Genomic DNA, 55,996 nt, shown 5'->3' on the forward strand with positions numbered 1-55,996 from the left:
CCACCACCAAAAAACTGTATTCCTTTGCTGTGCATGTTTTGGAATATTTTGTATTATTATTTTCACTCATTTAGGTCATTATTATGGGGTCACTACAATGTTGTTGATCCATCCTCCGTTTTCTCCCATCACAGCCATTGAACTCTGTAGCTGATTTAAAATCCCCAATGGCCTCATGGTGACATCCCTGAGCAGTTTCCTTCCTTCCTGTCCTGCAGCTCAGTTCAGAAGGACAACTGTATCTTTGATGTGTCTGGGTGGTTTAATACATCATCCACAGCATAATTATTAACTTGACCATGCTTAAAGAGATATTCAATGTCTGATTTGTTATTGTTACCCATCTACCAATCACTGCCCTTCTTTATAAGGCTTTTGAAAAGCTCTGTGGTCTTTGTAGTTGAATCTGTGCTTGAAATTCAGTACTTGACTGAGGGACCTTACAGATGTTGAATGTATGGGGGACAGCGGAAGGGGTAGTCATAAAACAATTTTGTCAATCTCTATTATTTCACACAGAGTAAGTCCATGTAACTTATTATTTGATTTGTTAAGCCAGATTTTACTCCTGAACTAATTTAGGCTAGCCTAATCAAAGGGGGTGAATACTTATGTAGAATTATTTTGTTTTCACTTTGAAATTATGGAGTATTTTGTATAGATCAATGACAAAAATGTAAATTAAATCTATTTCAATCTCACTTTGTAACGCAACAAAATGTGAAAAAATCCAAAGGGAGTGAATACTTATGATATCCACTGTATTTGAGGTTATTCCATAACCTTGAAAAGATCTGTGAATGGATAATTTGATAATTATTATTTGATTGCTCTTTTATTAGACTGACAGCTTGTTTTTTTCTCTCACACGTCTAGACACACAAAGAGTACAATGCCATGCTGCCTGATGATGCTGAGGATCAGGACTGATTTGAGGAGATCCCCCTCTCTGAGTGGAACGGGACTGCCAAAGTCGTGTCATCATGGGTCTGGCATAATTACGGATATGTGACCTTAGAAGAACACAACACATATTTCCTTAATTTCACTCACTCACAATACTTTCTTTATATATCTTACATGTAAACAGACACTGATGATGTAGCTAGAGAAAAGTGCAGCAAGGTAACCTTCCAAAACTCCATCCCCCGTATTTGCTCTTGCTTTAAAGATGAGAGGGAATCGGACAATTGACACATGCCGTACAAAAAGCCCGCACCCCACTCTGCAGCCCCCCCTCCGCTTACATATTTGCTGCTGTTGGGTCTCTGGAGGGACAAGTCTACAGGAAGACCGGCAGGCTGTGCTCCCTCAGTGCGAAGAACCTGCTGGACTGTACCAGGACACTGGGTAACATGGGCTGCAAAGAGGGCCGTATTGCTCTCTGTTATGAGATGATCAGAAAGTATGAGATTATGTCAGAAACAGGATATCCTTACTCCCCCAAGGTAAAGTGTCAGAAAAGCTACACAATGGTGTTATGGTGTAGTAGTACATTATTATTTTTGCATGACTAATATTCATAGGAACTTCCTTTATTTCTTTATTTTCTTTTTTTTAGGAATACGTGTCAAGGGATACCAGAGATTTCCTGTTGACAACGAAAGAGCACATGCGTGACAGTCTGTACAATGTGGGCCCAGTCACTGTGGGGCGGCAGGGCGGCAGGTAGCTTAGTGGTTAAGAGCGTTGTGCCAGTAACCGAAAGGTCGCTGGTTCTAATCCCCGAGCCGACTAGGTGAAAAATCTGTCGATGTGCCCTTGAGCAAGGCACTTAACCCTAATTGCTCCTGTAAGTCGCTCTGGATAAGAGCGTCTGCTAAATGACTAATTATTATTATTATTAATTACTGTGTACGTGAATTTAAGCTCTCGGACCTTCCAGTTTTACCACGCCGGTGAGCATTTTCTCCATTCCTCTCTCCTCACCTACTTCTCAAAACGCATTGGAGAAGAAGGTCTGAGGGGAGGGACCTTACGTTTAATATTGGTTTTACATTTCGTTGCATTGCAGAATTATAACACACTTAAGTGTATTAAAACAACCACAATCATTCATTTTAGGAGTCCTCTATATGCTCCAAAACTTATAATCATAATGTTTTGGCTGTTGGGTATGGCAGACGCAACATTGGCTACTGGATTGTGAAGAACAGGTCAGTCACCAAAATTGAATAAAACATTACATGCAAGTGATATACACATTTTGGCAGATTGTAAGAGTATGAAGTTTGTTGTCATGACATCAGTATCAAAGACAGGCATGGCATGATAATGGAAACTTTATCTAAAATATCTGTATATTTATTAAGACAACAAATTCCATGAAGTAAATTCAGTGACAAACAAATATTATTCAGTTGATTAAAGGGTAATATAACTTCATTGTGTTGTAATTGAAAGTCTGTGTTGTCTTTACATTTTACAGCTGGGGTACCACTTGGGGAGATAAAGGATATCTCCTCATCGCTAGAGGATACAACCAGTGTGGATTCGCAGGCCGTTCCATCTACCCTTTCGTGTGAGACTTTCCTCTGCAGAGTTGGTGTCAATCCCATTGCTATTCTAGGCAGTTAAATAAGGCAAGGTTTTTCACCATAAGAATACAATTACATGGTTGAAGTATCTGGAACTGGGTGGTAAACCATCGGTAAATAAACTCAGCAAAAAAAGAAACGTCCTCTCACTGTCAACTGCGTTTATTTTCAGCAAACTTAACATGTGTAAATATTTGTATGAAAATAACAAGATTCAACAACTGAGACATAAACTGAACAACTTCCACAAACATGTGACTGACAGAAATGGAATAATGTGTCCCTGAACAAAGGGGGGGTCAAAATCAAAAGTAACAGTCAGTATCTGGTATGGCCACCAGCTGCATTAAGTACTGCAGTGCATCTCCTCCTCATGGATTGCACCAGATTTGCCAGTTCTTGCTGTGAGAGATTACATTTACATTACATTTACGTCATTTAGCAGACGCTCTTATCCAGAGCGACTTACAGTTAGTGAATGCATACATTTTCATACTGGCCCCCCATGGGAAACGAACCCACAACCCTGGCATTGCAAGCGCCATGCTCTACCAACTGAGCTACAGGGGACTACCCCACTCTTCCACCAAGGCACCTGCAAGTTTCTGGACATTTCTGGGGGAATGGCTCTAGCCATCACCCCCCTGATCCAACAAGTCCCAGACGTGCTCAATGGGATTGAGATCCGGGCTCTTCGCTGGCCATGGCAGAACATTGACATTCCTGTCTTGCAGGAAATCACGCACAGAACAAGCAGTATGGCTGGTGGCATTGTCATGCTGGAGGGTCATGTCAGGATGAGCCTGCAGGAAGGGTACCACATGAGGGAGGAGGATGTCTTCCCTGTAACACACAGCGTTGAGATTGCCTGCAATGACAACAAGCTCAGTTGTGACACACCACCCCAGACCATGACCGACCCTCCACCTCCAAATCGATCCCGCTCCAGAGTACAGGCCTCGGTGTAACACACATTCCTTCGACGATAAACGTGAATCCGACCATCACCCCTGGTGAGACAAAACCGTGACTCGTCAGTGAAGAGCACTTTTTGCCAGTCCTGTCTGGTCCATCGACGGTGGGTTTATGCCCATAGGCGACGTTGTTGACGGTGATGTCTGGTGAGGACCTGCCTTACAACAGGCCTACAAGCCCTCAGTCCAGCCTCTCTCAGCCTATTGCGGACAGTCTGAGCACTGATGGAGGGATTGTCCGTTCCTGGTGTAACTCTGGCAGTTGTTGTTGCCATCATGTACCTGTCCCGCAGGTGTGATGTTCGGATGTACCGATCCTGTGCAGGTGTTGTTACACGTGGTCTGCCACTGCGAGGACGATCAGCTGTCCGTCCTGTCTCCCTGTAGCGCTGTCTTAGGCGTCTCACAATACGGACATTGCAATTTATTGCCCTGGCCACATCTGCAGTCCACATGCGTCGTTGCAGCATGCCTAAGGCACGTTCACGCAGATGAGCAGGGACCCTGGGCATCTTTCTTTTGGTCTTTTTCAGAGTCAGTAGAAAGGCCTCTTTAGTGTCCTAAGTTTTCATAACTGTGACCTTAATTGCCTACCGTCTGTAAGCTGTTAGTGTCTTAACGACCGTTCCACAGGTGCATGTTCATTAATTGTTTATGGTTCATTGAACAAGCATGGGAAACAGTGTTTAAACCCTTTACAATGAAGATCTGTGAAGTTATTTGGATTTTTACTAATTATCTTTGAAAGACATGGTCCTGAAAAAGGGACATTTCTTTTTTTGCTGAGTTTACTATTCAACTGGTTACATATTGACATATTTCAAAGACAACCTACCATGTTTATTTGTACAAAGTGGTGTTGCTGACAATGGAATGTTGTCAACAATACCACTTAGAAGACAAAACATTTGATTGATACTTTGATTACTATAATATACTTCATAAGTTAGAAAATATTTGCCCCTTTCAGTAAGGTTGTGACCAGTGGACCACCCTATTTAAAAAAAAATCTTGTAACAATGTGGTTTGACAATTTCTCTCTGTTTAGCTTGTTAGCATGATGTTCTTGTTAGAAAGTGACAACACTGTCATACATTGGACACAATGTGTGATGTGTTAATTTGTCATTAGTGACATTGAATCCCTTGCATACTGGATTCTTCTTATATATCAAATCAAATCAAATTGTATTTGCCACATGCGCCGAATACAACAGGTGTAGACCTTACAGTGAAATGCTTATTTACAAGCCCTTAACCAACAATGCAGTTTTAAGAAAAATAAGTAAGTGTTGAGTAAAAAATAGATAAGTAAAAAATAAAGAGCAGCAGTAAAATAAAATAACAGTAGGGAGGCTATATACAGGGGGTACCGGTACAGAGTCAATGTGCGGGGGCACAGGTTAGTCGAGGTAATTGAGGTAATATGTACATGTGGGTAGAGATAAAGTGACTATGCATAGATAATAAACAGAGAGTAGCAGCAGCGTAAAAGAGGGGACAATGCAAATAGTCTGGGTAGCCATGATTAGCTGTTCAGGAGTCTTATGGCTTGGGGGTGGAAGCTGTTAAGAAGCCTTTTGGACCTAGACTTGGTGCTCCGGTACCGCTTGCCGTTCGGTAGCAGAGAGAACAGTCTATGACTAGGGTGGCTGGAGTCTTTGACAATTTTTAGGGCCTTCCTCTGACACCGCCTGGTATATAGGTCCTGGATGGCAGGAAGCTTGGCCCCAGTGATGTACTGGGCTGTACACACTACCCTCTGTAGTGCCTTGCGGTCGGAATCCGAGCAGTTGCCATACCAGGCAGTGATGCAACTAGTCAGGATGCTCTCGATGGTGCAGCTGTAGAACTTTTTGAGGATCTGAGGACCCATGCCAAATCTTTTCAGTCTCCTGAGGGGGAATAGGCTTTGTCGTGCCCTCTTCACGACTGTCTTGGTGTGTTTGGACAATGATAGTTTGTTGGTGATGTGGACACCAAAGAACTTGAAGCTCTCAACCTGTTCCACTACAGCCCCATCGATGAGAATGGGGGCGTGCTCAGTCCTCTTTTTATTTCCTGTAGTCCACAACCATCTCCTTTGTCTTGATCACGTTGAGGGAGAGGTTGTTCAATAAAGCATTATCCAAAGACATTTGTGACTCATGTCCTATCTACCTCCCTTATGGTTTCAAAAGGGACACTGATGCCTCTATATGAACACAAGAAATTATGTGACCATAGACAAATCTAGGCTTAGTGAAATACATGTTTTTCTCAAGCCATATGATGGTTCATGACATATGTTGTCCTTTAGATGGCAGTATGCACAAGGTAACTAAGGCAGAGTGGCCATACAGACCATATTTGTTGGCCATATGTATCAAGCTTCTCAGAGTAGGAGTGCTGAGCTAGGATCAGGTCCCCACTGTCCATATAATCTTATTCATAGTGACCTAAAAGGCTAAACTGATCCAAATCAGCACTTCTAATCTGAGACGCTTCATACTCGCTCGCCGTAGCCGATGTGAGTAAACCTTTAAACAAGTTAACATTCATAAGGTCGCGGGGCCAGACGGATTACCAGGACGCGTACTCAGAGCATGCGCTGACCAGTTGGTATCTTCACTGACATGTTCAACCTCTCCCTGATCCAGGCTGTAATACCTACATGTTTCAAGCAGACCACCATAGTCCTTGTGCCCAAGAACCAGTGGCGACCCGTCATTAAGGGCAGATGGGGCAGAGCCTGTTTTGCATGTTATTTTGACATTAATACGTGTCACATATCAGTTTGCAAATAATGTAAAAAAAATAATAATAATAATAATTTGAGTTAATAAAGCCGCATACAAACATGGTCTCTCTTTTGCTTTCTTGAGTAAGGCAGCTCCAAAATGCAGGTGTTTCAGCTTAGCTCAGTGCTTTCTGTGGTGGTGGGGCAGCCAGCGGAAAATACAAAGCCTAGGGGTTAGTAATGTTCTCTAGTTGCGCCGTGATTGGCTCAGTGTTCTGTCAGTCATGGGGAAACTACGTCACTGCAAAATCCGGGGGAGAGCTCGAAAATCCAAGAAGGTTCAAGGTCATATCCACAGATAGAATGTTGTCAAATCACGATATATCTACCGTATTTTTGATTGGACTGATTATGTCAACATCATACTTTCAAAATCTTAGCTAGCAAGCTAGACAAGCAATCATCATCATGAATCAAGTCGACAATCTATTGGCAAATCCTTTTCAATCAAATTATAGATAAAATGTATCGGTGCTCATCGGCCATTGGACATAAACATTACACAACAAGTTGGAAATTGCAAATTCAACAGTGAGTGGTTTGGAAGGAATCAGTGGCTAACTGCAAGCATTGCAAAGCAATCACTAGCCTAGAGAGGGTGTGTGGTCTAAGTCTGAGTTTAAGGGTCTCTTTTCCAAGCTTAAAAGGATAAACATTCAGATGCAACACCATGGGCCAGAAAAGGTTCAAAACAACTGGAAACTCGGAACTGGGAAATCTCAGACTTCAGTGAGTTCAAGAAAACTGGGAACTCTGAAAAAAACGAGCTCACACTGGGAAAATACATTTTGAACGGTCATCCAACTCGGAATTCCAAGTCGGGAACTCAAGCCTCTTTCTAGAGCTCCGACCTGAAGATCACTGATGTTTTTTTCAGAGTTCCCAGTTGTCTTGAAGGAACCATAAATCCAGAGAATGCCAGACTTTGATGACAAATTTTGCCCACAAGAAGGAGTGCCGCGCCACCTAATCTGTTCAAGTGAGCACAGCACAACAAGGTGAGTCCAAAAATGTATTGTATGCTGCTGCATAAAATGATGTAATATGCCAGGGAGATACTGTATGTATACTGTAGCTAAGAAAGTAATACTAAGTGTATGTTGTGTAGTAAGCTGTTAGTAGCCCATGAGCCTCACCCTAATAATTTGGTCCCTTTCCCCCTCATAACTTAGCCTACTGTTCTGACTTGGTGGTGCACATGTAGCCTATAGCCTGTTTTTGAGAAATGTTATCATAAAATATTGTAAGAGCTTTCGTTGTCTGATTATATGCCCCCTTTATTTATCCTACGGTTCTGACTTGGTGTACAGAGAGAATACTGTAAGTAGGGCCCATGTTCTGAATTCTGTCGCTGTACATTTCCAAAGTGCTGAACAAATAGTTTTATTGACTACGTCCGTCTTAGCTCGCTCATTAATGTCTTAATCGAAATTACGGATTGCCTCTTATCCGCTCATCGTTCCCTTATGCCATAGTTTGTACATCTCAATTGTCAGTAGAAACCACATTTGTTTAAGCAAGTCAGCCACATCAGCTATGTTTTTTTCAAAGGCAGTAAATGAGGCTGAATGAACTGTTTCGCTGCCAGACAAGGCTATGCTGATAGCCAGGTGTAGCAGTAGTAAGGATTCACTCCATGGTGCTGAAAAGAAAGCTCTGCTGTTGGGACAGCTTTATGTAGGCCCTAACAGTGTGTGGGCGCCGTTTGTCACCATTATAGTTCAATTAAGGTATTGTTTAGTGTTGTGTTGTGTAGTTGCTTTGCTGGCATGCATCCCACATTTTAGTTTTTTATTTGCCCCACCAAGATTTACATGCTAAAATCGCCACTGCCAAGAACGCCAAGGTAACCTGTCTAAATGATTACCGCCCTGTAGCACTCACATCTGTAGCCATGAAATTCTTTGAAAGGCTGGTCATGGCTCACATCAACACCATCATCCCAGACACCCTGGACCCACTCCAATTCACATACCAACCCAACAGATCCACAGATCTCTATTGCACTCCACACTGCCCTCTCCCATCTGGACAAGAGGAAAACCTATGTGAGAATGCTGTTCATTGCCTACAGCTCAGCGTTCAACACCATAGTGCCCTCCAAGCTCATCACTAAGCTCAGGTCCCTGGGACTGAACACCTCCCTCTACAACCAGATCCTGGACTTCCTGACGGGCCGCCTCCAGGTGGTGGGTGTAGGCAACTACACATCCGCCAAGCTGACCCTCAACATGGGGGCCTCTCAGGAGTGGGTGCTTAGTCCCCTCCTGTACTCCCTGTTCACCCACGACTGCATGGCCGTGCACGACTCCAACAACCTTAACTTTGCTGACGACACTACAGTGGTAGGCCTGATCACCGACGACGATGAGACAGCCTATAGGGAGGAGGTCAGTGACCTGGCAGTGTGGTGCCAGGACAACAACCTCTTCCTCACCGTCAGCAAGACAAAGGAGCTGATTGTGGACTACAAGAAATGGAGGGCCGAGCACGCCCCCATCCACATCGACAGGGCTGTAGTGGAGCGGGTCAAGAGCTTCAAGTTCCTCGGTGTGCACATCACTAGGAATTAACATGGTCCAAGTCTAGGGCTGTGGCGGTCACGAAATTTCATCAGCCGCTGATTGTCAAGCAAATAACTGTCGGTCTCACGGTAATTGACCGCTAATTAACATAAACACATTTCGCATCTCCTGGCTTCCACACATAGCCTACAAACCACTGATGCAAACCTTTGGAACATCTACATTTAAAAAAGTCTAATAAATCCATGTAATACAGCCTGCACCTTTATTTTAGGTCTAAAGAAGCATGACATGAAGAAAATGTTGTCTAATTCAGAAGAACAGAATAGCATACTCTGAGTTGTCCTTATGTTAGGTACTGATCTGGCTATGCCAAATGGCTGTTGGCTACACTTGTTCATTTAGCTGACAAGATATGCTTAGAATTCCGTGGCATTATTTATATTATTTTATAGTATGAAGAATACAATTGAACAAAGCTGAATAAAATGTACAATTTTCTCCAAACGATTTGAGGGAGCGCGCACATGCAGCTATTCTGTGTTGAGCTGTTAGCAAAAAAACCTGTCCTCCTATATGCTTCATTTATAGTTATTAATGTAACTTTATTTGTTCTACTAACGTTGGGCTATATGTTTTGATTTTTAATACATTGTAAGGCTGCATGATGCAACTCTAATGATGCGCAGGCAGGACACTCTTCATTAGTCTCTAATTCACAATTTGACAAGCACTTGATAATGCTTTGAATTTCACGGCGGCATCCCCTTTGTGGCCGTAATGCACCCTAAAAATGTTTGCTGCCAATGGTGCCCTTGGCCCGGAGTGCTGCGTTGTGTCCTTCTCCCTGAGTGCTGCACGCTCCTAAGCACATGGCTCTCCATCACATGATCGGGTCTTTCTCACAGGCTACAAGTGAAGATAAGGACATGCGCAACTGCGTGCGTCCTTATCCAATTCCAAGGTGCATATTGAAGATATTGGAAGAACTGTCCACATTTACTTTTCGTCAGCCAACAAGATGAGTAGGCCTAACAAACAGCAAAAGCACTAGCCTATGTCAATCTACTATCCCCCATTGTACAAAAGTCGACCTATTCTATTCTGTGCAAGAAATACATATTCCAAACATAGTCTGGGACAGTTGTGGGATGCAATAGATCCAAAAATTAATACAACCACTAGCATCAAAAAAACTTTTTTACGCAAAATGGCTGATGCAATAGATCAGAACATTTAGCTTAAAATGTTAATAAACTATTAGGCTTCTTCACATTATAAGCGCAGCAATGCACACATGGCAGTGACCGCAAATGTGATTATGCATGTAATTCTTTTATTATAAAGGTGCATTTATATGGTGAAAAGTATCTTCCCCAAACGTGAAACTCACGCGCTGCTTATGTATGCCACTTAGACTATAAACCCCTTGTAAAGCGGATTAATGTGCTTAATTTTAAGAAGTTATTTGGCCACTTTAGTTGTGATACAAACCTTATCAAAACATATAGGCCTATGGGCTAGGCTACATGAGGTGTGCCAAAAAAAAGGCAGTTTCTTATGCTGGGCGTCATTCAGAAGTGATAATATATAATTCACAAGTGATAGGCTAATATTGTCACCCAGCAGACTATTCTTGGTTTAATCTTGTCTTTACATATACTAAATAATATAGTGTGACATTTGTTTTGATTTAGAATGGACCATTATCATGCCCCTGTCTCAAAACAGGGGCAGCGGGAAAAAATACATGTCATCTATGCACTTAAATAGCGAATGGAGGACACTTTTCCCATGGTTCATTTTCATGCCAGCCAGGTAGGCTATATTCCTGTTGTAAAGATAAACAATGTGCTTAATATTAGGAAAGTTGAGAAATAAATATAGTAGGCCTAGCCTATAGAAAGCTGATGGGATCCTCCTCTTTTTAGTAGAGGCCAACACTGTTTTCTCACTCAATTGCTTAACCTATAGAAATGTTGTGCAACTTGAGCTCATGGGCTCTTATGAAGTGTTTGATTTCTAAGACATTTGCATTGATGTCAGAGTGATTAGAGGGACAATAGAGTGCTGAGTACCAGGCAGTTAGCAAGTTTGGTAGGCTGCTAATGACAATCAGCCTTCATGACTCGTGACAACCGGTGTGGCTGTAATACGGTCACCGCAACAGTCCTAGGTCCAACACAGTTCTGAAGAAGGCACGACAACACCTCTTCCCCCTCAGGAGGCTGAAAAGATTTGGCATGGGCCCTCAGATCCTCAAAACGTTATACAGCTGCACCACTGAGAGCATCTTGACTGGTTGCATCAACTCTTGGTATGGTAACTGCTTGGCATCCGACCGCAAGGCATTACAGAGGGTACGGCGTACGGCCCAGTATATCACTGGGGCCGAGCTCCCTGCCATCCAGGACCTCTATACCAGGCAGTGTCAGAGGAAGGCCCTAAAAATTGTCAAAGACTCCAGCCACCCAAGTCATAGACTGTTCGCACTGCTACCGCACGGCAAGCAGGACCGATGCACCAAGCCTGGAACCAACAAGACCCTGAACAGCTTCTACCCCCAAGCTATAAGACTGCTAAATAGTTAACCAAATAGCTACCTGGAATATCCACGTTGACCCCCTTTTACACTAACTGAATCACATACGCTGCTGCTACTGTTTATTATCTATCCTGTTGCCTAGTCACTTTACCCCTACCTATACGTACATACAGTATCTACCTCAATTACCTCATACTCCTGCACATTGAGTCAGTACTTGTACCCCGTGTACAGTATATAGCCTAATTATCGTTACTTATTGTGTATTTATTCCATTGTTGGGAAGGGCCTGTAAGTAAGCATTTCACTGTTGTTTACGAAGCATGTGACAAATACAATTTGATTAGATTATTATGGCCTGGATCATTTCCTGCAACCGTGGCATACAGTAGACTATGGCAATTGGCAATTTATGTTACAACATTAGTATGAACCGAAAATGATTGACAAATCATCCTAGATTAAATCTGACTATAGTTACTAACAAAAAGGACTCACAGGAAATGTGCTATTGGCTTCCAAGGGAAGGCACTAGGCACTGTAGGGTACTTGTCGTTTTACCCAGTCAGTTTTATAATATTTCTTACTTCAGGGGCTGAGTGACTATAATGTTTCCCAAACCATATCTCAAAATGGGCATACTCACCATAAACTAGAACAAAATGCTGTGAGTTGTAACTGCTACTCATGCATCACGCATGAAATCAATCTTGATTAACCGATCAAATAAATCATACAACAAAGGGCAAAACATGTCATTTATTGGGTCATTCCACCAAGTCAGTGCCATTTCAGAAGTGTAAGTTCTTCAAAAGGTAACTTTAGAGTTCACCTAATTTGAAAATTCTGTCATAAAGAGCTTCATAAAAAAATAAGTTTTCCCATCTCAAGAGATTAAATAAAAAAATGACTATAGTAAGTGCCTATTAAGTGCCAAATAAAGTAACAGGGTCGACTGTAACAGGGTTGACGATTTAATCTTAAATCAGCCATACATCCCCTTGTGACAGTGAAAATAGAAGCTACAGTGAGTGACAATTGAATGCAAGCATCACAAAAGCATTGTCACGATTCAGACAGACGACCAGAGGACCACAATTGCGTCACACCAGAAAGTTTATTAAACTTAAGGAAAAAGGGAAGTAGGGAGTGAATGAAGGCTCCAGGGGTAACAGGGATCCCGTCCAATGCGCTGGGTCTGTGCCCCCCCCAGTGGCAGCGATGCGTCCTATGAAGCCGGTGGTGGGTGGTCCAGAAGTCCGGGATTGAAGAGTAGTCAGGAGTCGTAATGGCAGAAGCAGGTCTGGATCTCCTGAGGCAGAAGAGTATCCAAAAACAGGCAGGTCCGGGGTCACAAAACCAGGGTGAGCCAGAAGCGCGAGGCAAACAGGTTCCGGGTGTGAGCTTTGCAGACGATCTGACACCGGAGAGCTGAAAGACAGGGCCTTAAATACTGGGAGAGGTTAGTGGGTAATGCAGCGCAGCTGGCAGAGTAATTAGAGCCGAGCAGAGCAGGGACAGGTGGAGCTAGTTAGGCTGAGTAGAGAGAGGGAGGTGAGCAGAGTGGAAGATAGTGGAAACAAATTAAGGTGGTAACCCGGTGGAGTGAGAGGGCTCATGACAGAACCCCCCCCAAGGGACGGCCCCAGAAGTCCCAAGAGCAACACCACGCCGGGCGGGAGGAGGGGAGCCGGAGGAGGGCTAGAACTCCTCCGAACGGTCCGAGTGAACGTCCTCATCCTCGGAGGAAGCCGGAGGGCCGTGGTCGGGAGATGGGACAGGTCCCGAGACAGGATCAGGCACAGGACAGGAAGCCGAGCGGGCCGGACGGTTAGGGACCCCTCTGGGGCGGCCCCTACGGATTGCAGGTTGATCAGGATGCCGTTGGTGGAAAGCGGTGATGAGAGTCCTATCCACAATCCGACTAGCTGGCACCCAGGTCCTTTCCTCAGGTCCATAGCCCTCCCAGTCAATGAGGTACTGAGACCCCTACCCCTCCGTCTGGACCGAAGCAGGCGGCGGACGGTGTAAACCAGACCACCATCGACGAGCCGTGGAGGAGGAGGACCAGGCGCAGCAGGGACCAGCGGACTCTCATGGATGGGCTTAATCTTAGACACATGGAAAGTGGGGTGCACCCTCAGGGAATTAGGCAGTTGGAGCCGGACAGCAGTTGGGCTAATCACTCTTATGATAGGGAATGGGCCAATGAACCGAGGTGCCAGCTTCTGCGACTCCACCCTGAGTGGCAGGTTCTTCGATGACAACCACACCCTTTGACCAACATGGTAGGTGGGAGCAGGAATTCTCCGACGGTTGGCCCCGGTAGTGTAGCTGGCAACGGACCTGAGGAGTGTGGCTCGGGCTTGTGACCAGGTGCGGCGACATCGACGGGCAAAAGCAAGTGCAGATGGGCAAGTAACCTCCTCCTCCTGGCTGGCAAATAGAGGAGGCTGGTATCCATAAACACATTGGAAAGGGGACATACCGATGGCAGAGCAGGTCAGAGAATTGTGTGCGTACTCCACCCATGTCAATTGCTGCGACCAGGAGTGGGGGGTTGCGTGAAGTCATGCATCGCAGTGCCTTCTCGAGCTCCTGATTAGCCCGCTCTGACTGCCCATTGGATTGGGGATGGAATCCGGAAGTCAGACTGACTGTGGCTCCCAGCAGGTGACAGAACTCCTTCCAAAAAGCGGAGGAGAATTGTGGACCACGGTCAGAAACAACATCCCTTGGCAGTCCGTGGATCCGGAAGACGTGTTCCAGGACCACCTGGGCGGTCTCCTTGGCGGTTGGGAGCTTGGGGAGGGGAATGAAGTGTGCCATCTTGCTGAAACGGTCAACGATGGTGAGAATGACGGTCATGCCACTTGAAGGGGGGCAGCCCCGTGACAAAGTCAAGGGCGATGTGAGACCAGGGACGTCTGGGCACAGGCAGGGGCTGCAGCAATCCGGCTGGGGGCTGGCAGGACGACTTGTGTTGGTTGCAGATGGGGCAGGCTTGGACGAATTCCCGTACATCCTTCCTCAGAGAGGGCCACCAGAACCTCTGGGCGAGCAGGTTGTAAGTGCGGGTGGAGCCAGGGTGACAAGCTAGGCGGGAGTCATGTCCCCACTGAATGACCTGGGACCTCAGGTCTTCGGGGACAAACGGGCGGTCAGCTGGGCAAGTGCTGGGACCTGGCTGGTTACGGAGAGCCTCCAGCACCTGTTCCTCAACAGCCCAGGTCAGAGCTGCAACGATGCAGGGACTTGGCAGAATCGACACAGGGTCCTTGGAGGGGGTGTCATCCTTCTGGAATTGACGGGAGAGGGCGTCTGGCTTGGTGTTGCGTGATCCAGGCCGGTATGACAGAGTGAAATTAAACCTGGTGAAGAACAGGGCCCAGCGGGACTGCCTGGAGTTCAACCGTTTGGCCGTGCGGATGTACTCCAAGTTCTTATGATCGGTCCAAACGAGAAATGGAATGGTGGACCCCTCCAGCCAGTGACGCCACTCCTCCAAGGCAAGCTTCACAGCCAGCAGCTCACGGTTCCCTATGTCGTAATTGCACTCAGAGGGGGACAACCGACGTGAGAAAAAGGCACAGGGATGGAGCTTCCTATCCTCCGCAGCCCACTGAGAAATCACAGCACCAACTCCCACATCCGAGGCGTCCACCTCCACAATGAATTGCCGGTCCACATCAGGCATCTGGAGGATGGGAGCGGAGGTGAACCTCACCTTGAGGGTACTGAAGGCTTTGTCGGCTGCTGGGGTCCAGGTGAAGGGTTGCTTGGTGCTGGTTAGAGCAGTGAGAGGGGCAGCAACGGTACTGTAGTTCCGGATAAACTTCCTATAGAAGTTAGCAAACCCCAGAAACTGTTGCAGCTTCTTTCTGTTCTCCGGAACTGGCCATGAAGTGACTGCTGATACTTTGGCAGGATCCATTTGGATACTTCCTTCTGCCACTATGTACCCCAGGAAGGCCACTGTCTTGACGTGAAACTCACATTTCTCTGCCTTGGCGTAGAGGGAATTCTCCAGAAGACGATGAAGGACTTGCTGGACATGGCGGGTGTGTTCAGACAGGTTTCTGGAGTAAATTAAGATGTCATCCAGGTAAACGAAGACAAACTTGTTTAACATGTCCCGCAGTACATCATTCACTAGAGCCTGGAACACAGCAGGAGCATTGGTGAGGCCAAAAGGCATAACCAGATACTCGTAGTGGCCTGTTGGTGTATTGAATGCGGTTTTCCATTCATCTCCCTCCCGGATCCGCACTAGGTGGTAAGCGTTTCTGAGATCCAACTTGGTAAAAACAGTGGCTCCCTGGAGCAACTCAAAAGCAGAGGTGAGCAGAGGCAGAGGGTAACGGTTTTTCACTGTGATGTCGTTGAGTCCCCTGTAGTCGATGCAGGGGCGAAGAGATCCGTCCTTCTTCCCCACAAAGAAGAAGCCAGCACCAGCAGGAGATGAAGATGAACGGATTAATCCTGCGGACAGAGAGCCATTGATGTAGTCCTCCATGGACTTTCTTTCAGGAGCAGACAACGAATAAAGACGACCCCTTGGAGGAGCTGTTCCAGGGAGGAGGTCGATGGCACAGTCGTACGGTCGGTGAGGGGGCAGAGATGTGGCTCTTGCTTTGTTAAACACCTCTCTGAGACCATGGTAGCATTCTGGGACATTGGAGAGGTCAGGAGCGGAGTTAGTAGGTACTGGCCGAGGGGGTAGTGCGGCAGCAAGCAGGCAGGTTCGGTGGCAGTCCTCTCCCCACTCCCTGATCACCCCGGTCACCCAGTCGAGCTGAGGGTTGTGCCGGGCGGAGCCATGGGTAACCCAGGATGAGGGGTTGGCCTGGAGAGGGGGAGCAGGTGAAACTGGATAGTTTCTTGATGGTTTCCGGACAGACCCATCGAGACCGGGGCCGTGACATGAGTGACCGATCCGAGTAAGTGTCCGTCCAGTGCCCGGGCAGGAATAGGAGGTGTCAAACGGAGGTTCTCCAGTCCCAGTTGGCGTGCCAGCTTGATGTCCATTATGTTGGCTTCGGCGCCAGAATCCACCAGAGCAGCCAGGGTGTGAGTTGAGTCAGAGAGGCGGAGGTGAACTTGCAGCAGGGGTTTGCGGTCGGAGGACTGGATGGTCATTGAACTCAACCGGACTCCCCCTACGCCCGGTGAGCTTCGGCCCTTTAAAGGGCAGGTTACCACACGATGTCCATCACCTCCACAATAGAGGCAGAGGTTTGAGGTGAAGCGGCGCTGGCGCTCTGCAGGAGTGAGGGAGGCTCGCCCAATCTCCATAGGCTCAGACTGATCAAGCTGACCTGGGTGAGTGGCAGTAGATGACAGGAGCCCAGTCGGATCTCTCCGAATGCCGGTAGTAGGTGGACCTTGGCGCCCCCTCTCACGACGACGGGTCTGTATCCTTCTGTCGATCCTGACAGTCAGTGCGATGGCTTCATCAAGAGTGGAAGGCAGTTCATGGGAGACCAACTCGTCCTTGATATAGTCAGCCAAACTATGGAAGAAACGCGTCCACCAACGATGGTGTGTTCCAAGAACTTCGTCTAGCCAGGGTTCGGAAGTCGATGGAATGGTCTGCGACTGTACGTCTGCCTTGTCGAATACTGAACAGTTCACGAGACGCCTCTGCGGTGGGTGAATCCAGGTCAAACACCTTCAGCATCTCCTCAGCAAACAGGTCGAAGGTTGCACATGCGGGGGTTTGACGTTCGAACTCTGCTGTTCCCCAGAGTCGAGCTCGGCCCGTCAGGTGAGTGATGGCATACCCAACTTTAGCCCCCTCCGTGGCGAAGGTCCTTGGCTGCAAGGAGAACTGAAGTCGGCAGCTAGTCAGGAATGGCCGGACCTGGGTTGAATCGCCGTTGAACCGCTCGGGGTTTCCAATCTTGGGTTCCGGAGCAGCGGCTGCAATGACCGGGGCAGGTAACTCGGGGGCTGGGCTGGTGGGCAGACTGGCTGGGGTAAGGTTGGTGAGGAGTTGAATGATCATGGCGAGTTGTTGTTGCTGCTGCTGGAACTGCTGCTCATGCTCATCGGTTTCCATGTCGGGAAAGTGTGCGCTGAGTCCATAATGGTCAGATCGTACTGTCACGATTCAGACAGACGACCAGAGGACCACAATTGCGTCACACCAGAAAGTTTATTAAACTTAAGGAAAAAGGGAAGTAGGGAGTGAATGAAGGCTCCAGGGGTAACAGGGATCCCGTCCAATGCGCTGGGTCTGTGCCCCCCCCAGTGGCAGCGATGCGTCCTATGAAGCCGGTGGTGGGTGGTCCAGAAGTCCGGGATTGAAGAGTAGTCAGGAGTCGTAATGGCAGAAGCAGGTCTGGATCTCCTGAGGCAGAAGAGTATCCAAAAAACAGGCAGGTCCGGGGTCACAAAACCAGGGTGAGCCAGAAGCGCGAGCAAACAGGTTCCGGGTGTGAGCTTTGCAGACGATCTGACACCGGAGAGCTGAAAGACAGGGCCTTAAATACTGGGAGAGGTTAGTGGGTAATGCAGCGCAGCTGGCAGAGTAATTAGAGCCGAGCAGAGCAGGGACAGGTGGAGCTAGTTAGGCTGAGTAGAGAGAGGGAGGTGAGCAGAGTGGAAGATAGTGGAAACAAATTAAGGTGGTAACCCGGTGGAGTGAGAGGGCTCATGACAAGCATTTGTAATTCTTAAAACATTTCTAGCCTGTCTATCTATGGGTAACAGGGTTGACGTTTTATGCTCAACCCGCTCACTTTTACACCACAAAACAACAGCAAATGGCCAGAAAGAGTAGAACTAGCTCACCTGCTTGTACCCTATGATTTGACTATTAGGTGTTTCATGCTTATTTTGAAAAATTGTCTTTCTTTTTATGAATAGTTTCACCATATTAAAACGAGAGTTCAGTTCACGTAACAGGGTTGACCTTCAAATGAGGTACAGATGTAAATTAATCACTAATCACATGAAATAAATAATAATCTTCAGAAATAACTAGGGCTTTACAATGATGGTGAAAACTTGGAGAAATGTTGGGGTTAAGTGGGTTAAAATCTTCCTAGAAGTTACAGAGGGTGCATGGAGGGACATGTCAAAATGCTGATTTTTTGCACTAGCAAGTCTTTATTCATATAAAAAATCTGATTTATTGAATTGTCCATGTCTATATTAGCTAACTGGCACTTCATTTAACATAACAGGCTTTTCAAATGCAATACTAGTGCACAATTTCTACTTAAAATATCAAAGGGACGCAAAAGGCACTCTTTTCGTGGAACGACCCGATTGCATTTGACTGATGCTTTTGAACAGACTGGGTTCCAATATAAAAGCAAGACAACCTCTCTGAGGCCTTAATAGGTCACTTCATTCACAATCAGATAGGCAGTATGTATTGTGTCCCTTGGGCATAATCATGCAGACCTCCATACAGCCCATATAGATCTCAGGTGGCTGTAAACTAAGCCGATTAAAATAATTACAAATGCAAAAAAAAAAAATATGATAGTGCTGTACTTAATTAAAGATGTTGTTAAAAAAAGGTATTTTATAAAGAAACATTTAATCATAAAGCATTCTCTTTTTATTGAAGGGCTCTAACAAGCTCAAGCACAGCTGAATCAATCACAGCAGTTTAAAAAACAACCCACAGGCATACAAACATAGTATTTAATAAAGGAATTAATAATCACACTTTAAAAATCCATTCATATACTGTATTTTCAACTGATCCATAGACATTTACTCCAGCATTCTTAAAATATTATTAAAATAAAAACCAACATTATTAGTAAATCAGTATTGTCACTTCAAAACTATTTCAACTGTGTGTTAAATGTATATTTCATAATTTGCTGATTGTGAGTTTGTTTTGTATTTTCTATTCAGCATTCCAAACACTGTATCTTTGGCAGTTCACATACTCTGTTTCAAAAGTGCAACTGACACACTCTCAAGCCTCTGCAGAATCCATTGAGCTTGTAAAACAAGTAGTACCTTCAAGAGAATGCAGTACCTTAATAAGTTCATCGCTCAATGGAGGTTGTGCATCATCTCAAATGTGTAAATATTTCTGCATAACTCATTGGCCACACTTTTTCTTATCAAATTGCGTGTAAATTCAAAAAGGACATCAGGGACGTGTCTGAAACATACATGTTATTCCACTCACCAAATCGGCATTTACGTAAATGGGCCACTGAAAAGCTTCATAAACTGTATACCTGCACAAAAAAAAAAGGGCTGGATTCAATCCGTATTGCCGAAGTATTGCGGAAGATCCGTGTAAAAATGTCAAGGTAATTTCTGATTGAACCGACATATGCAGCGTTTACCGTGAATGCAGTCTCCGCGACCGCAGGAACATTGCCTTTAATTGTCAATTGCGCTATAAAGCGGATCTTCAGCGATAGGGATTAAATAGAGAGCCCTTAGAGAGCTTCTTTCTTTGTACATCAATAAACTCAGAGAAACATACAAAGTTATAGGTTTGTCTTTACAATTCAAGCATATCAATTCTTTACAATTTAAGCATATCAATTCAAGCCACATTAAAAGCTAAAGAGCAGAATCTCTAAACAGCTTTATAAATTATTCTGGAATAAAAAAGTGTTGTTTGTACGTGCGTGTGTATGTGTCGTGTGTGTGTGACATGTTTGTGACGTGTGTATCAGTATGTACATGTGTCGCAGTATGTGTGTGTGTATTCATTTTTCCAGGTTGAGCAGAAGGCGTGGCAGGTCCCTGTAGTCGATCTGTTGCAGCACCAACAGGCAGTAGAGGAGCAGCCACAGCAGTAGGAGAATGTAGTACTCTGTCAATGAAGTAGGAGTCCTCATCTCCCTCCAGCTACATACACACACACACACACACACACACACACACACACACACACACACACACACAGAGAGAGAGAGAGAGAACCGGGTTCAGCAGAAGGTCAACAGAACCAAACAGACTTTCAACCCAGCTAGCACATTTGGTTCCTTGGAAGTTGTGGGAATGTACATTTTTGGTTTCCTATTGGTTCTGGGAACGAAGCCATAACGTTTTTTAAATGTTCTGAGAACGGAAGTGAAAACTTTGCCTGTTCTGGGAACTTTAATTTTTAGGTTGCATTGTTGGTTGTATTGTGCCACGGCATCAGTGAGATTCTGAACCTATGAACTTCTGTTCTCTATCAATGGAATTAGTTTACTGCGCCACCAGGATGGAGCTAGCATGCCATGTTTTTCTAAAACTTATACAAAGCTGTTCATTGTAGTCTATTCAAGCAGACCCCATTTCAAAGGAAACAAACACTCATTAAGATTAGGTGTGGCCAATTAGTGGGCACGGCCAACACACCTGAACACACTTAACAAGATAGGCTAAAGAGAGTATTGTTGACGCTGCGAATGGAATGTATATGTTTTTAAATAATATTCTTAGAACGTTCTTTTAACGTTACTAATGTTTTCTTGTGGTTTTTACGGAAAGTTTTCTTAACGTTCTGAGAACATGACTTTAAATAGAACCATGAGGAAAGCTGCAGAAAACGTTATGGTGAAGTACTGAAATTCCCACAGAAGAACGTTGTTTCTTAACATTCTCTGAACGTTCTGAGAACATTACTTTAAATAGAACCATCAGGAAACCTGTGGGAAACGTTACAGCTTAGGTACTGAAATTCCCACCTAAGAAACATATTGTTCTCAGAATGTTATGTGCTAGCTGGCTATCCTGCACCATTCCCAGAACGTTGTGGGAAGGTTAGATGCAAAATAATCATAGGACAACCACGCTCTCACCAAGCTCTAAGAAACATATGGTTCTCAGAACTTTATGTGCTAGCTGGGAAGAGATAATGTCAACATAAAAGGCAGAGCTAGAATTCAGGGTAAAATGGGTCAAAAGTTGAATAAAATATTAGAATATAAAAAACAGTTATATGTTAGGCTTCTCTAGTGACACCAAAACAAAAGCCCAGGATGGATTTAATTTATCCAGACTGAAGAGTTATTTTCATGTTGAACAGCTGTCTGATACTAATAATTGAACTATGTCTGGGATAGGCTGAATGCCAGTCTGTTTGTGCTATAATGCCAACTCCTTGTCACTCATTGTCATGAGCAATGGAGTTTGCAATAGCAAAAACAGATATGGGACAAGGTTAATCTCATACTAATACTGTAACTAGGTACGGGGGTTTTGACATGGGCCCTAGTTGTTTACTATGGGCCCTAGTTATACCCTTCATACAACTAGCACCCGATGTTGTTCTTGGTCAGGTCACGTGGTCAGGATTTACTCCCGGGTCCTCCTAATAACTACTAACACAACATATTTTTTCCCTGAGCTACAGACAGCCGTGCTCCTTTATCTCTATGGCTGTGACCTAAATGGCACCCCATGGGCCCTGGTCAAAAGTAGTGTACTCTAAAGGGAGATAGGGTGCCATTTGGGATGCAGCCTATCTGTATGGCATCTCCCTCCCCAGAGGGCTGTAGATGATGTAATGATGTAAACGTTTCACACGATTACAACACCAGCCAAGCTGTGCCCCATAGGAGTGATGATATCAGTCGAATATCGTGTGTCTCTGATTCCCACGATGCCTCACCTCGACACTCATGCAGGAGGGTTGTCATGGCAACTGCACGATCGCCACACCCAGTGACTTACGCTCAGACAAGTGAGCAAGAGAGCTCAGACAAGTGAGTAAGAGAGCAACGGTTCGTGCAACAAACCTCTGTTTTGGACAGAAGGAGCTATAACTGTAAATACAGTCATGCTACACGCCTACTGACTCATATCCTTACCTGGTGTCAGACTTGGTACTGTGAGTTCGGCTGGATGCCCCATTCTTCTGATTGTCCTTCTACGGGACAGAGGGATTACAATCCCAAAAACATGAGTGATGATGATAAAAGCACAGGTATTGTTTGTAGGCTCATCTTATGGTATAATACTTATATAGGAAATAATAAATATCCTAAATATCTGAAATGTTTTGCAACTAACCTCATTAGAGCCAGCCACCTTCCTCTGGTGGAGTGGTGTAGAACACATAGAACACTGTTCATCTGTGGTTCCATCAATGTCAGCTTCCATCCTGTTCAAAGAGAGAGAAAGAGAGAGAGACAGACAGAGTGAGACAGCGAGAGAGACAGACAGACAGATAGACAGAGAGAGAGAGACAGAGAGAGAGTGCTATATTTGTGTTTCTTCTAGATAAAAAATGAATGAACACTATTATTCAGAACAAAGAAAACATCTTGTTTCTATAGCTATTATTTACATAGTTACTAACATACTGTACATTTCACTCATTAAAGCAGATAAAAAAAAGCCACTATCATTACAATAAAACATTTCAGAATCAGTCATCAGCACAGATTATATCATTGAATTACTGTATGTCATTATGTAATTTGAATTGTTTAGAGCCTCTTAATGTTAGTGGAGAGGAAATTAGCTTCCAATTTCAATGACTAGCCAGATCTAAACACATTTCATTGAGTACATTTAAGGCGTTTTGCTCTATCAAACTGGGAGGCCCAGTTCTGAAGTCATGTCCTTCGTTGCTTAACATTGCTTTCCCCCAAAATAATGTTCTGTGCTGTGTTTCTCAGGCTGCGTCCCAAATGATACCCTTTTCCCTATATAGTGCACTACTTTTGACCAGAGCCCATAGTAGTGCACTATAAAGGGAATAGGGTGCCATTTGGGACACAGCCCAGCTGTACCAGGGGCCTAAGAATAGCATCCTACCTCATGGTCTCATTGTTTTCTCTGGCAGCAGCAGAGGCAGGCTTCTCCTCATCAGTCCTGGTGAGATCACTGCTCTCAGCATCTCCACGGTGGGTCTCCATCTCTGTCTCCACCACACCCCCATCTCCCGTCGTCTGCTCCCCCAGCACGGAGCGCCATTCCTGTGGGTCCGATAGCCTGGAGCCCCCTCTCACTTCAACCTCCTGGGCACACATAGGGGGGGGAGACTACTTTAGAGTGTAACGGGAAGGTGTAGGTTGTTGGGTAGGATAATAGGGTATGGATGTAGTGGTGTGGGGGTAAAGGGTTACTGGCTAGTCATTAGTAATGGGGGAAAATCGATACAGTTACATATCGCAATATTATTTTTACGATATTATATAGATACTTTGACTCCAAGTATTGATTTGTAAAAAATACATATATATATATATATATATATATGTATGTTTTTGTTTCTTTCTTTGTTTTTGCTAGGTAGCATTAGCTAACGCTAGTCGGCTGTACCTGCGCCAAAACTCCAGTATTTTTCATCCTATATCTTCTTTTTAAATAATGAGCCAACATGTTTTCAGCACTTTTATTTCCATGACTGATCAAAACTCATTTATCATGCTCTCTCTTGTCTCTGCAGAAGACATAGTGAGAAATATGTTTGGAACATCAAATTGCAATAAAATCACAGTATCGAATCGCAATACATATAGAATCGTAAAAATTGCTATACATATCGTATCGGCACCTAAGTATCGTGATAATATCGTATCATGAGGTCCCTTTCAATTCCCAGCCCTAGTAGTCATAAAGCACTTGATAAGAAATGTCACTCATTCTCTTTAACTGTCTTGAACATTAGCTCCAATGTCCCTCCTTTAAATCATGGGTAATGTTCTCATGATTGATTCATGATTCATGGTGGGTCAAAACAGTTTATAAACTGACTGCTAAATATGACTTGGTATGCAGAACATCTAGCACCAAAACAATGCATATATTATCAGACGCCCCGACAGACAGACACGTCAGATAGGACCAGAGAAAAGGATGACAGATAATAACACATGCTGACAGATTATTGCATATAATGAGACAGTGTATGTGTGAAATATCACGTCACTCTGATGTTGTCTGATGTTGTTTGGATCACCTTGTACACACACACGCAGGACGCGTGCATACATGCACACACACACACACACACACACACACACACACACACACACAGATCTGTCCTCGTTTTCCATACACACTGGCTTACCTTATCCTGCTTCTGCATTGTTGACTCCTCTCTGAGATCTTCTTGATCCAGTTGGCTTTTTATGTGTGAGTCTGGACTGCTGTGTGTGTGTGTCTCTGTATGTGTCTCTGTCTGGCTATGTGTGTGCGAGTCTGTGTGTGTCTCTGGTTCTGGTTCTGAGGACGGTGCTGGTTGTAGAGCTGCAACATTAAAGGTTGAGGGCCAGGTCTCTACTGACTTGCTGAAGGAAGAGGACCACGGCGATGTCTCCACGTCATTCTCTGGTTCCTCTACAGGACCACAGTCATCTGTATCCGGGTAGAACAGGTCCATGGGATCCAGAGTTTCACCCAATGTCATTGTCTCCTCAAGTGCCCCACTGCTGTCAGCAGCACTGTCTGCTTGGAACAAGTCCATTGGTTCACTTTCAGGCTTCTCAATAGCACTGCTCCTCTCACTGTCTGTATAGGCCACATCGACACTCTCGTTTTCCCTCTTTTCTGTGTCTGCCATTTCGTCCCCTGTCTCTTCAACAGCAGAGGCCCCTGTCTCACTATGACTGCCCTCAGTATGATCCTCTGCATCCTTCTCTATGTCTCTCTCTTGACCAGGCGGTAGGGATACAGACTGGTTCTTGGTGTGTGTGTCTGAGGGAGGAGAGTGAGGAACCGGCCCAGTGAGGACCAGTCCAGGGTTAGACTCCACGAAGGCCTCAATGACATGGGAGATGGGGACATCATAGTGGGGGTAGTACACCATGTCCAGGGGGATAATGGACACTGGCGTGCCCTGATGGGGGACCTCCACTACTGTCTCTCTGTTGTCTGTGGCCCCAGACCCAGTAGCATCCACCCTGTCATGGCCATTTTCTGCCCCGCTCTTCTTCTCAGGAGCTACTACATTCACTTCAGCATCTCCACCACAAGGGGCTATCTCACACTTTTCAACCAAGCCACCTCCAGGGGGCCCCCACAGGTCTGGGTCTTCATCCCCAGCCTCTGCCTCTCTCTCTGGGCTCTGGGTCCTCTCCTCTCTGTCCTCTGCTGGAAGTGTGGAGCTCTGCCGACCGTCTGTGCAGGCCAGAGATTCAGGGTCCTTTTGTCCAGTATGGCTCTCCTCTTCTGGGTTCATACCTGGTTCTGAGGATCCCCCCTGGATGGTCCGACTCTGGTCCATCCCCATATACGGTTGTGACTGCTCTGTGACCTCATCCGCCTGCGTCGTAGTGTTCTCCTGTGACTCTATGTGGCCGTTCAGAACATTCTTTATCTTCTCTTGTGTTTCGGACTCTTCTGTGACCTGCTTGTGCCTTTCCTCTGACCCCTCCTGAGACCGCTCCCCATTTCTGTCCCTCTCTGACAGGGACGTAGTCGGTCTGTGTTCCGTCACCACTCTGTCAGTCACATCCCTTTGACCCTCTGCTTTATCAGAACGTTCCGTAGCTAAGCCTCTCTCTGGGTTTCCAGCCTTCCTGGAATCTGTAGATGGTTCCACTGTTTCCTTCTTGGCACCTTCTGATGTTCTGTCTGTCCTCTCCAGGACACTGTCCTGCTGATTTGGCTTTTCATACAGGTCAGGGGTCCCCTGCTGTGATTGGCTGATTTCCTCGTGTTGAGGAGAACACACAGCTCCTCCTATCTCACCCTCACACACACTCTCACCCTCACACACACTCTCCCTTTTCTGGTCAGAGTCAGTCTGCTGAGGCTTGTCAGAGAACTCTAAAGATGGCCGCCCCTGCTCCTTGTTGACTCCATTACTCTGACCTGTAGTTGTGTCCATTCCTTCTGAGTCACTTTCTGTTCTCTCTGTTATGTTCTTTCCTTCTCTTTGATCAGGCTCCTGCTTGGCTGCCTTGTCCTCACTCAGTTCCAGAATGTAGCTATATGCCTCCTCCTCGTCTTCCTTCTCTTTCTTCTTCCTCTCCTCCTCCTCCTCTTCCTCTGGTTGTGTATTGGCCCTGTCCTGTGTGCTCTCCACTGAGCTCAGAGAGTAGTTCCCCTCGTCGATAAACAACTCCGGCATCACTTCCTGTTCCTCATCCTGAGGCTTCCCTGTCTTTGGCCCCATAACCGACGGCAACGGATCCTCCAGATCAAGTGTGACCCCATGGGGTGTGGAGGGAGGGATGTTCATGTCCCAGGATTCCCCGCTGTCGCATAGCGACCCGTCGCTACGGCTCTCCACAAACCTGTCCGGCATCACTGCCTCGCTCGGCAGGCGCTCCCAACAGGAGTCTGGCGAACCGATCACAGAGTCACTGATCGTTGAGTCACAGGACACAGAGCTGATGACCGAGTCGACAAAGGAGGGCTGCGGAGAGCTGAAGACAGGGCTGGGGGTGGACCCTACCAACGAGCCTTCGTTGACCGGGGAGCGCTCCACCATGGGCGGTGATGTGGGGGACTTGAGCTCCTCTGAGAAAGAGGAGAGGAAGATTTTGGGTGGGGGCTGGACCAAGTCCCTCCGGACCACGAAGGGCCTCTCTCGGCCCCGGCTAAGGTGAACCCCATTCCTCAGGTCGTGGGAGGAGTCGTTGACACGACAGCTGAGTCTACCTGACGACACACTCCTTTGTATCACATCAGATACATTCTCATGGGGCTAAGAGAGACAGAGAGAGAGGATAGAGAGATTTATCAGGTTATCTGTGGTTTGTGTATCTAGTGCAGGAGTGTTAAACATCCAGCCCACGAGCCCAATCAGTTATTATTATATATATATATTTTTTTTACAATCTTAATCAACATTGAAATGACTAAAACCAGATTAATATCATGCAGACTCTAAATGTGTTCTAAATCGCACCGCATTATCTATATAGTGCACTACTTTTGACCAGAGACCTTGGGACACCCCTTGAGTCTCTCTCACCTCTTCCATCCCAGGGAAGTGCTCCAGGAACTGGGACACGTAGGTCATGATGGACTGCTCGTCTGGAGGGTTAATGGTCACGTCTGTGGAGATGGAAATGTGGGAATGATAACAGAGGGACTTAAGATCGACTAGTGGTAAATCTTCTAATACACTCTGATTGTACAGCATAATTGTAGCCAAGTCCCAGATCTCTTTGTGCTGTCTTGTCAACTGCTATGGCCATTGTCATGTATTTTGGCATGACAACGGCAATAGGAGTGGGCTATATAGCACTAACAGATCTGGGACCAGGCCAACATAATTGCCCCTTGTGGCAATGAATAAAGTCTCAATGAATTGAATTGGATTAAATTGAACTGAATTTAATTGAATAATTTACCCTCTGGTTCCAGTAGTCTGGGTATGCCCAGGCTGTAGTGGGCTGTCCTGAAGGCCTCCTCTAAGTTCTCCCTGGCTGTCCTCAGCAGAGCTCTCCTCATGTCCACCAGGCTGGGGTCAATAGACTTAATGATGGCCAGGAAGGCCAGCCCACTGGTCCAGCTCTTCCCAAAGTCCTGCACCGCCACACCATACCTGACACACACAGACAGACAAGACTCGGCAAGTCAGCAACATCTGACACAAACACTTGAACATGATTGCAGTCAAACTTTCAAACTTGTGTGTAAGTATTACTGTATTTGCTGTTGCCTGTACTGGATTTTCACAGGTTCATCAAATACCCTATCCTATTTGTGAGTTTGTCTCTTATGAATTTGACATATGATTGCTGTCCAATCACAACTCACTTCCTGGTGCGTCTCTGGACCCACTGCAGGAGCGTCTTGATGGCCTTCCCATGATCCCTCATGGCGATGGAGCGCGGCCTCTCATCGGAGGGCGTACTGGAGTGGGAGATGTCGGAGTCGGAGCTGGTGGCGAGCGAGGAGAGGCTGGAGGACGAGGGGAACTGGCTCTTAATGTTCCCTGTCAGCTCCTTGATCTAAGAGACAGAGGAAGAGTAGGCACTTATTTCATTACTTAATATCTGAGAGAGAGAAAGAAGAGAGAGAGGAGAGAGAGGAGAGAGAGGAGAGAGAGAGAGGAGAGAGGAGAGGAGAGCGAGAGAGGAGAGAGGAGAGAGAGGAGAGCGAGAGAGAGAAAGAGAGAGAGAAAGAGAGAGAAAGAGAGGAGCAATAGAGAGGAGAGAGACAGAAAGAGAGAGAGAGAGAGTTTACCTGGAAAAACAGGATGATATTCCAGATGAGTCCGAGAACGATGGAAGAGTTGCCATCGGCGACATCTGCAGCGTCAATACTGACCAGCTTCACCTGTGCAGGTAAATACACCCAGGTAAACAATCCAACCAATCAACAGGATATTTAGACAGTGGTGTTCTGATGCTCCTACCAAGATGTAAAAAATTGTCCGGACAGCTTCAGCTATATATATCATTGAAGGGAATAAAGCTGCCGTCCACTTCCCTTCATAGGTGATTGGTGATTCATTGGTGATTGGCTGTGATATTCCTTGGTGATTGGCTGTGATACTCACATTTCTTTCCTCTAGGAAGGTGAGGACCTTTGCGATGTTGTTCAGTCTGAAGATACGATGTGAGGACTGTTTCCATCCATGAAGCTGGAGGAGGACCCCAACCATACAATAAACAGCTGGGTGAATTGTGAGCCACCGAAATCGAACTCAAACACAATCTTTAACACACAACTTCTCCATATCTAGCATAGCCATGGGCTGCCTCCCAAATGGCACCCTATTCCCTACATCGTGCACTACTTTTGACCAGGGCCTATAGGGATTAGGATGTCATTTGTGACACATACAAATGAACCAACAAAGCATCACTAACATCTGAATACTGTGTGGATGGTGTAACATTGTTGGTGGAAATCTCACCAGCTTGCATCCGGACAGTTCCTCCAGCAGAGCCATGAGTATCCTTCCATCCTGGATATCTCTGAACAGGTCGTTTACCTCCATCGGAGGAGTGCACTGAAAACAGGAGGAGAGGAGGGTTCATCTTTCAACAGCCCTGATGATGTAAAAAACACATTTCAGTCTTCTTTTGATGATGCAACAACTAAAAGTGGGTGTGTCTGATGTCTGACTTATTAAGTGCACATGTAGTATAAGCAGTGGAGAATAATGGCCATTGACATTTCTCTGGTGTTGGTTTTATGCTGGCTGGTAGGACTGCCAATAGCTGTCAAAGATGGATCTTATCAGTATAATGAGCAGCCTCTCAAAACAGCTATTAAGTAATAGCTATGACATCAAACCGAACCATGCATGAACCAATCTCGCTACATCTGATTGCTTACTTGAGAGAGTTAGTGAGTGAGCAAAACTTTCCATCAAAACCCAGGGGACAAACGTATGATTGTCGATTAGTGGGTCAGAGATTTGATGTAACGCCAGACAGTGTGTCAGAGAAGAGAGGTTCATTGTGTGAGAGAAACAAAGGCTTCATCACTATTTGGACTCTCTCTCTCAGTCAGCCTTATGGCTCTGCTCTGTTATCATCTCATCTCTCTGTCGCCTGAAACCTTAGAAGCACAAAACAGCCTTGCCAATGCAAACAATGATGTAAGGCTAGAGTAGTGAAACTCACTAAATAACTAATGGCAGAGCAGTGTGTGTGTGTGTGTTTGTGTGTGTGTGTGTGTGTGTGTGTGTGTGTGTGTGTGTGTGTGTGTGTGTGTGTGTGTGTGTGTGTGTGTGTGTGTGTGTGTGTGTGTGTGTGTGTGTGTGTGTGTGTGTGTGTGTGTGTGTGTGTGCGTGCGTGCGTGCGTGTGAGCGAGAGTGGGTGGGAGAGAGTGTGGAGGTGGTGGGGGTGAAGAGAGGGAAAACATTTTTTTTTAATGAGTGCGCACAAGTGTGTGTGTGCTTGAGAGTGGCGGGAATACAGAACGGCTGAGGGTACGTGTAGGTTAGCAGACAAAGAGAAAGTATGTGTGGGCCTTTTCACCACGGTTCCTTGGAAATTTGTTCAGGAATGCTATTCATGTAAATAAAGCAGTTCTTCAAATTACACAATTCAATCTGAGAAGAAAGGAGGAAGAAAAGTACAAAAAAGGCCTATGGCGATCATACCATGCCAGCATGGCCCGAAAATATTTTTGTATCTCAGATTGTTCTGGCAATTCTCACATAAAAACTTAATTGGGAGGAAGGATGTTTGATATGCTTATTACTTTTGTAACATGAACTTCTTTTTTTAATCATGATAAAAGGGGCCTAATCTAAAATATGGGGTATCGCTACATTCTGAAATACAGTTTCACACATTATTTTATTCAACATTAAAACTATTAATATTATTATCTCAAAAGTACCCTTTTTGATTTTGTAAATTCTTTGACATATTGTTTTAAACAACGTCAAATTTCCAGAGTGGGCTCTCCCCTGCCTTTAAAGTTATGAGCAATTTTATGAGCACCACCAACACAATTGTCACACCAGCCTTCGCTTTGGCTTCCCCTCCTGTCCAGCTCAGGCGGTAGGCATCGCCGGCCTTCTAGCTGCTGCCGAACCTGCTGCTGGCAAACGCCCTTCACTCATCAACCCCGGACTTGTCTCGTCATCATTACACACACCTGGTTCCAATCCCCACTCTATCACTGTATATATACTCCCTTTGTCATTTGTCTTTGTCGGTCATTGTATATGTTGCTTGTTTTCCTGAAAGGAATCTCTCCTACTATTTCCTGAGTACTTTATATTTTGCACTGTGGGTTTTGTCCCGCTTTAAGCTATGATGCTTTAATAAATTCAGTAGTTCTAAACCTGCCACTGCCTCCTGCCTACTCCTCTCTACACTTGTGACAGAATGACCGACCCAAGAAAACAGGAGGCAGCAGGACATCAAGACCTCTCCGCTGTAGGAACAAAGCCTATAGGGACATCCTAATCCCTATAGGCCCTGGCTGTTGACGATTTTCCGCAGCGGGCTACAGGCGGACGTCCAGACCGAGCTGGCCTGTCGCGATGAGGACCTCCCGCTGGACCAGCTCATCGCCATGGCCATCCACCTGGATAATCTGCTGCGTCCCTGTCATCGCCCATCCCAGGGGTTCGGGTCTCTCCTAGGAACCTCCAGTGAGACTGAGCCCATGGAGGTGGGCACGACGCACCTTCCCCCAGAGAAACGTCAAAGTCGCCGTCAACAGGGTTTCTGCTCCTACTGCGGAGAGTCGGACCACCCCTGGAACACCTGTTCCAGAAGGAGAACCAGGCGAGGAAGAGACAGGCCGAGGAGCGCTCCTGCTCCTTTCCAGGTAGGCGTGGACGTGCCATGCTCCTCTCTGTCCACCCAGCCCGTCCTCCTCCCAGTCACCTTCCCGGACTATCCTGGTCCCCCACTGAGTCTTGCCTTAGTGGACTCAGGTGCTGCAGGCAATTTCCTAGACCAGTCAGTGGCCTTATCATTACGCATTCCTCTAGTCCCTTTACAACCCCCTATCCCAGTCCATGCCCTAGACAACCGTCCCCTAGGAACAGGACTGGTGAGCCAGACCACGATTCCCATTTCCCTCACAGTTGATCATAACAACCATGAACGCATCACGTTCCTCATCTTAGACTCTCCTGCACACCCCGTAGTTTTAGGTCTCCTCTGGTTACAGTTGCATAACCCCAGTATATCGTGGACAGAGAGGAGGTTGTTGGGTTGGTTGCAGGAGTGTCAGGGGAGGTGTCTCTCGGTGTCTATCTGTGCCACCTCTGTGGAAGGTCCGGACCAGGCCACCCACGTCCCTATCCCAGAGGAATTTTCGAAGACTCATGCCACGTGCCTGCCCCCTTATCGCCCATCGACCTACTGCCTGGTTCTACCCTCCCGCGGGGGCACATCTACACTCTCTCGCATGCAGAGGCCGAAGCCATGGATGTCTACATTCAGGAGGCGCTGGCCCAAGGATTCCTCCGTCCGTCCACCTCTCCAGCCTCTTCCAGCTTCTTTTTCGTGAAGAAGAAGGACGGAGGTCTCCGCCCCTGTATCGATTACCGGACACTGAATAAGGCTGAGGCTAAATTCAGTTATCCCCTGCCTCTCATACCCACTGTGATCGAACAGATGCTTTACTAATTTGGATTTACGCAGTGCCTACAACCTGGTGTGCATCAGAGAGGGGGATGAATGGAAGACCTCCTTCAGCACCAGCACCGGGCACTACAAATACAGGGTATAACTGAATATTATGCGAGGGCTTGCATATTTGCCCAATCACCACACTATTTCAGGGTAAAACTGTCAAATCATCGCAATATTATCACACAAAACTGACCCATCACCGCAGTACAAAAAGAGGGCTCGCAATTTCAACCAATCACCACACATTTACCGCATAATATGGTTCAATCAAGCCAAACGTCAACAAACCTTTTCCCTCATCAGTGCATTTTCATGACAAATTGGACAAAATCATTGCATATTGCCATGCAAAATGTCAGAATTGCCTCCACGAAATCCTGGAGGGACTGATAATGACACCAAGATGTCTGTACCACGTACAGTTCACGGATCATAGGGTCTTACAGGAGGCATGTAATACTCTAAAAGGGGCCCAAAAAATTGCCACTTTCATCACGATTTTCTAAAAAATCTTTGTTAAACAAATGTAACAAAAATGTTAAACATCTTGCCTCCTAATGAAGTTTTTAATGTGAATTGCCAGAACAATCTGTGATACCAAAAATATTTTTGGGCCATGCTGGCATGGAATCGCCCTATTACCACTAATCTATATAAGGAAAAGGGTGCCATTTGAGACACAAACACAGCACCACCTGTACAGCATTAAGGGGAAGTAAATATACTTTAAGGCAGACAGATAGCATCTACACATTCTATCAGATTAGCATTTACCGACTAATTACTTTTTTAACGCTATCTCTCTCTGCACTAGCAGTTCCTCTGCATCCATTTATCATTTATAGGGCCAAGGGAGAGGCTACAACTCTGTTTGTGTGAGGGATAGACTCAAAGTGTTGTCAGAGAGAGGGCATTAAAATAGAAATTAGATGCTTCGGAAACGTAATCATAACCCAGGTTCAGGAGTAAGTCTGCTGCCTCAGTTTTGATGATGGCAATTTGCATATACTCCAGAATGTCATGAAGAGTGATCAAATTAATTGCAATTAATTGCAAAGTCCCTCTTTGCCATGAAAACATTTCCACTGCATTTCAGCCCTGCCACAAAAGGACCAGCTGCCATCATGTCAGTGATTCTCTCGTTAACACAGGTGAGAGTGTTGACGAGGACAAGGCTGAAGATCACTCTGTCATGCTGATTGAGTTAGAATAACAGACTGGAAGCTTTAAAAGGAGGGTGGTGCTTGAAATCATTGTTCTTCCTCTGTTAACCATGGTTACCTGCTAAGAAACACGTGCCGTCATCATTGCTTTGCACAAAAAGGGCTTCACAGGCAAGGATATTGCTGCTATTAAGATTGCACCTAAATCAACCATTTATCGGATCATCAATAACTTTAAGGAGAGAGGTTCAATTGTTGTGAAGACGGCATCAGGGCGCCCAAGAAAGGCCAGCAAGCGCCAGGACCGTCTCCTAAAGTTGATTCAGCTGCAGGATCGGGGCACCACCAGTGCAGAGCTTGCTCAGCAATGGCAGCAGGCAGGTGTGAGTGCATCTGCACGCACAGTGAGGCAAAGACTTTTGGAGGATGGCCTGGTGTCAAGAAGGGCAGCAAAGAAGCCACTTCTCTCCAGGAAAAACATCAGGGACAGACTGATATTCTGCAAAAGGTACAGGGATTGGACTGCTGAGGACTGGGGTAAAGTCATTTTCTCTGATGAATCCCCTTTCCGATTGTGTGGGGCATCCGGAAAACACCTTGTCCGGAGAAGAGAAGGTGAGCGCTACCATCGGTCCTGTGTCATGCCAACAGTTAAGCATCCTGAGACCATTCATGTGTGGGGTTGCTTCTCAGCCAAGGGAGTGGGCTCACTCACAATTTTGCCTAAGAACACAGCCATGAATAAAGAATGGTACCAACACATCCTCTGAGAGCAACTCCTCTCAACCATCCAAGAACAGTTTGGTGACGACCAATGCCTTTTCCAGCATGATGGAGCACCTTGCCATAAGGCAAAAGTGATAACTAAGTGGCTCGGGGAACAAAACATCAAAATGTTGGGTCCATGGCCAGGAAACTCCCCAGACCTTAATCCCATTGAGAACTTGTGGTCGATCCTCAAGAGGTGGATGGACAAACAAAAACCCACAAATTCTGACAAACTCCAAGCATTGATTATGCAAGAATGGGCTGCCATCAGTCAGGATGCGGCCCAGAAGTTAATTGACAGCATACCAGGGCAGATTGCAGAGGTCTTGAAAAAGAAGGGTCAACACTGCAAATATTGACTCTTTGCATAAACTTAATGTAATTGTCAATAAAAGCCTTTGACACTTATGGAATGCTTGTAATTATAGTTCAGTATACCATAGTAACATCTGACAAAAAATATCTCATAACACTGCAGCAGCGAACTTTACATACTGTACATACTCCAGTTTGTGGTCTTGGGTAAGATATGTTTATTTTGAGGGATGGCTTTTTTGGGGGGAACTGTATCAGGGTTGGAGTCAATTCCATTTCAATTCAGGAAGTTTAAAAAAATACATTTGCACTGAGGGAAATTGGAATTGGAATTTCAGTTTCAATTGAAATGGAATTGACCCAAACCCTGATCTGTAGACTTACCTTCTCTAAATGCAGATTCATCCATCGTGTGAACGTCCTCTTCTGAACGACTTCTCTTTCAACTGCAAGAGAAAAGCAACAGAAACACAGAGGAGGATGTGAATATGGTGGCTGTGAATAAAAGATGGGAATACAGAGAAGAGACCAGAAGCATCACTACTGACTCATGTAAGACAACAGCTTCATCTACTACCAGGCAACGTCCCAAATAGCCCCCTGTTCCCTATATAGTGCAATACTTTTGACCAGGGCCCATAGGGCTTTGGTCAAAAGTAGTGTACTACATAGGGAATAGGGTGCCATTTGTGATTTTTTTTTTTTTTTTACATCCTAGTACCTAGTACCAAAGCTTAACAACCCTAGTCGTTAATCAGCACTACCTCTACCCTGCAGCCATGACCTGTCAACACACCATAGCAACAGGGGGGTGCACTTAGCGTGCAAACACACACACATGCAACCCTCGCATGTGAACGCTCGCATGTGAACCTTTGCATGAACATAAACACTCACACATGTACATGCTCATATGCATGTACCCCACACACACACCAATTTTCTATCCAATCATATATTATATTGATTTCCATAAACAATACGGTGAAGCTATTTGGTGAATCATGGTCATATCTTGCATGCTCACTCCTTGGTTATTATTAACCTGTGTGTTGTTGTGCATTAAATGGCTCACTGGAGTACCATCCAACAACCTCATGAGTATAGTTGTCTTGCTGGCAATGATAATGTATCTTGATGCCATATCTTATTATCTTTCCTAATTTCCTATCCAGAGTAGTGTGATTCTACGGTTGTTTCTCTTAGCGAATCGGAGCTTTGGTACTAGGATGTAAATAATGGACGTTGCAGTGGTAACAGTCGTCAATAGGAACTAGGTGAAGGATAATGAATGTTAGGAAGAAGAGTGGGAGGGGCCCTGTAGTAGTAACCATGGAAACAACGACTGTTGCCACTGCAATTTCCCTGATCGTAAATTCAACTGACAGCCATGCTGGAGCATAAAGAAAGATATAGGGAAAAGACAGACAGCCATACTGTGACTAGTAAATAGACATAGCAAACGTTAACAAAATGAGAGACAATCTATAATGTCCCAACCTGGTCCCAGATCTGTTTGTGCTCTTGCCTACTCCATTGTCATTGTCAAACCAAACATGACAATTCCATAAGGAGTTGGCAAGAGAGCAGAAACAGATCTGGGACCAGGCTAATAATGTGCCCTATCATCATCCTTTTTCATTCTCTAAATACCCTTCATGTTCATGACAACCTCATTTGCCCTGACCAGCCATCAGGCAATTCTCAGCATTGGGTCATCTCTTCATTCCTCTGGTGTGTGTTTGTTGTAAAATGAGGCATTTATTCACAGATGTAGGAGTTCCTTCACCCCACTGAGCAAAACACAAACAACCGACTCCAGCTGAGACACAGAAGTACTGCTAGTCCTCATATCCAAACAAAGTTTCATCTGGAGTTTGGACACGGTTCCTTCTTTGCTGCTATCTCTGGGCCCTGAGTAGGCTTCACTCTCAGCCTCTACAGTGCTCTCTCTCTCTCTCACTTTCTCACTTTCTCTTTCTCTTTCTCACTCACTTGTTCTCTTTCGCTCTCTCCCTCTTTGTCACAACTGAGTGCCCAAAGCTGTCACCCAGCCCCTAGCCTAGACCAGAGCAGTCAGGCTCTTTGTGTCTTTATGGTTGCTGGCTGGTTGCTGGCACTGGGATAGCTGGAGCGCTGGGAAATGGCTCCCTCATTATAGAGACATGCCCTATACACACACAGACGGACACAATAACAGACACACGGCCACACACACACATACACTTAGACACACTCAGAGACACACCACACACACTTTCAGGCAGAGACATGCAGACACAGAGAAAGAGGGACACACACACACTGAAGTAAAAGCAGGCTCCTGCTCTTGCTCTGGGAAAGAGCTTCAGTTGAAGACAGGAGGAGAGCAACCCTGGAGATAAGAGAAGAAAGCTTAGTAATGAACACCGTACTCTCTATGTATTTCTGTTTGTAGTATTACACTACGCTTATAAGACTATTAGTCATCATCAACTAATGTTTACGTTCTATCAGACTTCTATTCTATTGTTTCCTCTTTGCTCATAGTCTATGAAAATGTTGAGCTCATGCTGTTTAATTTATGCTTGTTTAGCTGCTTGTTTTTAGGAAGTTCTGTGACGCTGTAATATACTGTGTTATTTATTCACATATACATGACATGTACACCTCCCCTGTGATGAGGACAGTCATTTATGTAGTCAATTAGCCAATGTGAGAAAACACCCACATCATGACAGGCTAGTTAAATAAAACACACCGAAAAGTCTGAAAACCCAACTGCCCACTGGACATATGAATAACCGTGGGCCATCCATAACTGTTGATCTAATTGTCCAGGTACATTATCCAAAATGCTGCACTGGTTTCTGTTAGGAATAACAGAGCCTGGGCCAAATTGAAAGGTGTCGTCAGATCTGAGGGCTCTTCAGAGAGACTTACCGTGGCCGGCGGCTGAGAAGTGTTTAATGGTTTTATGAAAGATTAGGCCACGCTGCATCCGGACCCACTCGGATACCTCATTCTGTTGGAGTGTGTGTGTCACTGCGAATGTGTACCATTGTGCGCTGGTGGTGATTTATAGCATGTGTGTGGCTGTGCGCCTAGAATTCCTAACCGTTAGTTTATTTTAAAAGGAATGACACCTAACGTCTTGGCAATGAGAGACAGACCTACATGGAAAAGAATGATTCACACTTTTTTATTTCTGTCTCTTTCTTTCTCTCTCTCTCTCTCTCTCTCTCTCTCAGCGATGTGTCTGACTCAGATTCCTACAACACAAAAGGTTACACTTCTTGAATACCAACAAGTCCGGGGGAGTATGGACTCGGCTGGTTGAAACATTGCCTGTTAGGGGACAGTCTGGGGACAATCTGTCAAATGGCTCGTATAATCAGGCCCTATCCTCCAGGGAATCTGTCTGTTAGCCCACCAACATGTCAACTCCAGATGTCTTCCATTCAAAGCCTCCCACAGTCCACAGGCAAATATGGACACTGCCTTCCAAGAGCTATGTGTTCAGGAGCCCCTGACATTTGAACTCTGGGGTGGAAATAGAGGAATTTACGATTATGTTGTATCTTCACCCATCACACTGTACTGTAAGATAACACTGTAAAGTCAGAGCATGGATTTAGTAAGTCAGTCTAGTGTTGAGGTCAGGTTCTGTACTGGGAACAATGCAGGATGCTGAGCCTAAGCTTTGTTTTCTGAAAGAGCAGCCTTTGGCTCAGCTCTGGTGAGGTGTTTTCTATTATAGAGAATGTGCTTCTACAACACATTAGCTGCGATTTCTTCCAATGCCTAGGTGGGGTCTGTCCTTAGAACAGCAGTCACCTGGAATGTCCCCATTCTAGTATGGTAAGGGATGGGGGGAGTGTGTGTGTACCTTATTTTACCAGGCAAGTTGACTGAGAACACGTTCTTATTTACAGCAACGACCTGGTGAATAGTTACAGGGGAGAAGAGTTTTCCCTCTCTCTGTCTCAGAAGGTAAGAGCACAATGAATAGGACACATACTGTATACATGTATGATGTCACATCCTGAGTAACACAGGTGAATGCAGAGCGGTGCCATTATTCCAGCTCTCTGGCTGCACTACCATTAAAGATGAGGTCATTCTCAGTGTGGAAATAAGGCCACACTGACTGACAGGAGGGTTGCATCCCAAATGGCACCCTATTCCCTATATAGTGCACTACCTTTGGTCTGTAGGGAATACGGTGCCATTTGGGACACTGCTAAGGACCGGTACCTCCTGTCTGACTGGCATGTTGAACACAAGCTTACTGTTGTTCACTGTGAATGTTGATGTGTCAACATGTACAGTGTGACAAGCAATTCTCTATGTACTCTATCTTTCCTTATCTTATCTAGGCTATTGTTAGGTTTGAGGGCAGACCAAATATTACTACATATTACTGCTGTTGCCATTGATACTCATTTCTATTGTTAGGATTTATCAGATTTAACTCAGTATCGAGGAGAAACTGAAGCAACACTGTCTAGAGAAGCAGAGAAAATCATATGATTGCAATCTAATAATCCTATATTATCATATAACGAAATGGGATATAGTAAGTTGTCAACCAGACGTATATATTCTATTCTATACCCCCTTTCCCTCTCTTTTGTCTCAGTGTGTTGGCGCTGGCTCTAGACAAAATCACTGACTCTGTGGGAGCAATGAGGCCCCTCTCATTTGCTTGCCATGCAAAGAGTGGTGGAGCAAGTCTGAGACTCCTCAACTATATTGTAGAGAAAGCCTTTAACTGGGATATGAATGATCAGATTAACATTACGACAGCGTCCCAAATGGCACCCTATTCCATATATAATGCACTACTTTTGACCGGGGCCCGTAGGTCTCTGGTCAAAAGTAGTGCACTATGCAGGAAATAGGGTGCCATTTGGTACGCACTCATAATGTTACTCTTTTATACCGTCTCAGAGAGTCAAATAGAGAAGGGACATCACGGTGGGACTGAACAAATACCATTAGGAGGCAATTAGCTCAGTGCTTTTATTGAACACAGATCTGTACATGCTAGATGTGTATAATCACACTGATACAGACCTGTACATACTAGCTGTGTGCTGACAAAGGCACTTCTAGGGCTTTTTAGTTAGTATCTCTTTGCAGTGTAAATTCACCTACTGTTCATGTGATAATCCACTAATTTAAAGGAACAAAGAGTAGATGTGAGAGCTGAGGGTCGACCCAACTCTGCATCAGCATTCTGGATATAAACATATCAGTAGGAAAGTGGGCAAAAAACAAGTGTAAGAGACTAAGGCTGGGATTCAATCCGATTCAATCCGATTGCACTTTGTCGGCAATGCAGCTTTTTAAGGCAATGTTCCCACATTCGCAGAGGACCGCATTCATGGCAAATGCTGCATATGACAGTTAAATCAGAAATTAACTCTAAATGGCGCATTGTCGACAAAATGCGATCGGATTGAATCCCGACCTAAGAGAAAAGTATCTGATCCAATACTGACATCCTTTTTCAGCAACATAACTCCCTTCACTGACCATTGGACTCTGTACAATAGATACACCAACAACAACAACACCCCCAACAAAGTATACGGTATGACAAACAGTCCCATTCCTCCATCTGAGAGTAATTACCACTAATAAACAAAACAAAGTCTGATTGAGGGTGATCCTGTGGGCGATCCTGGGGGCAGCTATCGCCTCTGCAGATTTCTACCTCACTGCCAGCCAATTAGAGGCTGTGAAGACTAGAATAAAAAATACTGGGGGGTGCAGGAATCTTCCTCCCTGGGTAACAGAATGCCTCCAGATGTCCTGGGGTGCATCCCAAATCAAATGGCACCCTATTCCCTATATAGTGCACTGCTTGGGGGCATAAGGTGAATAGGGTGCCATTTGGGAAGCAGCCATAATAATAATAATAATAATAATAATAATAATAATAATAATAATATGCCATTTAGCAGACGCTTTTATCCAAAGCGACTTACAGTCGTGTTTATTTTTTATTTTTTATTTAACCTTTATTTAACCAGGTAAGCCAGTTGAGAACAAGTTCTCATTTACAACTGCGACCTGGCCAAGGTAAAGCAAAGCAGTGCGATAAAAACAACAACACAGAGTTATGTGTGCATACATTTTTACGAATGGGTGGTCCCATGGTCGACTGCCTGCCTGGCACCACCTCCTACGCACCTCAGAACAGTCCAAAGGAACAGAAAGTGCAGAATCCTTTTGAAAGTAGGCGAGAAAGATGAAATAAATGTGCTGGATAAATGTACAGAAAGAAGGAGGAAATTAAATACGCTGGATGGATGGATGCTGGGTTCACCCTCCCTCAATACATTCCTGCTGTTGATTTATGTTGCTTTGCATTAAGATGAGGTCCTTCCCACTGGGTAAAAACTGGTTGAATCAATGTTTCCACATCATTTCAACAGAAAAATTCACTGTGATGACGTTGAATCAACATGGAAAACGGATTGGATTTGCAAACAGTCATCAACATAAGGGGATTCCGTCTTTTTTTCACCCAACTTTCACCCTAAATCTAATGAGACTGTGAAATATTTTGTTGATTTCAAATGTAAATCAAAACTAGACGTTTAACTGACGTCTGTGCCCAGTGGGTTGGTTTCATCACATTACTGCACCGTGTAGAGTAACAATACAACTGTGCTAAACAAAGAGGAGCTCATCTTATATTAAAATATTAAAACAAAAACTGCCATGATAGGGGCTTCCCTACAGACACTGCTGCTGGTGTCTTACTCTTAACCAAAGGGGTTATATAAGTAGAAGAGTTGCTGGGTTGTATAATATCCCCTTTTCCTTTGTTCCCATTTTAGAGAGCCTTTCTTTGTTCTATGTAGGCCTCACCATCCATGTCTAATTGAAAAATTACTCTGTCTTATCCTGCACATGTTTGGGATTAGCCAATAGAAATGCAGCATATGTATTTTCCTGTAGGAAGATAATGGGATACAAATAACTATTCCCAAAAGTGTATGGTTACCATAGAAACAGTCCCCCGTGTCAATAAAAAATACCTCGGCTCACACCTTAAAAGGGGCAATCTGGGATTCGAAAAACAACAAAGTGGTCACTCGAGTCAATGGCTATATAGCATTAATTTAAAAGTCAAAAAATTGATGTACCAATCCCGGATGGCCCCTTTAGAAGAAAGGGTCGTGTATACACATTCATTGTGTTTCTTGGTGCAGATTCATTGTCACAGAGCCAAGATCAATCAGGTTCTTGTTTGGCCCTTTAAACTCAGCCATTCACACCATTATAAAAGGAGAGAGGGGTGAAGTGATTAGTTATCACCAATGTTTAGCTGGGTGAGACAGAGACCTGTGTGGCCAGGAAAGAGTCAGAACCTGAACTATACCTGAACTAAAAAGTGTGTTCACTCCTTCCTTCACCTTATCTAGTATTTGTTTATGTTTCACAATCACTCTACATACCAGAAAGGCATGCGTTCTTCCTTGAGGTAGCTGGTCCAACATGGTTGAATAGGTGAAAGCATGGGTCCCACTACCTTTGACGTACAGACCTGTAGTTTATTAAACTCCATAGCCCAAAGCTTAATTCTACGACCCCCCACAGAACTGCAGATTTGCATGGCATTTTAAGGGAATTGATTTACATTACTAAACATATCCTGTTGCTAAAGGTCATGCCTGACAGGAAAGGAAGGGCCATTTATAATGTGGGTTAAGTGAGTTTGTCTGTGTCTCAAAAGGCACCGTATTCCCTATGTAGTGCACATCTACTAGGGTACCATTTGGGACACAGCCTCTGTTCAAACCCTACCTAAAGGCGAGTGCCGGGAATCCAACATAGATGATACCGGGAAACCAAAACATTCTCACAGAAGCATTTCCATATGCAAACAATTCCATGATTTTGTATTGCATCTAAATGTGATGTGAGCCAGCTAACTACCTACCCATTGTAGACATGGTACAACAACACTATAGTCTCTATCAGAAAGTTAGTTAAGTTAAATGAAACAAATGACCAAACCACAGCAGAGCCCAGTGAGACTCATACAGTGATTTTCTTTCAGTTTCTACTCCAGCTGTTACGAGTCAGAAACACCTACATGTATGACTCTCAGGAGAACAGTGTCCCCCCCAAATGGCACCCTATTCCCTATGGTGCACTACGTTTGATCAGAGCCCTATGGGCCCTGATTATAAGTATAGTGCACTAAAAGGGAATAGGGTGCCTGCCATTTGGGACTTAGCCAGTGTGTTCGTGAGGTCAAAGCTACACACACAAAAAAATGTTTTCTAAATATTGCTGTACCAGATAAGGGTTATTTGGCTTGTTACCATAGCAGAACGCTTTTTGGTGCTATATTGAACCCTTTTTTGAAGGATCTATAAAGAACCACGCTCATAAGGTTCTAAATGGAAGCTGTATGGTGCTATAAAGAACCCTTTCCTATGGTTCTATAAAGAAACAACAAAAAAGGGTTCCGCTATGGATACAACCCTTTTTGGGGATATATAGAACCCTTTTTTATGGTTCTTCACAGAACCTTTATGGAAAACCTTTCTCAATCTTAAAGATTATTTGTATATCCTTTTGAAGAACCATACAGGTTTTTGTATTCTGGTCAGCCATATTATATTGTAAAATTCCGTAGGTGTTAGTATTATGTTAATTGACTAGTTGAATCAGGTGTGGTACCTCTGGAACAGCTGGGGGTCCCTGAGGAGAGAACCACTGACTGATTTAGTCAACCATTCTCAATTGACACAAGCCCATACATGAGTATTTTACAATAATTAAAATGTAATGGCATAACACATTAGATAAACTGGAATGACACTCTCACTCACAGTTTCACAATAAGAGCTGTGCGCAAACCACGCCCCAATATATTCTAATGAGCTGCCTCCCCTACATTTGAATTATCACTAAAAGAGCAAAGAACCCTTTTGTGAACTGTAAAGAACCATTGAAGAGCTCAAAGGGGCTCTTTGAGTCATTATGGTCCCACATAGAACCATCACCCTTCACAAAGAACCCTTGAGGAACCCACATGTTTTAGTGTGTAGTTTGTTTGAAGTGCAGGCAGGTTCCTTTTACGGAGAGCAGAGTTAAAATCGTGGGCTCTACCTCTCCGTGCTTTGGGCGACGACAGAAAGACACGTAAATGGCAACAACGTGCTGATTGATTCTTCAAATCATAGAGGTCTTTTTTGATAGAGGCATTATCTTGAAGAACAAGATGATTGTTCTCAAAGACGACTGAGTTAAAGAAAATGGCAATTGAATAGTTTGAGAAGATGAAGAAAAGACGTGCTGATGTCACAGGCTGCATCTTCTTCATTCCAAACAGACTAAACATCTAAACAGGATAAGAACAGGCACAAAGATAAAAAAGATACGTTTCCACAAAACTAGACAAAAAATATACAAATCTAGTCTGCATTTTGAACCAAAACCAACGTAGCCTAAGCCTATTGTATGCACTGTGTTGTTTGCTCATATACAGATCAGTTAGTTAGGGTGGATTTGGGTACAAATTTGAGGGGCGTTCATTAGATTCAATATTTTGTTTTACATGTATTGAAAGCAGTAACTCCCCTAAATGTACTCTGAACATTTCATGACTCTAGGACCAAGAAAATATATTCAAAATAGCTTCTGAAGTGTCATAATTGTATATTCATTCAATGGAAAATATGGCATTTTTTCCATTTCCTAAAAAAAGTTGATGTTTTGGAGATAAGAGGTTTTCATCAGACAGCAACGACATGCTACTACTGTTAATTGGAAATATTCCTAATGATCTCTTCTTTTGTTTTACCTTCCCTCTAACAAAGTCATCATAGAGTAAGTTTACATGCACACTAATAATTCGATATTAAACTGATTATGGTAGTAGGCAGATTATGCAATAGTCATGTAAACACCTTACTCTGCTTATCTTAATCGGAGTATGGTCAAAATCGAAGTAAAATCAAATCAAATCAAATCAAATTTTATTGGTCACATGCGCCGAATACAACAGGTGCAGACATCACAGTGAAATGCTTACTTACAGCCCTTGACCAACAGTGCATTTATTTTAAACAAAAAAAGTAAGAATAAAACAACAACAAAAAAAGTGTTGAGAAAAAAAAGAGCAGAAGTAAAATAAAGTGACAGTAGGGAGGCTATATATACAGGGGGGTACCGTTGCAGAGTCAATGTGCGGGGGCACCGGCTAGTTGAGGTAGTTGAGGTAATATGTACATGTGGGTAGAGTTAAAGTGACTATGCATAAATACTTAGAGTAGCAGCAGCGCAAAAAGGATGGGGTGGGGGGGCAGTGCAAATAGTCCGGGTAGCCATGATTAGCTGTTCAGGAGTCTTATGGCTTGGGGGTAGAAGCTGTTGAGAAGTCTTTTGGACCTAGACTTGGCACTCCGGTACCGCTTGCCGTGCGGTAGCAGAGAGAACAGTCTATGACTAGGGTGGCTGGAGTCTTTGACAATTTTGAGGGCCTTCCTCTGACACCGCCTGGTATAGAGGTCCTGGATGGCAGGAAGCTTTGCCCCAGTGATGTACTGGGCCGTACGCACTACCCTCTGTAGTGCCTTGCGGTCGGAGGCCAAGCAGTTGCCATACCAGGCGGTGATGCAACCAGTCAGGATGCTCTCGATGGTGCAGCTGTAGAATTTTTTGAGGATCTGAGGACCCATGCCAAATCTTTTTAGTCTCCTGAGGGGGAATAGGCTTTGTCGTGTCCTCTTCACGACTGTCTTGGTGTGTTTGGACCATGATAGTTCGTTGGTGATGTGGACACCAAGGAACTTGAAGCTCTCAACCTGTTCCACTACAGCCCCGTCGATGAGAATGGGGGCGTGCTCAGTCCTCTTTTTTTTCCTGTAGTCCACAATCATCTTTGTCTTGGTCACGTTGAGGGAGAGGTTGTTGTCCTGGCACCACACGGCCAGATCTCTGACCTCCTCCCTATAGGCTGTCTCATCGTTGTCGGTGATCAGGCCTACCACTGTTGTGTCTTCGGCAAACTTAATGATGGTGTTGGAGTCGTGCCTGGGCATGCAGTCATGGGTGAACAGAGAGTACAGGAGGGGACTGAGCACGCACCCCTGAGGGGCCCCCGTGTTGAGGATCAGTGTGGCAGATGTGTTGTTACCTACCCTTACCACCTGGGGGCGGCCCGTCAGGAAGTCCAGGATCCAGTTGCAGAGGGAGGTGTTTAGTCCCAGGATCCTTAGCTTAGTGATGAGCTTAGAGGGCACTATGGTGTTGAATGCTGAGCTGTAGTCAATGAATAGCATTCTCACGTAGGTGTTCCTCTTGTCCAGGTGGGACTAAGCATATGCCGATTAAAACACCTGGTTTTCTGGGCAATCTTTCTAATTATTAGGACATGTAAAAATGTTAATCAGTGTTCCAGCGGTGTATTTGATCTTTGCATGTGCTAGCACCAGCCCAGCGAGCCTTCCTCTTTACAGACCCGTCGCCAGACCTCAGTCTTAAGGGGGGCATATGAAATGCATGGGAGGGCAGGGCACAATTATTATTAGCCTACAGTACGTATATTTAATAAAAAATTCCCTCAAGTCGGGGGGGGGCACAAGCATTTTTGGGGGCGGGCCCGGCCCCCTATGGCCCGCCCATAGCGACGGGTGTGCCTCTTTAGCGTGAGTGAAGTGTGTTCGGAACAACTGAATGTATGCGTATTAGAAGTAATTTTCACATACAAACTTTATATGTCCGAACTCAGAATCAAATACTGTATGCTTCCCAAAAATAACATGTTCACTGTGGTATAACATTTATTTTGATTGGCAATTTTCTGCATTTATCAGAGTGCCATCAGGTAGTCTGATTTCAGATGTGTCCATGTAAACAGGATTATTAGGGAAATCATTCTTCTTGCAAAGCACGTAAACGTTTTAATCGAACTATTATATTAATCGGACTATCCACAATAATCGCATTATTGTGTGCATGTAACCGCACTCATAGATTAAAAACAATGAAATCAAATAAATGTTATTCGTCACATGCTTCGTAAACAATAGATGTAGACTAACAGTAAAATGTTTACTTACGGGCCCTTCCCCACAATGCAGAGAGAAAGGAAATAGAACAATTATAGAAAAGTAAAACAGGTCATAATAAAAGTAATAATAAAAACACAATGAGTAATGATAACTTGGCTATATACACAGGGTACCAGTACCGAGTCGATGTGCAGGGGTACGAGGACATTTAGGTAGATATGTACATATACAGTAACTAGGAATAAAGTAATAATAAACAGTAGCAGCAGTGTATGTGATGAGTCAAAAAAGTTAGTGCAAAAAGGGTCAATGCAGATAGTCCGGGTAGCTATTTGGTTAACTATCTACCTAACTATTTAGCAGTCTTATGGCTTGGGGGTAAAAGCTATTCAGGGTCCTGTTGGTTCCAGACATGGTACATCAGTACTGCTTGCTGTGTGGTAGCAGAGAGAACAGTCTATGACTTGTGTGGCTGGAGTCTTTTTTAGGGTCTTCCTCTGACACCACCTAGTATAGAGGTCCTGGATGGCAGGGAGCTCGGCCCCAGTGATGTACTGGGCCGTACGCCGTATCCTCTGTAGCGCCTTTCGGTCGGATGCCAAGCAGTTGCCATACCAAGCGGTGATGCAGCCATTCAATGGTGCAGCTGTAGAACTTTTTGAGGATCTGAGGGCCCATGCTAAATCTTTGCCGCATCAGTAAATATGTAGTAACGACATTCATGTAACCTTACAGTGAAATGCTTACTTACAAGCCCTTAAACAACAATGCAGTTAAAAAAAAAATATTAAAGAGCAGTAGTAAAATAAAATAACAGTAGCGAGGCTATATACAGGGGGTACCGGCACAGAGTCAATGTGTAAGGAGTCATCTTTGGTACAAATATGAAGGGGGATTTTATTTATTTTTGTCTTCCCAAATGAAACCTTCATAAAACTTTAAAAGTGAAGTTCAAAACCGATCATATGGAAGGAGAGCATAACTTAGTGAAAAGAAGAAGGAAAGAAAAAGATCCTTCATGTGTTTGTTTTTCTTTTCTCCGATCATACCTACTCACCAGGTAGGTTTCCATGCAATTGGTGACAGATTTTCATGCAAATATAAAAAAATCTGCATAAAAACAATATGCGCATTTTCCCACCAGAGATGTGTTTCCATCAAATTGACTTGATTGGGAGAAAAGGCTGTGTGTGATGACGTAGTGCACAACAAAATAAAATGTGCGGCTTTCCATCGCATTTTCAACTCTACTGATGGTTTTCTTACAAAAAAGGTTGCGTTATATAGCGAGTGTGCCCACTATGGTATTGGCACGTGCACTGTAGCCAACACCTCACAGATACAGTGTGGGTATAGCCTACATGATGAGATTATTATGGACAAAAGAGCGAGATTATTTTGATTTGTCAAACGGCAGACAAGCATCGATGATCATGCCACCAGAATAAGGAGTATCAAGCTCATCACCTTGCACTTTCCACCACCCTGTGAAGTTCATCATCAATTATTTAATCTTGTATCCTAATAAACTGCAAGCTTTCCCCACGAGTGGGAGGACCACACAACATGTCATCGAGTGACTCCAAGTTACTTTGATACATCAACATTTGCGCATAAAAGCATTTCCACTGACATTTCTTGCATAATACATTTTACCGACACAAAAAGATCCCATCTCAAATCAAATCAAATCAAATCAAATCAAATTTTATTGGTCACATGCGCCGAATACAACAGGTGCAGACATTACAGTGAAATGCTTACTTACAGCCCTTAACCAACAGAGCATTTATTTTAAACAAAAAAGTAAGAATAAAACAACAACAAAAAAGTGTTGAGAAAAAAAGAGCAGAAGTAAAAAATAATAATCTTGTCTAGCGTATTCTGTTTTGTCGACATTTGAAAGTTTACCGACATATGTTCTGTTTCCATCAGGCCTGTCATTTCATTTTTTTTTATCCCACATGTACTTTACTAGCATAAAAAGGTTGGATGGACACCTGGTTACTGACTACCTTACCCTGACAGCTACAGGTCAACCTGAGAACAACGTCTCTCAGAAACAATCGTTGCTATTTATAAAAACAGAGCTGTAGGCAGAGAGAGCACAGCCCTGATTTGTCATCGTCACTGCAATCCATGAGAGTTAACCAACTTATTCAACCGTGTTCAAAGTTCTGTTGGACCGTTTCTTTCCTCATCCCGTTGGTAGAAACACCTGCATCTAATAAAACTGGCAGACCTCAGACAAAGAGTAGAGTGAACTCACCCCGTGTACGTCACTCTCTCTCTCGCTCTCTCCACAGGTTTATTCGACAATATAACCGTTGACCTTTTAAAAGGAGCCATGGTATTTTTAGAGTGGAAAATGGGCCTCCTACAAAAGGAGTACTTTTTGAAGCATAAACTGTAACTTTAGACTTATCATCACTCAAGATAAAATAAGAACAATTGACTTGGACTGACCATCATCCTGGAACAGTTGATGTCTTGCCATAGCAAAACCACCGCTATGAGGACAGTGTTATCCACATTATATTTGCTTCTTCAAAGATACAGACACCATTCAGTTGAGTTTATTCAGTATTCAGTTCACAATAACATTGTTCCCCATTTACGTCATTTAGCAGACACTCTTATCCAGAGCGACTTACAGTTAGTGAGTGCATACATTCTTTTTTAATTTTTCATACTAGCCCCCCCGTGGGAATCGAACCCACAACCCTGGCGTTGCAAACACCATGCTCTATCAACTGAGCTACATCCCTCATTCCCCCTCTTGCATGTCACTGAGTCTTTGCAATAGTGATGCAATCGTCCATATTTGATACATTCCTCAATCACTGTCTGGCTGCTACAGCGATAGTATGCTACTGAACCTCTGTACTACACACACATGTGCTAGGGCCGGGACAATGACAGTATTGCAATATATTTTCCATGGCAAAAATGAAAACACGAAGCAGATCTAACTCTTTGGTCCTTTAAAAAAACTTCTGTATGTAAAATATTGTGTGCTATAGTTGGAAAATAAATAAATGTGACTCTGGATGACAACATAATGATGTTTGTTTCCAACATTAGGGCTGTTTTCCTAAAGAAGTGAAATCCGCTTCGTGTTTTGTTTCCTTGCCACAATACTAACGAGTATCGCGATACTGGTATCATCCTGGCCCTAACATGCGCACACATACGCACACCCACATTACACACACACGCTTAGTACATGTCAGTGACAGTATGCTACTGTACGTCTGATGGAGTGTGAATCCAGCAATGACAGGGTTAACATGGCTTACATAATAGCTCTGCTGAGCAGGCTTCTAGCTCTCAGCTGCATATTTTTCAACACACACACTACACACATTACACACACTTGGTACATGTCAGGGAAGTCAGCCACTCATGCATGCTCCTCAGAGAAAGTGGTCCGTAAACTAAATATAGACGTCAGAACTCAGAAGTCTCCTGCTGTACATCTACGGAACCTCCCGGAACCTCGCTACATCAGTAATGCTCTAGAGAACCATGCAGCGAGGCAATCCTCGAATAACAAGGAGGAGGTGGAGGAGGAGGAGCAGGGGAGGATGAAAGTGGTTCTTTCTCCTGTGCCTCCAAGAACTGCATTGTAAGAGAGAGAGAGTGCACGTGACCTTAATTCTGCTTTTCTTTTTCCCACAGCGGATCCCACGGTTTTACATAGAGGCTCAGAGTGGATGGGACCGAGAGAGAGAGAAAGAGAAAGAGAGAGAGAGAGAAAGAGAGAGAGAGAGAGAGAGAGAGAGAGAGAGAGAGAGAGAGAGAGAGAGAGAGAGAGAGAGAGAGAGAGAGAGAGAGAGAGAGAGAGAGAGAGAGAGAGAGAGAGAGCGCGAGAGAGGGAGAGAGAGAGGGAGAGAGAGAGAGAGAGAGAGAGAGAGAGAGAGAGAGAGAGAGAGAGAGAGAGAGAGAGAGAGAGAGAGAGAGAGAGAGAGAGAGAGAGAGAGAGAGAGAGAGAGAGAGAGAGAGAGAGAGAGAGAGAGGAGATGAGGAGGCGAAGGCAGCAGCAGCCCTGTCTAAGCAAATGAATACTGCATGAACTTCACTCTGTAGAGGCAGACAGGATAGGCTGCAATAATACAGAGCAATATGAAAAACCTCTGCACTGATTTAATCTGAGTTGGTTGCCTTTATACACTGCAATATAATGGCTCTGTCCAAGAGAAAAGCAAGCTGGAGGTCAGTGATGGTCATGCACAATGTATGGAAACCAAATGGTACCCTATTCCATAGATTGTGCACTACTTTCGACCACAGCCCTATAGGTCAAAAGTAGTGCACTATATAGTGAATAGGGTTCCATTTGGGACACAGCCAATAATGTAAGGTCGTACTGCTGTTAGGTTATCCAAACAGTGCGATGGATGGCGTAAAGTGTGTTTTGTGTCTCACCAAGGGTTTCAGTATAGTTGAACAAACATGGGAGGCTTCAGGGGGAGAATCAAAGGCATATTGATTTTGTTCTGAATCAAGAGGACATCTGAGCTAGTTTACTCGCCTTGCCTGAGTACCAATACAGAATTTAGGAGGAACTAAAATTATAATAAGCCAGGGGTTGGGTAAAAGAGAAGAGACCATTGTCCTTTTGCCTCCACCCCCCTCTCTATATATACCCTTCCCTCCTCAAACTCATACCAGAATGTGAGGGCTGTGGCACCGTGTGTGCTCTGTCTCTCCCCCTTAGTCACTCTGCGTTGGCTAACTGCTGAGATGTCGGGGACTCGACTGGCCTGGTGAGCGTTCAAGAACATCACATTCAAACACGTGTGAGTGTTTGAGGCAGTTCCTCGCCCCACACATCGTATGAAAATCTGTTCTGTCACTGGGCTTTAGAAGAAAAGCCTTCTCTCTCCGAGTAGAAAGTCAAGTCCACTGCAGCAGTGACTGCAGACTTTCACTCTGGCTCAGCGGCTCTAGCTTGTTTTAAAGTTTTTTGACGTGTGGCAGCAGCAGCAGGCTCCGTTCAGTGGAGGATTTTTATAAAATACTTCAACAGATGTCCAGTCTCTAAAGGTAGAGCGTACACGCTGCTGTTGCCGGCCGGTCCTGCCCGTACACAAAACAGACACACACACGCACACACACTCCTGAACCATGCTAGTGACCTAGAGCTCAGCTACTATGACCTTTGTCCAGCACAAGATGTCAGATATTGATTTACTCTTTTATGCATCATTTATTCCTGCTGAGCTCATCTCAGAGTCACATCCCCCATCCAGCCACTGTCTGCATCCCAAATGGCACCCTATTCCCTATATAGGCAGTTGAGATGTTTCATTAGTCATGCTTCTTTGTAAACTAGTGATCAGTTGAGTGTTTCAAATGAAAGATGATTCAGGTCAGTACAGAGAACAGCACTACTACCCACCAGCTCAGAAAGAGGTCCATGAGCATCTCAATGAGCTGGGAGCCTCTCAGGGTCAAATCAAGTCAAATTGTACTCATCACATGCTTCGTAAACAGGTGTAGACTAACAGTGAAATGCTTACTTATGGGTCCTTCTCAACAATGCAGAGAGAAAAAAAAAGAGAAATACTAGAAAAGTAAAATAATAATAAATAATAAATATAAAAACATAATACTGAAAGTAACAATAAATACACAATGAGTAATGATGTGCAGGGGTATGAGGTAATTGAGGTAAATATTTAAGCAATAAGGCACGAGGGGGTGTGGTATATGGCCAATATACCACAGCTAAGGGATGTTCTTACGCACGACACAACACGGAGTGCCTGGATACAGCCCTTAGCCGTGGTATGTTGGCCATATACCACAAACCTATTATAAACTGGTTACCAACATAATTATAGCAGTAAAAATAAATGTTTTGTCATGCCAGTGGTATGTATACCACGGCTGTCAGCCAATCAGCATTCAGGGCTCAAACCACCCAGCTTATAAGTACATATAACTAGGAATAAAGTGACAGATAATAAACAGTAGCAGCAGCGTATGTGATGAGTCAAAAAAGTGACTTGGGTGGCCGGAGTCTTTGACAATTTTTAGGGAGTTCCTGACACCGCCTGGTATAGAGGTTCTGGATGGCAGAGAGCTTGGCTCCAGTACTGGGCCATACGCACTACCCTCTGTAGCGCCTTGCGGTCGTATACCAAGCAGTTGTCATACCAAGCGGTGAAGCAGCTGTAGAACTTTTTGATGATCTGAGGGCCCATGCCAAATCTTTTCATCCTCCAGAGGGGGAAGAGGCGTTGTTGTGCCGTCTTCATGACTGTGTTGGTGTGTGTGGACCATGGTAGATCCTTAGTGAGTGAGTGTGAGTGTGAGTGTGATTGTGAGTGTGAATGTGTGTGTGTGTTGTGTTGTGTTGTGTGGGAACGTACAGTTCTGAGATTCCAGCGCTCTAATGCAGAGACAGAAAGAGAGAGAGAGAGAGAGAGAGAGAGAGAGAGAGAGAGAGAAAGAAAGAAAGAAAGAAAGAAAGAAAGAAAGAAAGAAAGAAAGAAAGAAAGAAAGAAAGAAAGAAAGAAAGAAAGAAAGAAAGAAAGAAAGAAAGACAGAAAGAAAGAAAGAAAGAAAGAAAGAGAAAGAGAAAGAGAAAGAGAAAGAGAGAGAGAGAGGGGGGGGGGGATTGCTCTTTTCTCTGATGGGAGAGAGAGTGTTAGTTATGTAAGGCCCTTCAGAGCATTGTTTTAATGCACTCGGTTCTCCTCAGTATGCTTTCCTATGACCACAAAGCCTCCAGGGCCAGCTAGTCATCAGATGGAAGTGTCAAACCAGTGGGTGTTATAAGAGGGAAGGAGAGGGGGCGGGAGAGAGAGAGAGAGGAAGATAGAAAGGTAGAGAGAGAGATAGGGAGAGAGAGAGAGAGAGAGAGAGAGAGAGAGAGAGAGAGAGAGAGAGAGAGAGAGAGAGAGAGAGAGAGAGAGAGAGAGAGAGAGAGAGAGAGAGAGCTGGGGGAAGCTCAAGGGTTTTATTTTTCACAACCCCAAATGCTTGACAGAACCAAAGCAGAACAGGTAAAGGTACCCTCCTCTTGTGCCACCTCATATTTCTTTGGCATTTAGAGGAAATGTCAAGTGCATGTCTTGTATAGGTTTCTCTTCATAGATATAATGCATAGGCCTATAATGTGTGCACTACACACACATACACACACACACACACACACACACACACAAACAATCCAACCTGACTCATATATCTTATGCATTATCAAACCATTTTACATTTATTTCATTGCACTACTAGGTGAACCACAGAGACATACATATGGTTTGTTGTACTGGATGGCTCAATGTGGCTACATTGAAAATCACTTGGCAGGCTATAGCAGCCACAAAGTGTGTTTGAATGCTCATCTGTATGTCTGGAGCAATGTGTGTGTGTGTGTGTGTGTGTGTGTGTGTGTGTGTGTGTGTGTGTGTGTGTGCGTGCGTGCGTGCGTGCGTGTGTGTGTGTGTCCATTGGGGAGGCCTCAGTTAATGTGTGATCCATCCTCTGGAGACTGAGACAAAGCTCTGATTCTCAACACTCATTAAATACATTATTTCCACTTTGGTGCCCAATTCTTGTTTATTCACTGCACATAGCCTAGTTATTACAGACTCGGCTACTGTAGTGCAGGCTATAGGCTACTGACTCAGACTGACTGGCTGGGGGTAACACCACAGGTAAACAAACTGTCAGAAGCAACAGGGTGAAGAGTAGTTGTAACAATGTCACATGCAACTTTGTAGCTCTAGAACTTTTACAGACACGCAGCTGTAAATTGGCAATAAATTATTCATTTCTGCCCCCTCATTGAAAGTTTATTGTCTGCTATAGAAAAACCATGGTCTCCCTGTCTTTGAGTTTTCTAGTGGTGCATCCCTTTCCTTTTCAGATTCCTACACGTCGCGAACTGATTTGATGAAATGAAACGAGAGATATGAGATCAACCATAGCCGCGGACGGAGAATGGAAAAATACAAACCCCAAAAAGTTCAAACTTCAGCCGTCCGTGCATGGCACCGGTATAATGTTCACAAACCTTTATTTACAACCATGAAAGGTATTCGGATGAGGTTGATTTACTATGGGTCCCCCGATTCAATCTAACCAACCAATGCAAAGCTTTACCATAAAGCATAATGAATGCGGTGGTTCCATTCTATTTCACGTGGTAGCCACCGTTGCCCCACATACCTTGAAGATTTTGTACTCGGATGTCGCTGATCTGTCCGATAAATTCCTCCCGTTCGAACCAGTCCTTATAGTCCCACTCGTGTCCAGCCATCAGGACCGTGCCCTGGGGAAAGTTGCAGTCTGGACTTCGATAGAAAAAAACGGACTAAACTACCTCCAGTCCCTGTGATCTGGAGGCGATTGAGATGGCAGCCCTATCTATCCCCCTTCTTTCTACGCTTCTCTAGCTGACTATTGTGGCGGTCGCCAGACGCTGGGGTAGGCAATAGAATAGAGGAGGTCTAATCTACTCTAATGCTATCCCGTAGAGACGGTTTCTGGCCGAGGATCATTGTTTTCGTTGAGTTTCCCTCTGGTGACGTATAAAGCACCACCATAGCACTACGGGGCAAAGCCAGGACGCGGAAAAATAGCACAGATAACCAAACTACAAGGAAAGAGGTGGGGAAATAATAGCACCTGGATAATATTTTCGAGGTGGGTTGTTGTAGTTTACGTTACATGACCACCTTCCCGCCACTGTATAGACGAGAAGAGGAGAGCCAGTCTCAGCTCAGAAAGAGAGAGAGAAAAGGAATGATATGGTTCTCAGAATGGCCATGAATGGGACCATAGATAGACCATTCCCGCTATAAATATAATTGCATTCGCTATAAATATAATTGCATTATGTTAGAATTGCACTGCGCATGAATATGATTCCCCGCCCGAAATGATAATAAACATTTTCTGCTGCCGGTAGACTACGTTTATGTTACAAGACAACTGATTGTGAGGACCACAACGCTACAATGATATAGCGCATCAGCACTGAACGAGCATGGGCGCTATCCGTGTATGGTACTGCATTATATCCTGTACTCAATACCTCTCTCATTCAAACAACTACTTCTCAATTTCATTTCACTCGCCATCAAGGAACATTTTAAGTATAACCTGCTATTCACACGTCAACATTGATTTTGTGAAGAAGAGAGAGAGAGTTCCAGGCGGCACTATAAAGGAGATGTCCAACAGGTGTATGGAATGTTGCCCAATTAATTACCCATAAGCCTACTACTGTAGCCCATACAAACTAGTACAGGAACAAATGTAGGCCTACTGTAGCTTATGTCGGTGGCTTGCAACGGCAATACATTACATGACTACTTCTGGTACCGCTGTTGATTTAATCTGCATGCCCCCTTTGATCAAGTTTATGAGGAAAATATAAATATGAAGCCACATGAGGAGCTT

General features: G+C 44.6%; 1 protein-coding gene across 2 annotated transcripts; it reads right to left on the minus strand.

Annotated features, from left to right (window-relative positions):
• Positions 1–18,914: 18,914 nt before the first annotated feature.
• On the minus strand, positions 18,915–55,259 carry LOC121539587 (calmin-like). Of its 2 annotated transcripts, XM_041848204.2 has the most exons (13): positions 54,761–55,259; positions 34,935–34,996; positions 29,109–29,204; positions 28,749–28,832; positions 28,433–28,525; positions 28,004–28,197; positions 27,595–27,788; positions 27,213–27,295; positions 24,360–26,942; positions 23,102–23,304; positions 22,352–22,442; positions 22,150–22,208; positions 18,915–20,197 (listed from the first exon to the last, which is right to left on the minus strand). In XM_041848204.2, exons 1-13 carry the CDS (start codon positions 54,849–54,851, stop codon positions 20,056–20,058), a joined length of 3,975 nt encoding a protein of 1,324 aa, XP_041704138.2. In that variant the 5' UTR covers positions 54,852–55,259; the 3' UTR covers positions 18,915–20,055. The 2 variants fall into 2 exon arrangements, with proteins under 2 accessions (XP_041704138.2, XP_045061533.1); XM_045205598.1 differs by lacking the exon at positions 54,761–55,259 and having other exon boundaries at positions 29,109–29,244; positions 34,935–34,977.
• Between the last annotated feature and the right edge of the window lie 737 nt (positions 55,260–55,996).

The sequence above is a fragment of the Coregonus clupeaformis genome, chromosome 20 (genome assembly GCF_020615455.1).
Source record: "Coregonus clupeaformis isolate EN_2021a chromosome 20, ASM2061545v1, whole genome shotgun sequence".
Classification (NCBI taxonomy): domain Eukaryota; kingdom Metazoa; phylum Chordata; class Actinopteri; order Salmoniformes; family Salmonidae; genus Coregonus; species Coregonus clupeaformis.

Excerpts from the sequence above, each read along its gene's own strand:
- LOC121539587 (XM_041848204.2), bottom strand. The coding sequence starts at position 54,851 with ATGGCTGGACACGAGTGGGACTATAAGGACTGGTTCGAACGGGAGGAA. Across the intron at positions 27,789-28,003 it reads GTCCAGAGACGCACCAGGAA|GTATGGTGTGGCGGTGCAGG; the intron begins GTGAGTTGTGAT and ends TGTGTGTGTCAG. Across the intron at positions 27,296-27,594 it reads CAGACTACTGGAACCAGAGG|ACGTGACCATTAACCCTCCA; the intron begins GTAAATTATTCA and ends CCATCTCCACAG.